We start from the raw sequence: 72,089 nt of genomic DNA on the forward strand, positions 1-72,089 counted from the left end.
GCCCCTTTGAATAGAATATGTGTTTTCCCCTTTATTTTTGCTTTTCATTGATTTGCACTGGTATATCTAGGTGTTTTATTTTCCTTGTTTTCCTCTTGCACTGGGTTAGTAGAAATTCTTTAATCTATGCCTACATTTCCATTATCAAGTTTAGATATTTCTTATCCATGATTTTTTTCAAATATTTTTTCTACCCTATTCTCTCTTCCTCAAAGAGTCTAGATACAAATTTGATAGGCTTTTTAAAAAAGAAATAAAACAAAATAGCTTTAGATATATAAAATTATAAAGATAATAGGGAGAGTGCCCACATGCCCCACACTGAGCTTCATTTTGTGTTAACATCTTACATTAATATGAAACATTTGTCACAACTAATGAATCAACACTAATACATTATCATTGATATGGTTTAACTGTGTCCCCACCTACATTTCATCTTGAGCTGTAGGTCTTATAATGCCCACATGTCATGGGAGGGACCAGTTGGAGATAATTGAATCATGGGGGCAGCTTTCTCCATCCTGTTCTCATGACAGTGAGTTATTTCTCTTGAGATCTGATGATTTTATAAGGGGCTTCACACTGCACTTCTCCTTCCTGCTGCCATGTGAAGAAGAACATGTTTACTTCCCCTTCCACTGTGACTGTAAGTTTCCTGAGGCCTCCGCAGCCATGCTGAATTGTGAGTCAATTTAACCTCTTTCCTTTATAAATTACCCAGTCTCAGGTATGTCTTTATTACCAGCATGAGAATGGACTAATACAATCATTAATTAAAATCCATACTTATTTCAGGTTAATTTTGGTTTCTTAGTTTTTCTTTAATGTCCTTTTTCTATTTCAGGATCTCATCCAGAATACCTTATTCCATTTAGTAGCCATATCTTCTTAGGCTTCTCTATGCTATGACAGTTCCTCAAAATTTCCTTGTTTTTCATGACTCATACAACATGTTGCCATTTCAGATTGACCTTTTTCAGTTATCAATATACATTTAACATTCATTCACATTTTCATGTTTCTAAACAGCTCAGTCATTTACATTGGTGTACAATATACCATTGTATGGATGTACCAGGTTCATTTAATGATTTATAAAACAATATCTCCATTACTTCCAGTGTCTGTTGAATATGAATAAATATATTAAAATATTCATATGTAAATTTGGTGTGAACATACATTTTTTTTGAGACAGGGTGTTGCTCTGTTGCTCAGGCTGGAGTGCAGTGGCATGATCTCAGCTCACTGCAAACTCAGCCTCTAAGGCACAAGAAATTCTCCCACTTCAGCCTCCCAAGTAGCTGGGACTACAGGCATGCACTACCATGCCCAGTTAATTTTTGTACTTTTTTGTAGAGATGGGGTTTTGCCATGTTGCCCAGGTTGGTTTTGAACTCCTGAACTCAGTCGATCCACCTGTCTCAGGCTCCCAAAGTGCTGAGTCATGGGCCACTGAGTCTGGCCAAAAATACGTTTTTAAGTCACTTGGATAAATACTTAGGAACATGGTAGCTAGATTATAATGATAAGACTATGTTACACTTTGTTGAGCATCTGCCAAATTTTCCTCAAAATTGGCAGTACCATTTTGTCTTCTCACCAGCAACACAAGACCATCCTAATAGTTGTATAATTGCCTTGCATCATTATTTTCATTTGCATTTCCTTAATGGTGAATGATATTGAACATCTTTTCATATACTATTTGCCACGAAAACACTGTATCTTCTTTGGTAAAGTGTCTCTTCAGGACTTTTGCCATTGTTTGATTGGACAGTTTGAGGATTATATATCTTTTTCTTCTTGTGGAGTTGCATTGTTTTTAATAATTTTAACTTTCATTTTAGATTTGGCCAGTTATCACACCACTGTTTATTAATCAGGGAGTCCTCCTGTTTGTCCTATGTTGGCCCCTCAATTCATTCCTACCATGGCTACCATAACCTCAATTTTGTTCCCATCACTGTGAGATGACTGAAATCTCTGCTCATCTACTCTACATTTTATACATTTTCTATTCAGCCTCTCTGGCCTGCACCACTTACAAATCTAATATCTGTCTTAGGAAAAAAACAACAACATAACATTCGAGGTTCACCTTAATGAAGTTGCATTCTCTCTTTCTTGATCTTTCCAGCTCTGGAAGTCTTGAGAGTTCCTTGATGTCTTTTAAAATGTCACTCTTTTGTGCTTTTGGTCAGATACTTTTGTTGTTCTCAATAGGAAAGATAGTTTAGTATAAATTGGTGCATTCTAGACAGAAATGGAAGAGCCTGCATGTCACTGTTTTTAAAAGCTTTAAAAAAAAAACAGGTAGTGTTTTTGCTTGTTGGTATAAATTGGTCTGAAGCCATCTCCCTCATTTTGTTTTCCTAGTGTTCGTTTTTTGCTTTAACTTATTTAACCAATTGAATATAAAAATCTAACTTGAAAACAAAATTATGTAGGACAAGAGATGAAATAATGAAGAAAGACTGTCACTCTCAGAATTTTTTTTTCTGGCTTAGGATATAAAGCTATATCACATAAAACACACATCAGCTAATTTAAAACAATTGTGTTTAATTAGCAGACAGTTATACTAAGTGTAGGAAAATGTGTGTAAAATAATAAGTACCACATAGACCTTGTCACATTATGGAACTTGTTTTAACACTGTAATTCAGCATTTTAAAGTGTGGCATTTTACAAATTCTGTAGATTTAGCCTGGTTGGCTCCTGGTATGGTCTCTTTGACCCAGTATTACAATCCAGATTATCGTCTTTCACAATCTTTTAAGCAAATTCTAACATTATTGGAAACAGTTTTCGGGGTCGCAATTGGAAAAAATTCCAAGATAAGGAAAGAAAAAACACTAGTCTTTGTAGGATGAAGATAGTTTTTTACAATGACTGAGCATCCAAATTAACTCTGAAGAACTTTAAAAACAACCCATTCCTATAGAATTCTGATGTAGTGGGTTTAAATCGCAGGTATCTAATAAGATCACTGATGTATGGGAGCCACAGGATGGACGAAAATGACATCATAAGCCAACACTTACCCCGTTGTTGAACATCAGAATGGTTGCTTCATTCACAAACATTTGACCAGGGGCCTTTTCTGTAAAACTACAAGGTCCTTGACTTATAGCCATAGCTGACTGAGCTAGCGGTGAAGGCATTTGGTCCAAGCGAGGTTCATCAAGTTCTCTTCTCCTGACAATTGAAGATTATATTGAAGACATCTAGGGGATTGAGACCAAGACACACAATGGATGTGCTTGGGGAAAAGGCACATGAAATCCAGACATTGGGGTCTCCCAGCTCTTCCCTTCCTGAATCTTGTTCAACATTCACTTCTCTCAATTATCTGAGCCAAAGCCTTCCCGACAAGTGTCATTTTAGTGTTAATTATCCAGAACTGTAACCAGAGAACCTAACTAAAAACTCACTACTGAAAATTACTTTCAGAGATGCAGATACCTGATAGTCAACCCCAGACACTGAGGATTCAACAACCAAGACTGAAATAGGGTTATCAACTCATATATGGGCACCCCTGAGCTGACAACAACCTAGACCCTAATGAGTAGCAGATGGTGCTTCTGAATAAAATGGTCAATTAGCTGTTTTGAAAACAGTTCGCATTCTAATGATAATAACCTCTTTTGAGAACAGAGATTCCTCACATGATGATTTCCAACTAACTCAGCAATCTAAATCTAAATGATACTAATATTTGTAAGAATTAACGTTTATCAAGCACTTACTTAAATGTGTGCCAAGCTTTCATGCTCAAAGCTTTAGACATATAATTACATTTACTCACCACCGCCATCTTACGGAAAATATCCTACCATTTTCTGGTTTTGGAAATGGAAAACAGACAACAAACAAAAACCCTGAGACCTAAAGAATCTACAGTCCATGGTCTCTTGGGTAGCAAGCAGCAGATCTTGGATCTGAATCCATATCTATCTGACCTGGGAATCCACATGGGCAACCTCTACTCTTCACTGCTCCCCTGTGGAAAGAGGGCCCTTCGGGCTATAACAATGTGCAGTATCATCTTCTTAGCATGTGGGCTGTCCTTCCCAAAGGAATAAAGTTGTTTTTATTCATGTCTCAGCATCCCATAAAGTTTCTTTTATAAATCTGTGCTAATTAGTCAGAATCAAACTGTAAATGTGATACTAAAATCAGTATGTATTATAGATTATGAAATGCAAACATTTCTTAGTAAATATTTATGACATAATGCCCTAAATTGTGTATTATATTTATATATATAATATCAATATTATATTTTGATTATCATTTTAAAAATTATAATTCATATAGCAAAAGTCTAAACAGGCAACTAATCAATAGCACTTGAAAAAGGTAGGCTCCTATATTGACCTTAGAGGCTTGGGGATAAATAAGATAGGCATGGGTTGCAGAAGGGATGTACTGAAACTCCTTACAAAAGAGTCACATATGAAACCCGGTTTGCAACACTGGATAAAAATTAAATCAGGAATAATTCTTCAGGGACCACATACTTTTATTCAAAAGTTAGTAAAAAAAAAAAAACAAAAAAAAAACCAGCAACAACACATACACTCATTTAATTGGTATTCCAGAATAAATTGTTATTCATTATAATCAACCTGAATGAATGCAGCCTTTCTCTGGCATGTTTGTGGGATTGGACACACCGTGACTTCCCTCACGAAATACTTCATAAGATGGTAAAATTCAACAGCAACTCTAATCTAGACACATCCCTGCTGAGGCCCACTTGGTTACCCTGGAATGCATCACAGAGCCACACCCAGCCACTCTGCCCTCTACACGCTAGGCTTTGTGCAGTGTTTTAAAGCACGTTTCACTGTGAAAGTCAACACTCAGGCCATGAGATACTGGCTCTGAGAAGCCTGTGTAATATCACAGAGAACATTTTAAAGAATCTCCTGAATTAATGCAGTGATTCTCAAGCACTAATTTTGCCTCCTCCTACCGCAGCAGGGACATTTGAAAATGTGTGGAAACATCTTTAGTTGCTATAACTGGACCGGATGCTACTGGAGTCTAGCGAGTAGAGGTCGAGATGCTGTCAATCATTCTGCAGTGTACAGGATGGCCTTCCAGGATGATGAATCATCTGATGCAAAATGTCAATCATATCAAGGTGGATGATATGATTTGGCTCTGTGTCCCCACCTAAATCTCACCTTGAATTGTAATAATCCCCACTTGTCAATGTTGGGACCAGGTGGAGATAATTGGATAATTGGGGTGCTTTCCCCATGCTGTTCTCATGATAGTGAGTCTCAAGAGATCTGATAGTTTTATAAGTGTCTAGCATTTCCTCTGCTTGCACTCATTCTCTCTCCTGACACCCTATAAATAGGTGCCTTATGCCATAATTGTAAGTTTCCTGAGGCCTCCCTAGCCACGCAGAACTGTGAGTCAATTAAACCTCTTTTCTTTATAAATTACTCAGTCTCAGGGAGTTCTTCATAGCAGTGTGAGAACAGACTCATACAGTGGAGAAAACCTGTTTTAAAGGGTCCACTTCCCTACCTAATATATTTATTATTAATTACTTAAAAAATATGAAACACAGAACTGTAGTCCAGGCTGTTCTCAGAACTAAGGCTTCAGCAACAACAAGGCAGAGTCCCTGCCCTGAGATTACCTCCTAACTAGCAACATGACCTTGGGCAAGATACGTAAACTCCTGAAGGTTGGTCCCTTATCTGTAGAATACTAATAATAATATCTAAAGTGTACATTTTTATTAGGGATTAAATAAGTTTATAGACAAATTCTCTTTTGTACCTCTCCTCAAATCCCATGTCCCCTTCCCACCACCCCTTTGGAATGATTTGCAACATCTTATCTAAGGGACTCCTTTGGTTTTAGATACCTTCAATTGCCAGTACGTTCTTGATCATGTTTGATGAAAACACACATTTTGATGTTAGTCCCATCTGGTAATATTCCTTATTCTTTGCTTTTTCACATTTGCCATGGGAGTTGCTGGTGCAAGCAACAGGTGGAAAAGTTTAAGGACAAAAGGAACACTTGCTAAATAGAAGTTTATCTGCCATCAAAAGCCATCTGTTGGTCAACAATATTGGCAGACTGGCCATAGTACAGCAGGTACTGAAGCAGGCTGTGGGAAGTACATGACCGTTGTATAGACAGACAGCCCCATGGAAATAGAATTCCACAGCAACTTTGAAGCCATGTACAACTCTCAACCTAAGTTCCAAAAAATCTTCTATGATGTTTCAATTTGCAAAAGAGAAGTATAAGCAGATCCATAGAAATTAAAAACGAATAATCTCCAAATCTCTAAACTTTGTTCAATGGTGTAAAAGGATCTCTAAACTTTGTTCAGTGAAGTAAAAGTACTTATTCTGCTATAAGGTCTAGGCAAGTCCAGAAAACTTGCCCCTTAGTATGGCAATGGGACAGCATCAAAGCCTCACAGTTGTTCAGTGCTTACAGGAAGCCTGGTGGCATGTCTCAATCCTTACAAGAGCCAAGAGAGGTGGATGCTGTAGAGATGACAATGGTGTGGCTCAGGAAGGCTGAGGAGTGGGTGCAGCCTCTGTGGTGTAGACCTCCTTAGACCTTCTTCAGCACCAAGCATAGTGCCTTGAATAATTCAATCTTTAATGTTTCCTAAAAACAAAGATATGCATAAAGACCTAATTTTACGGGGTCAAGAGTCAAGAGAGATAGTCTACTACTTTGGGTGTGTCCATTTTTAGATTACTTCATGTTTGCTTACAAAAAGCCAACTGGATTTCTAACGTAAATGTGGTCTAGGCATATGTGTCCCCATTTCCCTGATGGACTTTTCCTAAGCCAATGTACAAGCTCCTCAGACTGAAAGAAATAACAGTTTTGCTGACCCTGTGTTGAGAGTAATTATTCAACTTTTGATAAGAAGGCATAATAGATTTCCCCAATTCAGGTAACAAAAGAGGTCAGGGTATCAGAAAGGATTCAGAGACCTGTTTGTGGGTGCACAATTTTCTGTCCCTCATATCTCTGTATAAGAATATCAAAGTGTAAAAATGTGATTCTGCCTTGAACTTCTACTCACATGGGTGAGATGAAATTTTAAATATCAATGGTTAACGCAGCTGAGAAATGATCAACTAACTACACAGAATATAAAAAGACACTTCCCTTGAAATCTGAGAAGAGAATGTAAAAATGCAATACTTGGTTTGAGGTGTTTTTCTTACTTATAGTTTCTAAAGGTTGAGAACGCTGGGTGTGATGTGACAATTCATTTTGCACCAGCCCTGCTGTCCAGGCCTTCACCCAGATGTCTGTGTTGAGGTCCCAGACTTCAGAAAAATGAGAGAACACGTCGACCAGGATGACAGAGAGAAACCCCAAAGCCATATGTGAAACTTGATTTCTCCACTGGCCAGGCAGCAGGAGTCTGAGAGCCTTGATTTAACAGCTGGAATTTGAATTTAATAAAGCCTCAAACAGCTGCAACAAAAAGTGAAAGATTTCTGACAAGTAACCCTGCTAAGTGTGGATAAATTCATTGTACTAATTAATCTTACTCTAACAGTAAAGTAATTCGATTTGAGTATCTTCCACTGAGTAGGGCAACATAATGGACAGTGAAATATACAGTTTCCATTGGTAAAGATTATAAATTAAAATTTTGAATTGTGTTTGCTTTGCTTTCAAATTTTAGTAACACTCATGGAGATTAAATTGGTCGTTAGAAGGCACACTACATACAGTTTGGTACCTGAATACAATGACAAATAGACATACATTATTTTTTAAAAATTTTCAGTATTCCACTGCCTAATTTCTTTTTCTCAGCAAGAAAATTGCAGTTTTCAAAGCATTTGATATTGCAATGACTTATAACTAAATAGTAAACCAATCTTAGAACCTGTCTTTTAGTGAACATATGTTCTCATTCATGTTGGCAAATATGTAAGGGTGAAATGTTGGTTGTCAGGTGTACATATATTCAGCTTTAGTAGGTAATGCCTAATAATTTTCCAAAGTATTTTAGCAATGTTAATTAATATCTTGTAATGTTAATGTTATAAAGAATAATGTTTTCTCCTTTTCTACTGATTATTTGGGCTAACATATTGCCTTATATGTTACTTTTTCTTGGAAATGCGGCCTCTGTGAAATGAATGTAGATACTTTTATCCCATTGATCATTGAACTCTCTTCCTAAAGGGAGCTGATATCCCTCTGTGGCACCCTCATCTGGAGACAGACGTCCTGAGTTTTATCTATTTTCTTCTGTTATGAGTAAGCTATTTAAACTCCTTGTGTTTCAGTTTTGTCACCTGCAAAATTGGGATAATAATAGCTCCTACCTAAGGGTGTCATAGTGTGAAATAAATAACATTATATATAAAGTGATTAGAAAAGTACTAGACACAATGGAAGGGCCTGAATTATGGGTTAACGCAATAAATTATAACTGCAATAAACTGATCAGTGGAATACCATTTTATTTGCCATTCTTCTCTTGGCTGACTTGCCAAAAAGTAATAAAAGAATAAAAGAAGGTCCGCCAGCTACTTCTGGGAAATAGCTGTCTCTCTTTAAAAAGAGAGAGATGACTGGTCATAGTGGCTCCTGTCTGTAACCCAAGCACTTCGGGAGCCTGAGGCAGAAGGATCGCTTGAGCTCAGGAGTTTGATACCATTCTGGGCAACATAGTGAGACCCCTGTCTCTACAGAAGAAATACCAAAAGAGTGCAGGGGGCATGGTGGTGCATGCCTGTGGTCCCAGCTACTTGGGAAACTAAGGCAGGAAGATTGCTTGAGCCCTGGAGTTTGAGGTTGCCATGAGCTATGATTGCATCATTGCACACTTCATCCTGGGGTAGGAGAGTGAGACCATGTCCAGAAAAAAAGAGAGAGAGAGAGAACTGCACAACGGAAATATTTTTGTGCTGCTCTCACTATAGATTGGAAGTTTCAGTTGTGGACATGATATCTGGAATTTCGGCAGCCACATTTGACCCTGAAGAGACAAGAATGAATAGAAAGCCAGAATCCCAAAATACCCCGATTGAAAAGGAAAGTCTGCTTTCCTGATGACGCCAGAGATCTGTGGACACAACTTGCATTGACCTGCCTTTGCATTTGCTGTTAAGTACCCAGTAACCATAACTATCATTAACCTGTTTGTTCGGTGTGCCATGTCTTGCAATCAAGGTATCCTAAGTGATATAATTCAAAAGCCAGAAGGGGTAAAGGCATCCCAAGGGATGTAGGAAAGGTTTTTCAGATGTGCCATCACTCCCTCTCCTCACTCCTGAAGAGAGGCTTCAGGAGCAAGCCGACCATAGCATTCCATACAAATGTACAAGGTTGCAATCAGCGTCTCCTCATCTCCTCCATTCTTCCTTCCCTCTTTCTTCTTTTGCTGGCCTCTTTTCTGCTCCTCAAGCACACCAAGCATCCTCCTTCCTTAGGACTTTTTCGCTTGCTATTCCCTCTGCAGAAAGTTACTTTCCCCAGATGACCCACGCCTTTCTCACTCATGTTCTTCAGGTGTTCAAACATCACCTGGGAGACAGGCCTTCTCTGTGTAAACTAAATCAAGTGCAAGCACTTCCCTTCACTCTCTATTGTCCCTGCCTTGTTTTATATACATCGGCACAGTCATCACAACCTGATAATTCATTGTTTATAGCCCCTTCCACCATATTATCAACTCTCAGGAACTTTGTTATTTATTTTTTGCCGTATCTCCAACATGTATAAGAGTGCCTAGTACATAGAGGGTGAACAAGAAAAATTTGTTGAATAAATTTCTTCAACAGACATGGATGAAACACCTACTAGATACCATTTTATACATAAAATACATAAAATAATTATACATTTTATGTATAAAATTATACAGAAAATAATTTACTAGATCTGATGAGCTATCAGTTTTATACACTTAATGTGAAAAGTAAAGATATCTTAAGGGAAGCATAAAAATCATATTCTAGCTATAGAATAAAACACATTATACTACTTTAAAATGCATTCACCCTTTGAAATGAAAATATAAGAGCAAAGAATTAGTGTTGATTAATGACAGTTAGTGATTTGTAAGAGCTCCCTATTATTGCAAAATCAATGCTTCACCAGCTTCTGAATTCTCAGACAGATATGGATTAATTTCTATTGACAGAAATAGCAAAGTCTTTATTCTTGGGTCTGAAAAGAAGTTTATTTTAGACTAAGATGTTTATGCATATGATTCATTTCCTAAAGCCCTGAATATTAAGACATTCTATGGTGCGCTCATTAAAACCCTGCTTTGGAATCTCACTTTGGCGTTACTTGATACTGTTTTCAGGGTCTGTACCTTTCTAGGTTTTTGACCCCAAACCTGACTGTAAGATGCTGAAGAGCAGACACTGCACTTTCACATTTCTTGCAGGCCCACAATGCATCCTCAAAGTGAACACAAGCAAAAAGTCGGCACCAGGGATGTGCTGAATCGGGAGGAGGTACTGCTCAGCGGATGAGACCTAGGCATGGAGATCAAACAAATCAAGGTGAGATTTCTTCTCTGCCTCTTACTATCTGTGTGACTTTAAGCAAGACCTTGTCTCTTTAAGCGTCAGTGTCCACACTGACAGAATGCATGTAAAAAAAATCAATATTTATCTCCTTAATTCAATCAAATCAATAGAAAAAACAAATAGATAAATATTGTCTAAAACAAATAATAGCATTCTCTAATTCTGATTTTCTCCAAATGACTATTTCATCTTCAGTTACACTCTCTGACTTCCAGAACATGGATTTTGTTCCAGAAAAATTTCCCTTTAAAGCCTGCCTCATATCACTTCTAATAGTGCTTTCGTCTCCTTTGCATTTTCTGAGTATTCTCTTAATCTGAGGTTCTCTAACAAGTTTTGTCGTCTAATTTCTATACTTTAGAACATTCTGTACTCATCCAGTGGACATTCCTATAAGGACAATTTAGAGAACTGGATATCTATGAACTTTTTTTTTCCGGTAAACCACATATCTATACTTAATAAGTATGATAGTGTCTTAAAAATACACAATTTTGTACACATTCACCTCAAGGCTTGACATTTGGGTCCCTGTTAGAAATACATATGTTTTCTGCTAATACTTTTTAAACTATCCAAGCAGATAACAACACACCCAGAACACAAACAGCAAAATGTTTGCAAGAGAATTAGTGTAAAATGCCAGGAACACTTACGCGTATCTTTCTTGGTTTGCAGGCTCCTCTCTGAAAAAAAGAGTCCAAATGGCTCACGTGCCACGGAGAAGAAATCTCTACAAGTTGCAGCATAAATTAATGTGACATGGACCTTGCAATGGAGAAGTCAATTCTTAAAATTAGAAATCAATTTCTGACCCAGGAAAATGAGTTGGAACCAAGTAGTAACCAAATATCTCTATGGAGTATTCTTTCTAAGACAGGTGGGTGAGGCCTGTAAATCTTTCAGGCTAATTAAACCAGTTAATTTAATGCAAAACACAGCTTTTTGTTTTAAGATTTTTTTTTCCATTGAGAATCTTTTAGCGGTTGGTGATTGTCTCTGAGACTTTAACATCTTTCTACTTTTATCTGCTTTATTTATAATATTTGTATACTCCCCAATATTGCTCTTTTGGGGGCAGATAAAGGGGCAGGTGAATGGCTGGGCTCGTAAGCACAAAAATGACATCCATTCTCTATCTACATTTATGTCTCTTCTATGCATTCACATCTATCTATCTATCTATCTATCTATCTATCTATCTTCTATCATCTATCGATTTACCTGCCTATCTCTCCTGTATCTGTCTTCTATATCTACATTCACACCTTTTCTATATTTATACCTTCATTCATATTTGTGTTTGTGTATTCTACAGATGTATCTACTTTATATATTTTACATCTATATCTAAATCTGTATTTCTCCATCTATGTAAGTTTTTTGGTTCTCCACTTTATAAATCCTGTTATGGGCTCAATGGTGGACAGAGCCAAAAAAGGATTTTGGAGCCAAAAAAAAAAAAAAAAAAAAAACCTTTCAAATGTGGCTTGCTTGTAAATATAGAAATCGTGCAGTTTTGCCACTTCAAAAATTACCTGCTGGGCATTTTTTTCACCTCTGAGAATGGAGTTTGACTGGCAGTGAAATTGATGGCTAAAGAATTTAAAATGTTTCTCATAATTCTTCTTGAGGAGAGATCTCACCTTAAATCCTGCTGAGTTGATCAGTGTGTTTGCATTATTGGGATATTAGAGTTTAAAGTTGCATCTATTGCAGCAGCTCCCTAGTATGAACTTCCTCAGAAGGGAAGTAGAAGTTGAGCTTAAAAAGAAATTCCATCACCTCGAAGTAAGGTCACATTCGAGGTGTCTTTCAATGCTACTGATGCATCAAGCCACTTGTCTATTTTATCTCTAGCTAGAGAGAGACAGATAGGTATCTATATTCATAAATCTATCTATCTATCTATCTGTCTGTCTGTCTGTCTGTCTAGCCATCCATCCCTCCATCCCTCTGTCCATCTGTCCATCCAACTGTGCATCCATCCATCTATCTATCTATCTGCCTACCTATCCATCTATCTATCTATCTATCTATCTATCTATCTATCTATCTACCTACACATCTATCTACCTATATATCTATCTCTCTCTCTATCTACCTGCCTACCTATATACCTGTCTATGTATGTATGCATCTATCTATCTATCTATCTATCTATCTATCTATCTAGCCATCCATCCCTTCATCCCTCTGTCCATCTGTCCATCCAACTGTGCATCCATCCATCTATCTATCTATCTGCCTACCTATACATCTATCTATCTACCTACCTGCCTACCTGCACATCTCTCTCTCTACCTATACATCTGTCTCTATCTACCTGCCTACCTATATACCTGTCTATGTATGTATGCATCTATCTATCTGCCTTCCTACCTATTCATCTCTCTATCTATTTACCTATCTACCTACATATCATCTATCTGTCTGTCTGTCTGTCTATCTACCTGCCTACCTACCAACCTATATATCTGTATGTCTATCTGACTATCTAATTGAGAAACTGGGCAGGCAAAGTGGTTAATTTAAAGCATAAATTAAATCATGTTGTTCTTGTGCTTAGAAGCAACATGACTTTCCATTTTGCTTAGAATGAAATCCAAACTCTCCACCACGATGAGCCAGGCCTGTGTGACAGCTCCTGCTTCTGCTGTCCACTTCGTGCTCTTCTCCTTCATCCATCCCTACAGCCACAATGGGTTTCTCTCTGCACATCCAGTAACAGAGAACTTTTAGTCGGCATCAGACCTCTTTGACAAGGTGACAGTTTAGCCAAAGGAATCCTGCATGAAAAGAATCTGGCCCTGCAGCAACAGGGCAAAGGTTTTTCAGCCTTCTAGAGCAGCTGGTGGAAAGGTCCTGAGGGGTAAGGAGCCCAGCAGGCATTGCAATGCCCGTTGCAACCTCAGATCATTCTGCTTAGTGCTCTCCAAACACTCACCGCTATCTGAAATGACCTGGATGATTTGTTTGTTGTCCGCCCCACTCATACAAGTTCAATGAAGGAGGAGACTGTCTTGTCTGTGTCATTTCCCAGGACCCTCAACCTAAACTCCTGCATATGACACACTAAGTGCTCAGTGAATGTCTGGGGAATAAAGGAGCTGGGTGATTCTTTTTTCTTTCTTTCTTTTCTTCTTTCCTTCCTTCTTTTTTCCTTCTTTCTCCTTCCTTCCCTCCTTTCTTTCTCTCTCTTTTTTTCTTTCTTTTTCTCTTTCTTTCTCTCTCTTTTTTTCTTTCTTTTTCTCTTTCTTTCTTTCCTTCCTTCCTTCCTTTTTTCCTTCTTTCTCCTTCCTTCCTTCCCTCCCTTCCTCCTTCCTTCCTTTCTTTCTCTCTCTTTTTTTCTTTCTTTTTCTCTTTCTTTCTCTCTCTCTCTCTCTCTCTCGACAGGGTCTCACTCTATTGCTCAGGTTAGAGTACGGTGATATGATCGTGGCCCTCTGCAACCTCCACCTCCTAGGTTCAAGCAATTCTTCCACCTCAGCCTCCCAAGTAGCTGGGACCACAGGTGCATGCCACCATGCCCAGCTAATTTTTGTAGCTTTTGTAGATATGGGTTCTCACCATGTTGCCCAGGCTCATGGGCTCTCTCAAACTCCTGGGCTCATGTGATCTGCCTGCCTTGGTGTCCCAAAGTGCTGGGATTACAGGTGTGAGCCACCAAGCCCAGTGGGCCCTGCATCTTTCTATGCACAGATTTTCCAAATTCAACGTAGGTAAACTCGTGGCTGCTCTCCATCCCCGTGTTCCCCCCTGTTGCTGGTTTCTTTGCAGAATCCCTTCTCTTGTTGCCTCTTGTCTCTACCCTGGAGAACCAGGTTCACTTCTTAGCTATTATACAGCCTCACTCCACTTCCAGAAGTAACTATAACCCTTTGAACACCTGGTTGATATCTCTATTAGCTGCATTTCCTTACAGAACTTACTTGTCTGGGTTAGAATTCTTGTTTTTTCACTTCCTGCATAACTTTGGGCAAGGTGCTCACTTTCTGTAGTACTGTTTTCTCACCTATACAAATAGAAAGCATAATAGCACTTGCCCCATAATGTTGTTAGGAGGATTAAATGAGCTAATACATAGTCCACCCACAGAACTGCAGGCCGATGTCATGGTGACCCACGAGCAGACCCAAAAAAGACCCCTGAAGCTTAAAAGCATCGCAGAGCTCAGCATAACCAAGCAGAAGAAGAAAAAGAAAGGCCAAGACAAGGTGAAACTCAAGGAAGTGATGGAATGAGCAAAAAGATGAAGGAGCAGAAGCAGTGTGGCCAGGACAAGCGGACCCCAGCCCAGGTGGCCTTCAAGAATCTGCAGAACAAATGGAGAGGATCCTGAAGAAAGCATCCAAAACCTCCAGGCAGAGCGAGGAAGACTTCAGCTGACACCTGCTACACACACTCCAGCATGACGAGGTTCCGGCAGCCAGCTGGACGACGTGGCCTCCGCCCTGGGGATGGAGCAGCAGCTTTGGGAAGCGGGAGTCCACATTGGAGTAATGTCCGTTTCCTTTGGTATTTTCTAGAAACACTGCTTTGCATGCACCCTCAAATCTCCTCCTGCAACAGTGCTTTTCAGAGCTGGGCACCCTCATTCTGGAACTTGATTAAAGTGAAACAGTCCTTTTACTCGGTGTAGGTTTCTTGGTGGCACACAGAAAGTACACCTTTTCGTGTGAATGGGAAGTTTTAAAAGCTTATCCAGAAGTAAAGGCCACTTTTGTGTCCATGTCTTGTAAAAATGTTTTTACCCTCGAGCTGTGTCTCACCCTCTGAGGCCAGCCAGCTGTCTTCGCCTGGACGAGATGAACTGCAGAGGATCAGGGGCTAATGCCAGCATGACCTGCAGGGTGCAGACTCCTGGGAGACCCAATGTGGGTGCCCTTCCAAGCCTCCTCCAGCTGTTCCCTGGAGGCCCCAGGAAAGCCACTTGCAGCTTTGTGGTCCTCCAACGGCCTCCTCGGCCACCTGGCCGGTGAGACAGTGCAGCCTGATAGAAAAGCAGCCATCTAAGGCAGGGATGGACAATGTGCCTCGTCCCTTTCTGAGTTTGTCCCCCTAGATCCACCTTCCAAAAACTGCTAATGGGCACCCCAAGGAGCCTCTTGAGTTTACTCAGAGTTGACAGATCACATGGGGCTCTTTAGCATCCCTGTGCCCTAAGGACACCTCAGGGGTGACACGACCAGGACAGAGCCCCAGCACAGACAGACATGGGTGCAGTCAAATGGTAGAGCCCAAGTACCAGTGCTGGAGGGCCAGGAGGGCCTGTGTGTGCCAGGTAAGGGTCCACCTGCATGTACTATTGGGAAAAATGGTCTCTTTGGGGGAGAAATAGCCTCTGTTAATGTAGATATTTAAAGAATAACAAAGGCAGAAGAGAAAATCCAAGTGTGGAGTTTGGAGTTGTCTGCAAATTGTAGAATAAAGCAAAAACTAGTTATTAAAAAGTGAGCTCATATAGACAAATAAGTTAGAAAATCGATGTATTATCATAGTTTGATAGATATTTACTTTTAAAATTATAATTGTAAAAATCATAGTTCTTTGAATCATCAGTCTATATAAACTTTACTCTCATCAGACTAAAATACATTTTAGTACAAATGAAGGGATGGCATTCCATTTATTTTAGAATATTTTCACAGAAGATTTCATACATCTGGCAAAATGTAATTATATGTTAAATACATATCTCATTTCCACATTTAGCGTATAAGAGGAAAATTATTTGAGGTCAAAATTCCTCTTGAAATTCCTTTAAATCAACTGTAAATTATAGAGTATGCATGTATTTGTGTATATAATCCTTTTAAGTAATAACTATGCCTCTCAAAGTGTTGAAAGTCACTGAGTTAGACCAAAAATTTAATGAAAGAGAAAACAACACACAAATAGGTAAGAAGCTGTCCAGTCCTTATCATGAATCCGGCATACTGGAGAAGCCACACGTGTTCCTTCTTGCCTGCAGGGTTGACTCCATTGGGTTCCGCTGCTGACCTCAGCAGACAATCCTAGATTATCTTGTTGTGAAGATTAAGGAGATCGTAGACAACACCTTGCTAAGGATTGAGTTTTAATGCTGGTGCTTTAATTATCCTTTCATGCTACAAAACCATGTGAGGCAAGGTATTAACATCTAAGTTTTTTTTAAAGCATCAAGAATTCCAAAATCAGGTACAAAATCAAAAGGCAGATTTTCAAACAAAACCTTTGAAAAGTGGTTCTTTAATGCTTAAAGGATCGCCCCCTTTTCTAGAACAGAGAAGTGTCAAGAGAAGTGAGCAAGAAAAAATTTCTTTGGACAGAGCATGGTGAAGAGTCATCTTTGTGTTTAAAGGCAATCTTGAAACTCATGGGCACTGTGGTCTGGGATCTGAGTCCTGCTTAGGATGTGTGAGGCTCAGAAGGGCTGGTTTCCTGTTGGGTATCAGAGCTGGGAGGTGCTTCTAATCCTAGAAGGGACCTGGGCTCTCAGAAGGCACTGGAGGAAGGAGGCTTCATGTCCTGTGCACCAGAAATGGGTAAGTCCTGAGCTGACTGTGACATTTGGCATTTATTGTCCAAAGAGAGATGTGTTTGAATATGAGCATGTTTGCTATTGATAATTATGCATAAAAAATAGACAAGGCTGGGAGTTACGCCAGGCAATCAGAACTCTGTGGTCCTCTAGCCATGCAGAGAACCAGCCTGGAGCCATTGAAAGGGCACCCTTGGAGGGCAATGCGGCCTGGGCAGAGTCAGAGTGGGGTGGATGAACAAATAAAAGCAGTTGTGGAGGTTCAGGAGGGGTCTGCAGAAGTACACTGCGCATAGCTCAGGGGGATCGCCATCTGAGTGCCCGACAGGGTACCTTCCAGGAGCCCAGAGAACGAATCAGACTGAAACTTCCACCAGACCAGAGACCTCAAGCCAGCTGAAGACAGTATGTCACAATCTCTCCTATCTCTTTTGTGTCCTTTCTTCCCTTTCCTTCCCTTCCCCCTCACCAACCCTGGAAAGATTAGAAATCCTGGAAAGAAGAGAGGGGAGAGAGAAGAGAAACTTTTTCCGCCATTTCCTGCTAAAGTCTTCCAGCTAGAGCTGGGAAAGGAAATAATTTAATGTAGAATTGTATTGGAAATTTTCCGTGATATTTTGAATGGATTATTCTAATTTAGACTGTTTGCAACTTTTAGGGGAACACAGGACTACTACTGACCCTAAGACAGGTGGTGGCAAGTCCTGGGCTAGCTGAAATTTTCATCCATTTACAGGAAAGATTAACTCATTGGAGAAAATTGAAGGGCTCAAGGAGACAGAATAATTGCATTTTAATGATATCCCATAAATTGCATCTTCAGTGTACTTATTACTAGTGATTTTCTTGTGTTTCCGTTCCTCCTATTAACCAATACTTACAAAACACTGTGTGAATCACTTTCTTTAAGAAATACAACTATGATATGACTTCAGCTTACTGAACACAGGTTGTTTAAAGTTCAAAGCATTCGTGTAAATGTTTTCATTAATCTAATTCTTCTTTACAACAAAAACATAATCCCTCTGGCTTATTACAAAGAAAATCCCCCTTAAAACATGTTGAAGATATTAAGAAGTCTGATGTATATTAACGTTTCCCTCAGCTTCCTCCAAGTCAGTTTCAAATACTTTTTACATTTTACTTTCAGGCTTCAGATGGTGACAAGGGGGTCAATTGGGTGAATAGAAATATTCTCAGTACCCTACATTGAAAAGACTGCTGCTGGATCCGCATCCTAGGTTCAGCTTTTATGAGCAGCGGGGCTCAGGGGAGGGGAGATTTACTAAATACATGATCTGGAGGAAGTATAAAGAAAATAGTAATAAAGAACAATGCCTTGAAGATTGTAAACACTGAAAATTGGTGGCTGAGTTTTATCCTATCATTTAGGATTTTTTTTTTTTTCATCTTAAGGACAGAATTGCAGCAGGAACCAAGTGAGAGCAGAAGTTGTCTGGGGCTGTTTCTGGGAGGCTGGGTGTTGGGGGTGGAGGTGGGGAAGGCAGGGACCTGAGTCCCAAGGACTAGAACGAAGCCAGTGCCTTTCTCTTCCTTCCTGTAGATCTCAGCTTGGCTGGTCTTGGTTTGGACTCCTCTGTTCCCACAGCAAAGTCTTCTCCACAAGGTTAAACAGCACCCATCTCTCTCTCCAGCCTTTGTCTCTGGTGGCAAGGCTTTCACTCCAGTTTTAAACTTTAAAAATCTAGAGAGAGTCTCAGGCCTGGATCGGTTTCCATGCCTATCCTGAATCTATCCTGGGGGAATAGGCAGCTAAGACTGTCCAGGTTGGGCCAGGTTCCTCCATGAGGTCAGAGGAAGGATGGGGTGCACGCTGCTGTAAAAACTCAAGTAGAGGTTCCTCTTCAAAGAGACTTTCCTCCCCATCTAACTAGGAATAAATAGTAACTTCCCTTAGAAGCAAACTTTATTCAAAGACCTGTGCTAACATTCTTAAATATCTGCTAGCCGTAATGAAGAAATCAGTGTACTTCACGTTCTTAGCTCCCACAATTTAGCCTAAATATTCTAAATATTTCCCCGGCATACTTATACTGGACCAAGCAAGCATTAGGTCGTAGCCTGTTCCTCTTCCTTATTTGAAGGTGTTTTTACCTTTCTCAGCATTCCAAAAGTTACTTCCGCCCTCCTTTGTTCTCCTCTGCCTTTGCCTCTTTTAAAAAATTCTAAGTTACTAGCCAATCGCGACAGACACAGAATGTGAGGTCCCATTCCAGCAAACAGAAAATGGACACAGCAGCAGGGTGGACGCGTCAGGTTATAAATGACCCTGTCTCCTGTGTTCAGTGTCCTCTCGTGGCAAAATTGCTGGCGAGTGTACTCTTTCTGCAGAAAGTAAAAAGCAGTCTTGCTAAGAAAATTATATTTATGTTCAAATGCTACTTCTTTGCAACATCAAGAAACAAGCATTTCTAACACTGCTAAGAAAAAGGAGGAAAAAGCCTTGGAGTAGGATCAAACAGAAAGTTGGAGAATATTAGTTGTCAGTGTAAGTCCACTCAGTAAGCCTCTGAGTTTCTACCAGAGGCAGGCAGATACTGCTGATCGCTAAGGATCCAAGGACAAGAAAGGCATGTGGTATCCCTTGCAGATGGCACCCATTCACTGTGAGGAACAGAGCTGTCACCCAACAATCACAGCACACTGTGAGGAGCTAGCGTAGACATGTTAGAAAGCAGCATGTGGCAGCTCTCAGAAGGGGTTAGTGGTCTCTGCCCTGGGCAGGTAGGCACCAACGACCTCCTAAGATGCTTGATTGAGGCCTTGTACGGTGAGTAACAGTGTCCCAAATACAACAGTAGGAGTGGCTTCCAGACAAGGCATGGAATGGCATGGCCGCAGGCAGTACCTGAATGGTACCAAATTTGGGGATTCAAAGGAGTAAGCAGGAAAATAGAAGAGTTGCACCTACTCATGGATACACGGGCAGGTGTTAGCACGGGGGTATGGCCGCCACGCTAAAGAGCTGGTAACTTATTTCTTAGCATGGTTAAAAAATAAGCTGGTGATACGACTATCATGAAGAATAGTAACAGGGCCTCATAACTGTGGACTCTGGATAGGCACCATGCTTTTTGTGTTTCACCCTGTGAATAGGTGCTGTTCTAGTTCTTTATTTTATTTATTTATTTTTGAGATGGAGTCTCACTTTGTCACCCAGGCTGGAGTGCAATGGTGCAATCTCAGCTCACGGCAACCTCCACCTCCCTGGTTCAAGCAATTCTCCTGCCTCAGCCTCCCGAGTAGCTGGGACTACAGGCACAAGCCACCACGCCCGGCTAATTTTTGCATTTTTAGTAGAGACGGGGTTTCATCATGTTAGCCAGGATGGTCTCAATCTATCGACCTTGTAATCCGCCCATCTTGGCCTCTCAAAGTGCTGGGATTACAGGCGTGAGCCTCCGAGCCTGGCCGGTGCTGTTCTAGTTCTTACGGTGCAGGTGAGAAAACCAGGCTTAGAAGATCTGTATGCTTTATCCAGGATCCCTCAGACAGTAAATGGCAGATCTGGAAAGTCACCTCACTACACTACACAGCCTCTTGAAAAAGGCAATGCATGTGGCAAACAGAATATAGAGAAATACTGAAAATGAGGCATTATTACTTTCAAGCCAACGTCAGAACTAACAAATAACTAACATACTGGACATTATGGAATCTGTGAGCTCACAATTTGCCCTGTGAAACTCATCAGCATTATCTCAACTCCTCAGATGTCCACTTGAGTGGGCTGAATTGCAGTTGTATTTGTTTTACTATGATTTCTGTGAACCATGTTTTGAATTTCAACATTTCTTCATCAGAGAATAACCAACAATGATTTCAGGGAAAGAACAAGTTCCACTTTCTTACTAAAACTGGCTATTTCTTTTTTATTTATTCATTTATTTTTATGAGATGGAGTCTTACTCTGTTACCCAGTCTGTGATCTCAGCTCACTGCAACCTCCACCTCCCGGGTTCAAGTGATTCTCCTGCTCTAGCCTCCTGAGTAGCTGGGACTATAGGCAGGCACCACCACACCTGGCTATTTTTTTTTTTTTCTTTTTTGTATTTTTAGTAGAGACTGGATTTCCCCATGTTGGCCAGGCTGGTCTCAAACTCCCAACCTCAGGCGATCCACCCACAGCCTGAGGCCTCCCAAAGTGCTAGGATTACAGGCTTGAGCCACCATGCAGGTCAAGAGCCGGCTATTTCTTGAAGCATGCATATGTATGTAATAACAGTTCATATTCATGGAGCACCTGTTCCATGCTGAGCTCGTTACAGGTGGTCTGCATCTGAATTGCTAATTAACTGCCAAGGACTTAAGTGCGGTTGCACAGAAAAGGATTAAAGTACACACACAAAAAACAGTTACCGATTATGACAGAGCATTGTGGCCAGCCTTGAAGAGAGCAAGAAAAGAAAAAAGAATAAAAAAAAAATGGGAGAAAGGGTACACCAGGATGAAATAAGCCAGCTAAATAAGCCCCCTTAATAATCAGAAGTTGACTTCTGGAATCCATTTTTAATGTTAATTATTGATACTTTGAGTGCTGGGATTACAGGCGGGAGCCATCGCACTCCACTGGTGTAGCTATTTTGTAGCTATTTTGAGATTTTTTTTTTTTCACGATGGTAACCAAAGAGGGAAAATGTCTAAGTGCTAGCTTGACAGCATGGAGATGTTTTAAGGGTTGTCTTAGTTGTCTGACTTCTGAACTTTAAATATTTATGGAAGCATTAATAATAAATCCGTCTTTGCTGTTGACATTAATGGCAATGCCTGATCCTAAGGCATGGAGTTCACCTTGGCCTTAGAACCCCAAAGAAAAATTCCATTTGTCTCTGGAATAAGAGGCACAATTATTGGGAGGGGAAAAAAAATGCCTGCCTGACTCCAGAAATTCTTTCCATGGAGAACTTTCCTGATTAATTTTCTAAACAAGCGTCACTGCAGATGTTCTGGGTATCTCTGTATTCATTTCTTACACATGTTTTCTGAGATGTGCTAATTTTTGAGAAAACACTCTCCTCCCTACCTTCTCTTTCCTCTTAACTATATGGTATATATAATCCAGGCCTTTGGAAGAATCAATTTTATGCTTTGTGAAGCCTTCAAGACAGGATATTGGTGAAAAATCAGGCAGGAGAGGGGGTGGAGGGGATGTATTAGTCTCTTCTCATGCTGCTAATAAAGACATACCCAAGACTGGGTAATTTATAAAGAAAAAGAGGATAGTGGACTTATAGTTCCACGTGGCTGGAAAGGCCTCACAATCATGGCAGAAGGCGAAAGGCACGTGTTACACGGCAGCAGGCAAGAGAAAGCATGTGCAGGGGAACCCCCCTTTATAAAAACTCTCTCTATAGATCTCATGAGACTTATTCACTGTCACAAGAACGAGAGTTTCTGGGCCAGAGTGAATGCTTTCATCTACCTCAACCTTTTGCTTTAATAATACACACAGGAGACTGGAGAAATGGAGCACTGTCACTCAACTTACTGTTTTCAGCTTCTTAAATTTTTTCCCAGGTTCTTCTCCTTAATTCCTTCAATTCCAAAATAGACGTGGGCCAAAGACGATATTTGTATTTACAGCTAAGCTGCTCAGGTGCCTCAGTGAAAAGAATGAAAACTCTCTTGCCTCTCCCCACAGGGCCAGCCTATTCGTAGGTATAAAGCCTGGGCTGTCTAAGCAACGCGAAAGGAAAATATCTTGGGCCTTTTCAAGCTGGGAACGGCTTAAGGCAAACCTGCCTCCCATTCTATTCAAAGTCACCCCTCTGCTCACAGAAACAGATGCATATCTGATTGCCTCCTTTGGAAAAACTTCTCAGAAACCCAAAAGAATGCAACCGTTTGTCTCTCACCTACCTGTGACCTGAAAGCTCTCAGTGGGGGAGGGGGAAGCTTGCTTTGAGTTGTCCCTGTCTTTCTGGATGGATCTAATGTACTTCTTACATATATTCATTGACAGCTCATGTCTCCCTAAAATGTGTAAAACCAAGCTGTGCCCGGACCACCTTGGGCACATGTCATCAGGACTCCTGAGGCTGTCACCACCGTGTCTTGGTGTAACAAATAAACTGTGGCAAAATAAACTGTGTAAATTAACTGAGACCTGTCTCAGATTTTCTGGGTTCACAGAAATTTTACACAAAAGGAAAAAAGAAGTTTCCTTTAGTAAAAATCCTGGTTAAAACATCTCCCATTGCATCTTAAGGCTGTATATTTTCCTTCCTGTCATGTTGGTGAAACTTTCCGATGGCCCACATCCATTTGAGAGACAGGACTAGCTGGATTTCCTAGGCCGACTAAGAATCCCTAAGCCTAGCTGGGAAGGTGACCCTTCCAGCTTTAAACACGGGGCTTGCAACTTAGCTCACACCCGACCAATCAGATAGTAAAGAGACTTCACTAAAATGCGAATTAGGCGAAAACAGCAGGTAAAGAAATAACCAATTGTCTACTGCCTGAGAGCACAGCGGGAGGGACAATGATCAGGATATAAACCCAGGCATTCGAGCTGGCAACGGCAACTCCCTTGAGGTCCCTTCCCTTTGTATGGGAGCTCTGTTTTCACTCTATTAAATCTTGCAACTGCACTTTTCTGGTCTGTGTTTGTTACGGCTGGAACTGAGCTTTTGCTCACCGTCCACCACTGCTGCTGGCCTCCATTGCATACCCGTGGCTGACTTCCATCCCTCTGGATCCAGCAGGGCGTCCTCTGTGTTCCTGATCCAGCGAGGTGCCCATTGCCGCTCCCGATGGGGATAAAGGCTCGCCATTGTTCCCACAGGGCTAAGTGCCTGGGTTCGTCCTAATGGAGCTAAACACTAGTTAGTGGGTTTCATCATTCTCTTCCATGACCCACGGCTTCTCATAGCACTATAACACTCAGTGCATGGCCCAAGATTCCATTCCTTGGAATCTGTGAGGCCAAGAACCCCAGATCAGAGAACACAAGGCTTGCCACCATCTTGGAAGTGGCCGCCACCATGTTGGGAGCTCTAGGAGCAAGGACCCCCAGTAACACATTCATCCTTGAATGAGAAAATGTCTGGTCCAGCTTGGTATTGTAACGTAAACATGGTGGGTGCATTTTCTTTTCCTTGAATTCCTTCACTATTTACCCAAATTTTCATTCTAACTTTCTCGAATGGAGCATAGTCAAAGCGAATGTCCAGTAACCAAGTAATCTGAGGGATGGAGAAGGACTGGGGCTGCCAGTGGTCTGGGTAAGGAAGTTGCTCTGTTGCTTAGTCTTCTCTGTGTTGGGGGTTTCCACTGCCCTAGGGAGCAGCCGTCGGAATCTGGATTTTGGTCTGGTCTGGCGTCCATGCTGACAGCTCACACGGCCAAGTTCAGCCCCTTTCGTTATTTCTTTCTGACCCAGTAGAGAGATGGCTGGCCATTCTTGGCTGGCCCCTGCTGTAGGTCCTGGGGGACCTGCCTGGGACTTCCCATCACTGGTGTTTTATAAGCTGATCATCTTTGAATGAAAAGGGCTCCTCAGTGATGTGAGCCACACCTGCCTGGTGGGCTGCCCTCTCCGTGTGCCCACTGTCATTCACAGTCAAACACAGTGGTGGGTTTGGCCGAGTTCTCTGTACCAGCTGATGCTCCTTAGGGTGCAGGTTTCTGGAAGCCCTGCTCAATCTGCTTTCAACAAAACAGAAGAAGTCACTGATGAATAGAACTACAAAGCCCAAGAGTAGAACTGACTGACTAGACTCAGGGGCCGGAATAATGAATCCAGTCTCTCTCTCCTTCTCTGTGTCTTTGGTAAATGTTAGATTTCATTTTCAGATTCCACTCACCATCTCAGGCTTCTATGATCCATATGTTACTGATACCTGAGGAAAAAATGTAGTATCTGTATCTGATAATTTCTTAGGAGTCCCAGAACTCACACTAATAATCAGCTCCACCTCTTGAAAATTCATGATAATCAGCTCAACCTATTCAAAATCCCAACACTTGACTGTGGCCACTATGTTCAGAGGGATGGAGTGAAGAGGACTGGAGAAGCCCCAGTCATGTGCCTCCTGGTTCCTAATGACAGCAGCAGGGAAGAGGGTGGGTTTTTGATGCTCTAATTGGTCAGAAGGAAAAACCTCATTAAAATTCCCAGGTAATAAAAATAACTAAATATAAATAAAATTTGGTACTGTGAGCCTAACAAATGAGTTGGCACATGAACAACATCAACAAGAATTGTCTGCCCTGATAGCCACTAATTACCTCTGGGTGAGGCAGGACCGTTTTGCCAGAAGAGGTTCTGCGTCTTGTGGCTATGGATGGCTCTCTATTCTTGTTACCAGCCCATGAAAATGATACAGCTCCGATTAGTGGAGGAACACCAGGTTCTTCATCTCAAGTCCAATTAGAAAAAAACGATGCAGACACACGTGGAGTAGTTTTAAGGAGCAGAGAGTTTAATAGGCAAGAAGGAAGGGAGAAGACAAAAGGAAGAAGCTCCCCTGTACAGAGACAGACGGGGGTTCTCCAAATCCAAAAGAGGAAACCCCAAGTGAGATGGATACCCGCCAGGTATATGTAGAGGCTGGAGGAGGTGGTGTCTGATTTGCTTAGGGGATTGGTTTGACCAGGCATATCATTTACATGGCCCTGGAAAAAACTGATCCTCCCACCCTAGTCTTTTAATATGCAAATACAGGCCGCCATGGTGTTCCACACACTTGGGGATGGGTGGGGTGGCCATGTTGCCAGGAACACCTGGGGCAAGGGCGAGAAGGCAGAGGGATTCTCCATGTTTGGGTGGACCTAGTTTCTAATGGCTCACATTTGCATATCAAAGGTTGCCTGTTTGGCTCTAAGAGCTGGGGCTTTCCAGCTAGACAAGAAACGTCTTTAAAAATGAAAATTTCCCAAGGACCCCTTTTTCTCTCTATCTGCCTAAAAAAATTTATTAAAAACTTCTACCACAAAAGCATCCTCCTTCTTTAAATATTCCTTTGTTTATTTTACTAGGGGGAAAGAGCTAGTGTTGACACCATTGTTCAATTTAAAGACCTAATTGAAATTACTCGATTTTACATAAATTCTCAGAATAGGTATCAAATTCCCTGGATCCATAATCCACATAAAAAGAGAGATTAGGGTGTTCAGCGCCTTTCTTAATATGCAAAACTAAAATTCTGGATGCTATTAATAAGATAGTCCCTTCTTTTTCAGACTGTCAGAAACATTACAGCCAAACAAAGATCTGGTTTACTTTTCTCAAGGAAAGTGGAACTGATGTTGGAATTGCGAGGAGATTTAGACATCATCAGAAAACAGTTCACGTCATGATGTTGGAACCTTTCTTCTTTAGTTCTGTCGATGTGATATAAAAGAGTATATATTTTATTTAAATTTCCATCTTTATTCAGTTACAACTGATAAATAAAATTGTAGACATAAGGTGTACAATATGATGTTTGGATATACGTATACATTGTGGAGTAATTGCCACAATCGAGCTGTTTAACATATCCCATCTCACATCATTACCATTGTGTGTGTGTGTGTGTATGTGTGTGTTTAGTGAGAGCATTTCATATTTCAATCCTTAGCAAATTTCTAGTCTATAATACAGCACTATTATCTATGGTACTAGGTATAATGCAGTACATAGATCTCCAGAACTTACTTATCCTACGTAAGTGAGATTTTGTACCCTTTGACCAATATCTCCTTATTTTCCTCTCCCTGCAGCCCCTGGCAACCATCCTTATACTCTCTGCTTCTATGAAGGTAATTAGGTTTAATCCACCTCCTAGGGGTAGCAGTTTCAGTAATCAAACACTCACATTCCTGCATTGATTAGCAAATGCCTAATCAGAAAGTCCACACTCCAGAAGTTCTCACTAAAGCCTGTCAGCTGTCATTTTCTATGTCTGCTCAACACTGGAGGGCTCACTAGCTAGTGTAATTTGTCTAGAAGTGCTTTTTCCTTGGAAAGTTTAGTGGTGTGTTCTCTAGCAACATGGATGTAGAAAATGGGCTTTCACTGACGAGAAAGGCAGATGGAATAAACTGAATCAGTCACTCCCCACACCTGCAAAACAAGGTCTCGCCGTCTCATAAGCCCCATACTCTGTACTTGTAGGGAATACACATGAAGTCAAATGCCTAAACCACACTCCATCCAGTCACTGAGATGGCAAATTCTGGTTGCCAGATACCAACTGTGACGGATTTCTTCTTTTAGAACGTTGTCATAGCTGTCTCATGGGACTCTTTTAGGGCATGTGTTATGGACTGAATCGTGTTCCCCAAGACTCACGTGTTGAAGTCTTTGTTTTGTTGTTGTTGTGGTTGTTGTTATTGTTGTTGTTTGAGATGGAGTTTTGCTCTGTTGCCCAGGCTGGAGTGCAGTGAGGCGGTCTCCCCTCGTTGGAACTTCCACCTCCCAGGTTCAAGCGAGTCTCCGGCCTTAGCCTCCCAAGTAGCTGGGATTGCAGGCATGTGTCGCCACACCCAGCTAATTTTTGTACTTTTAGTAGAAACAGGGTTTCACCATGTTGGCCAGGCTGGTCTTGAACTCCTGACCTCAGGTGATCCACCTGCCTTGGCCTCCCAAAATGCTGGGATTAGAGACGTGAGCCACCACGCCAAGCCTCATGTTTTGAAGTCTGAACCTCCAATGTGACTGTACTTGGATATAGGGCCTTTAAAGCACTAATGAAGACTAACTGAGGTCGTAAAAATTGAGCCTAATCCAGTTTGATTTGTGTTCCTAGGAGAAGAGGAAGAGACATGAGAGATGTGCACACTGAAAAAAGACCAAGCGGGGACACAGTGAGAAGGTGGCATCTGCACGCCAAGGAGAGGGACTGGACCTCAGAAGAAACTGAGCCAGCCAGCACCACACTTTTGTCTTTGACCTGCAGCCTCCACAACTGTGAGAAATACCTTTCTGCTGTTCAATCCATCCAGGCTGTGTCATTTTGTTATTGCAACCTCAGAGACCATTACAGAATGTGTGGTTAGATCACTTACAAGGATACAGGATCTGGGTATCGTACAGTCTACAGAATGTATGGACCGCTATGTTCCTGATTGATAATATGTATTATCAAATACTCACGTGTATGGCAGAATTTGTCCTATACTTTGCTAACACTTTGTTTCCTCTTAATCTGATTGTGAAGTTGGAGAAAAGGCTAATCCCTTGCCCAGCTCAAACTCTGACAACTATGTAATATTATTTCAAAAATGGTTGCTCATGACCCAAAGGGCTGAGGCTACTTCATGGCATTTGCTCTTTGACTCACCTGGACAATCTCTAGAAATACACCTGAAGTTGCCTGCTGAAGTGCCCAATATTTCCCATTGCTCTAGGTATTTTTAGAATGGAAATGAGATGATAATGAAGCCTGAGGTCTTCTTGAAGTCATTTGGTTGGCTTTCTTGGCTCTAACCAGTTTCAGCTGGTCTGGTTACCAAGGGAACATTTTATTGCAGGCATCCTTAAAGAGTAACAGAGTTAGGACTGGATAGAAATTCAGCTTTGTCATGTAAGCATTACACTAGGTAACACTAACACCAGGGAAGAGAGTCCCCTTCTCACGTGTGGGTCTCTGTCACCAAGGAGGTGGTGGGGTGGAGCTCTGGCTGCCAACCAAACCCTACATCAAGACTTTATTCTCTTCTTATGCTCTAGAATTTCACAGTAGTTTTGGAGATAGGACATTCCTTAAACAAAGATGGAAAGCTATAACAGGTTGCTATTGATCCACTGCATACAGCTTGCGTGTCTGCAAATTATTCTGGTTGACTTGTATCCAGTCCTGGTCATACAGAGCCTTCAAAGACTCACCGGTTCATTGTGGAAACACAGACATTTAAAAACCTCCCATGTTGGCCGGGCGCAGCGGCTCTGTAATCCCAGCACTTTGGGAGGCCAAGGCAGGTGGATCACTTGAGGTCAGGGGTTTGAGACCAGCCTAGCCAACATGGTGAAGCCCCATTTTTATAAAAAATAAAAATTAGCCGGGCGTGGTGGTGGGCGCCTGTAATCCCAGCTACTCACGAGGCTGAGGCGTGAGAATCGCTGAAACCTAGGAAGTAGAGATTGCAATGAGCCGAGATCATGCCATTGCACTCCAGCCTGAGTGTCAGAGGGAGACCCTGTCTCAGAACAGAAACAAAAACAACAACGAAAAAACCTCCCATGTTCTTAGGCTCTGGCTCTGTCCAGGACATCGGCTGTCCGTAGAACAACCTGAGGGCTATTTCCTAGCCACTAATTCCAGAGGTTTCCGAGGGTTTTATTCCCTCCCTCTCTGAACACTGCAGTCCATCAGGGTTTCAAGTAGTCCTGGTTTCCCAAAGTCTTGGTTGAAACATGAAACACGACATTTGACCAAAAAAAAAAAGGAAAAAAGCCCCTATCCTAATGCAACAGTGACCCCAAAACAATTCAGCAAGTGCATCAGGCCTCATAGAACCATTTGTTAAATCAACTCTTTCAGCCTCTGCCAATGGCCATTCTCTCCGTAAGTCTCAGGCAAAATTCCCAGTGGGAGGCAAATGAAGCCATGTCTACACGTCTGCTGTCCTCCCTCCCACACACCCTCTCCACTTCCGTCCTCGGTAGGTCACGAGGTCACAATCAAAGCACTTATGCAAACTTAGTGATTCTTTTTTTTTTTTTTTTTTTTTTTTTTTTGAGACGGAGTCTCACTCTGTCGCCCAGGCTGGAGTGCAGTGGCCGGATCTCAGCTCACTGCAAGCTCCGCCCCCCGGGTTTACGCCATTCTCCTGCCTCAGCCTCCGGAGTAGCTGGGACTACAGGCGCCCGCCACCTCACCCGGCTAGTTTTTTGTATTTTTTAGTAGAGACGGGGTTTCACCGTGTTAGCCAGGATGGTCTCGATCTCCTGACCTTGTGATCCGCCCGTCTCGGCCTCCCAAAGTGCTGGGATTACAGGCTTGAGCCACCGCGCCCGGCCTTAGTGATTCTTTGTAATTTCTTATCCATTGAATCTCTCATGCTCTGCTTTATCAGTTTTCCATGACCATGAGACACTCGCAGAATAAGCTGGCGCTTGGGACAACTGCAGATGAAAAATAGATCATTGGAGGTTGTGACCTAGCAAGAAAGATTAGGTTTATACATAGAAATGTTAGAAAAGCAGAAGCCTAGGAGAGCCAGGTGTCACCATTTTAAAATTAACTCCATCTTTAAACTTGCAACACACATTCCTTGCCAATCATGACCCATGGTCATAAAATATTTACTGCTGAGGAAACAGCTTGGCAATGCCTGCAAGGACAAACTCCTACTGCAGCAGAAAGTTCAGATGTCCCAATATCACGTAACAACACACACTTTTAAGAAATGTATAATCATGCTTTCATGTACTTGTAAACTAAAATGCCAAGGATAACTTTCTTTAAATGGCCAAAGTACTAAATCTTGTCACACTGTCAGCCCACCCCCACACAGAGATAGCTCAGCTTTTACATAGATATGACCCTTGTGTAAGAATAGTTTAAACCAAAGACAGGGCATTCCTCTTTTTGCTTTCTGAGGACACCCTACTCTGAATCTGAACAATTTTCAGTAAACGATCTCTTCTCACTGCACTCTATGACTCGCCATGAATCCCTTTCTGCGCGAGGCCAAGGAACCCTCTCTTGAGGTCTGGATCATAGGGACCCCTTTTTCCAGCAACACAAACATTGACAATATAAAAACAAAGAACATGTTTATGATATCGATATCTATATCCATAAGTATACCTACCTCAAATCTGTCTCTTTATCTAGTTATCTAACTATATGTCTATCTGTATCTAATTTCTAACACATTGTTGTAGGAGGTCATAACAGAACCTCGTATAAAGTGACAGTCTCTTGCTTCTATTTTCTATTATTTCCCATTCAGTTCAGGTAAAAGTCTTTTTGGAGGACCCTCCCCAACACGCGCTGGAACAGTTACTCTAGCACAGCCAGTCCAGCCTGGATCTCATTTTTGCTTCTTCCGGACTTCTCCCTGTGCAGATGTTACACTCACGCTCTCCGCTGGCCTCCTGCTCCTGCTCTGAAAGCGAGCAGTTGTCTCTCTGGGTGGCATTTGAAGTCAAAGTTGGGTATCTTGACAGTGCCCTGGTATTCCCACTGCAGGAGAGTGGCCTCTTCTGTTAGCAGTGACAGTTATTACAGAACAATGCCTGGAGAGATGACAACTCAGAGCAATTTCATTGACTTTCCCCTTGACAACTCAGCTCCCACATTAGAGCGGGTGAGGCAGTGCTTAGGAATAACAAAGCAAAATCGTGAAGCCAAGACTTCCTGGAGTTTGCTTTCTCACTGGATTTCAATTTTTATTATTATTATTATTATTATTATTTTGAGATGGTGTTTCACTGTAGTCACCCAGGCTGGAGTGCAATGGCAGGATCTCAGCTCACTGCAACCTCTGCCTCCTGGGTCCATACTATTCTCCTGCCTCAGCCTCCCGAGTAGCTGGGATTACAGGCACTCGCCACCACGCCCAGCTCATTTTTGTATTTTTAGTAGAGACAGGGTTTCACCATGTTGGCCAGGCTGGTCTCGAACTCCTGACCTCAGGTGCCTTGGCCTCCCAAAGTGCTGGGATTACAGCTGTGACCCACGGTGTCCAGCCTTTTACTAGATTTTTGGAAAATGCCATAGAATGATTCAGGGTTCCAGATTCAATTTACTACAAGGTGAAATAAGTGCGCTGGTTAGCAAGTGGCTGGCTTTTCTTTGGTGTGAGGATAAAAAGAGGGTGGCTTCTTTCTATGGCTTTCCAAACAGTCTCCATTTCACTTAGTTCAAAAACACATAATGTTCATATAACGAAGAAATGATACATATTTGAGGTGATGATATGCTAAGTTGCCTAATTGGATCATTCTGCCATGTATACAGGTATCAAAACATCACATTGTATGCCATAAATATATACAATGACTATTTGTGAATTTTAAATCAAACTATAAAAATTCCATTACACTAATGTTCTAAGATGACTTCTGAGACATTTAGCATGTGTTGAGTACTTATACTAAGTCTCTCACTGCTTCTAGTCATTGAAGAGGTTTATACTATAAGTAAACATAATTATTATCATATTCATTTTACAGATCAGGAAACTAAAGTGCAGAAATAAATATTTGTCGAAATCTGCACAAGAAAGAGTTTCAACACAGGGCTAGCACCCAGGGATATCTAGTTTTCAAGGCCCACCCTCTCACGTAGAACACTGCCCTGCCTTCCACTCACTGCAGTTAGGATTCAGGAGCAATAACTGGACACATTCAAGCCAGATTACATCTTTACAGAAAATTCTGCCCATTTTGATTAGTGAAGATTCACACCTTTAGCTATGATGTGGCTCCCAGAATTCCTCCAAGTCAGAGTATAAACAGAGCTAGACATAGTTCAGATAGTTGTGTCATACCAAAAACAAGTTTTAAAGAACGCAGAATCGATCCATCAAGTAGAAAATGACACAGTTTTCATTAGGCTAAAAGTAATTAGGTCAATGCAACTCTTAAGCCCCATGGGTGGAAACTTTTGGTTCATAAAAAGTGTTTAGTTCAGATCTGAGCTGAAACAACTTTCAATCTCATCTTCAAGTAGAAAGATGGCAAGGGCTCCTTTACACACCAGTAAAATTAGAACAAATACGTATAAGCAATTAGGACAATCCTGGAATATTTTGGGCACCAAATAAATATCATGGATGCATCTTATGCAGCCAGACAGGATGGCCCAATAATCAAACATCCGAAGGCTCCTAGATGTGGATCCTCTGAATTCACTCTGCAATATGAAATCCTGTTATTCTTGGCAACAGATCGTGCTTTCTGAAAAAGTGTGTCCTAACTGAGATAACATTGAAATTTTCTGTTTAAAGACACCTCAAATGACTGTGTTCAGGAGTCAGTGTTCCCATCAATGGATCTGAAGATATTCCGAAGCTCCTAGAAATAATAAATGGCGTCTGAAATTATTTCAAGATGAATCATCCTGGGAAGACTTTGAAGGTTAGTCTGAAATTGTGCATAACAACCCAGAAAAGCTGTGCTTTGCCCAGCTAAAGTGTAGTCCCTGAAAGTCATGACCTGGGCCAGGTAAGCTGCTAGGCCACCCAGAGAAGAAAAATACAGAGCAGGCTACGGGCAGATTTTCTTACCCAAGGCCAGTTTAGACGGAGGAGTCACTTGAATAATTGTCCGCTTCGTTCTTTCTTCAAGCCCAGAGGATACTTACTTTTGGAATATTCACTTTACTCCTCACATAGCCATATTTTTCTCACTTAACTCCATCTCTTCTTCTCTTTAAGGCCTGGTCGAAAATGGGCAAATTTTGTAAAATGAGGCAGAAGTGCCTCTAACATTGCCCATATGTGGGAAGATGAAATCTACGGGAGAGAGCTTAGAAGAAGAGAGTCATGGTACCCATTGGGGTTCCTCAATGAGAATGTTGCAGAAGGTGTAAATTGGTGGGCTCAAGGCTGAACACAGTATGTTTTCGGTATGTTTTCTTGGCCTGCACATCATTGTTTTTAAAATTGGTTTTCAACAGTCAAAGTTCAGGGGGTTTTATAGCAGGGTCCTGGGTTTCAGGCTACTCTTAAAAGTTTAGAAGATGGGCAATGCTGGGCCTGTGTTTCTGCATAGCAGCAAAGGCCAGGAGCAGAGTAGCAGCTGCTTCCATTAGAGGTAGCATTAGATCTTCAGGACACCACAGTCCCCACCACTCCCAATTGCCTTAGCCTGGTTTCTGACACTCATTTACGTCACTTCTCAGGCTGCTATGGGCATTGGAGTTTGTGCCCCCTATTTTAATACCTTTGGAGAACATTAATAAAAAACACATTTCCACAAATAGACTGGGCACTATAGCAGAAATGCAAAAATTAATCAGACCTACATCCCGTCCCCATATAAAAGTAAAGTGTGGAAGAACATGTATAGTATGTTTCTATTTGGGGAAAAAAATAATAAAACCCACATCTTCTCTCTCTATAAGCAATGCAGATGCACAGTGCATAAATCCCAAAGATCTCTTAGCATTGGATGCAGTAGATATATCTACACGATTTGAATTTTTTAATCAAATGCTTATATTAATTTTTAAATAAGAGATCTAATTGTTATGATAGTTTCCAGAGATGGTTATCATAAATATTGTTCTTCTTTCTATGCACATTACACTCAAATCATCAAGAAAGGGAGTCAATTTCTCTTCCCTGGGCTAGCGCTATAACTTCCCTTGAACAAGAGAAGGTGGTAACGGGTCACTATGATGATTCCAGTCACAGTCTATAAGAGGTCCAACAGCTTTTGTTTTCTCTGTGGGGAAAACCAGGCACCGTGTAGAAACTCGAGCCATTCTGTGACTGCCATGCCATGAGGAAGCTCACACAAGTCATGTGGATAGAGATGACCCAAGTAACCCAGCTCTCAGTGACCCCAGAGGCCTGAGGTGTGTGATCCCAGTCGAGCCACCACGATTTGTGACATCCCAGCCAAGGATCCAAACATCGTGGAGCAGAGAAAGCCCCTCTCATCCTAGCTTGTCTGCATTCCTGCTACAAAAGTGGTGAGCAAATAAATGATTGCTTTAAGCTCCTCATTTGGAGTGGTTTATTATGTTGTGACAGATCCTTGAAACAATAATGAAGCAAACATTTTGCATTCTAGAACTCAAACAGTAGAAAAGGGGTGTGCACAAGACAAGCTGGACACAGAGAATCATATCATCTTTCTGACTGAGAAATATTGCAGATGCAATATAATGCATCTATCATCAAAGGGCATCTCAGGTAGGTCCAAGTTGAGCTTAGCAGCCTGTATTCAGCTGTGAGCCATTGAAGGTTATAGCAGGAGTGTCTCCCATGCTTCATTGTGAACTCTCTAAGACAAAACAACCTCCTCTGAGCTTTAGTTTCCACACAAATGGGTAATATTGCTATCTCACCCTTCCCAAAGGCTTGTTGAGAAAATGAAATAATGTAACTGTGACTGAAAGTGTTTTGTAACTTGGGAAGGGCATACAGATCTGGTGAGTTACTAGAACAGAGTTAAAGAGAAACTACATTCAGGTACTGACTTCAACGGAAGCCACTTCATGAAAGGCAATGTAAAGTAGGAGGTAAGACTGTGGACACAGTGGCCTGGTTAAGACCTTGGTTCTGTGACTTACGCACTGTTTGCCTTGCAGCAGGGTGCTTGGAAACTCTGTCTTATTTCGCTCATGGTGAATGAGAATTGTAACACACACATTACGGAGGCATTTTGTAGTATTAATGAGTTAACATGCAAATATGCTTAAAACAGTGCTTAGTGCACACTGAGAGCTCAGTAAATATGAGCCATTTATTTTATTATCACTGCTACTATAATTAGGACTTAGAACGTCTTCATAGTTCTATATAGTTCTGTTTCTACAACATACAGTTAATTCATAACATTTCAGATGTGATGCTGCATTTCATCCTACCATTATCTTTATGAGAAAGTGTCACCGAAATTCTCACTAGTCAGCCACCTATTTCTGCTTGAACTTTTTCTGAGATAGAAATTTCTATCTCAGAGAAGCCTCTAATTTTTTAGTTTATTTGCTTGAGATAAATACACAGGAGAGAAAGTATTGAGGTAACTGGTATGTTCACTTCTAAGGCAATTGTCAAATCACCCTCCATAAAACCTACAATAATTTTTTGACCTCCTAGTAAACCTGTTAGGTGCATACTTCAACATTTTCTGTCAACAACGAAATCACAACCTTTTAAAATATTTTTCAGTTTGATCAGTGAAAAAAAGTAATTTGTAATTTTATTTTGGTTCTTTTTGTTACTAATGCTGTTGATTTATTTCTCAAATGTTTAATTTTCACATTTTCTTTTATTACTGCTGACTTGCTCTTTCAGGCTTTTCATGTATGATCTGTCTATTGAGTTGTTTTATTATAACCAGATGTTTTTGCTGTTATTCTGTTTTGCGATTGTGTGTGTATATGTGTGTTTGTGTGTGACTGTTGTGTAAGGCAGTTTCAACTTTGTTTTGCATTATTGACCTCTCTTACCTTGAGGAGACTTTTAAGGCTATTTCCTAATCATTTCCCTCCCTCCATGAACTGTTTATGCTGCAAACATATTGCATAACTGTTTGTATACTGCACCTAGGCTTGTATTATTTTGTGCTCCCTACCAACCCCACCAGCAAATTTTGCCCCTGTAAGGATGCTGCCTCTGCTATTGAGACTGCATGGTGTTGAAGATGGAAAGGGCCTTTTGAGCAGGGAACTTCATTTCTGCCTGATTCCTGCATGTCTGGGGGAGACAGTGCATCAGAGCCCCACTGTCCACGGGTTGTTTATTGTCTGTCTGTCTTTCTTTGCATTTTTTTTCTGTTTGTTTGTCAGTGAATCCTCTCCTGATCACATTGAATCCTGTTGGTGCAGGGGCCATTGAAAATAATATGCTAAGAATAGATAAGGCTCAAGGACAGTATCTCTAGCTAGTTGCACTTTCAATGAACTCCAGTAGTCAAGGACAGTATCTCTAGTTGAACTTTTAATGAACTCTAGTAGGCGCCAAGAAGGCAGACAAAATAAGAAAGAACTTAGAGACAAGGAACTAAGCAGAAGGTTATATCTGGGTGCAGAAAGTTTGTTGTGCATTGTGTTATTTTTGCTGACGTGGGATTTATGGGGTATAAATAAAGTGAGGCGGAGGCTCTAGGCGCGGCCGCCATGTTCTCTGTTTGTCTTTGTCTCTTGTATCTGTTCATTCTCCACCACCCCCGGCACGGTCCCCGATAGTTGGTTCCTCAATAAGCTAAACATAGAGTTATCATATGGCCCAGCAATTCCACTCCTAGGTATGTACCCCCAAAAATGAAAAACAGGGTTTCAAACAAAACTCTTACGGCCCATCAGTCTTGCAGCTTTCTTCCTCTCTTTTGAGTAAGGGATTGTTCCTGGGACCCTGGGCTCTGTAGACTCCTTGAGAAAATACGGGTAGTCCCAACTGCATTTGCATAGTTTTTTCCCCTAGTTTTCTATATTAATGATGCTCTCACAAATATCACAAATATTATTGTGCCTGTATGTTTTATTACTTTTTATTTTGTTTGTTTTTGGTGTTTTTTGTTTGTTGTTTTTTGGTTTGTTTTTGCCAGGCTCTCAGTGATGGGGCTGGGGAAGCCCAGGAGAAGGGGGCTGAGTTGTGTGCGTGACAGAACGAGATATCCTGCAATGAGAAGCTGCAGGATCTGGATGCACAGGTGAGCAGGGCTAGAGTGTGACCATCTATCACGATCCAGGGACTGGCAGAGAAAACGCATTCAGTGCTTTAGAGGATGGGCAGTTGCTGTCGCCTTTTCTGCTGGGTGGGCAGGAAAATATAAACTGAAGAAACAATGGGCAGAGAAAAGCACCAGAGGGTGAATGAATGTGCTCTTCTTCTTCACTGAGTACAGTAAATCCGGATTTAAGATGCAAACCAGGCCATTGTGGGAACGCAAGATCCAATGCATTGTTTCAGTAGACAAGATATGAGTATCAAAAGACTTTCCTGTACGTTTGAGAGATTTCATTCAACACCCATTAAATAAAGACAAAGTTGGCTGAGAGGGTAGATGACAATAATGACCATCTCTATCAATGGAAATTAAATGGTCTTTGATTTACTAATCTTTTTCTCATGTATCTAAAATCTAATTTCACTGGGAAAACTAAGTTAAAACTACTTTAATTCTACCTAAATAAACTAAACTAAAATACAAATCAATTTATAGATAAAATATAAGTAAGTCCTGGGGGGACAAAGAATAACACAGTTATTTGTTTTAGAAAGTTCCCTGCTTATTTCTGAGTGTTGAGTGGGAAAACATACCAAAGCTTAGGCACACAAAACCTGCTTTAGGATCAAAAGTTTCCTTGAAAATGTTCAGAATTTTATTCTTAACCATTAATTATATAACAAAAGTAAAATCAATTTAACCTCTTTAACAAGCACAGAATAAGATCATTGCCAATGCCATGAGGAACCTTCCAGAGCAGTTCTGCCCCTTTGGAGGAAGCCAAGAAGGACTCCATTCATCATCACAGAGGCACTTGGACTGAGGGAGCATAAAGGAGATTGGGCAAGGTTAGAACTTGCAAGGCCTTGTGGTCTATGGTGGGGGACTCGAAGTTGACTCTGTATTGTGTGAGATGTCATTAGAGAGTTCCCAGCATGGAAGCAATATGACCGGTTACTCCTGGCCTCAGCTTCCCCATCTGTAAAATAAAAGACTATGGTGAACTCTATTCATTACTTTCCATCTCTAACATCTGTAATTTCAGGGAGGAGGATGAACTGAATAAGAGCAACATAAAGAGAAAGTAACAGGCTTTATGAATCCAGAACTAAGTTTACAGAATTGCAAAGAAGGGTGTGTGTGTGTGTGCATGTGTGTGTGAGTACACATATACATATGCATATATACATATATACACATATGCACATACATGCATACATACATATTTGTCTCAATAAGAACCTGCTTATTAAAATGTTTGTGTCTTTCAGAGGGTGAAGGGTTGGGAGAGGGAGGGGATCAGGAAAAATAACTAACGGGTACTAGGCTTAATACCTGGGCAATAAAATAATCTGTGCAACAAACCCCCATGACACAAGTTTATCTATGTAACAAACTTGCACTTGTACCGCTGAGCTTAAAATAAAAATAAAAAATAAAATGCTTGTGTAATAAATAAGAATTTCTTAGCACATGTGCAAATTGCAAATAGCTTGGAATGTTCAGATAATCTTAAGTTCAGAGAAAGGCACTGAAAGAAAGTAGTTACCATTCTCATATGACCGTAAGTCAGTAATTGTCAATTATGTGAGCCCCAGGACCCCTTTATACTGTTAAATATTATTAATACCTCTAAAGGACTTTTATTTATTGATGGTCCTATCCATCAATATTTATTATATTAGAAATTAAAACAGAAATGCCTCTGATGCCTGTTTTTAAAAATACTAAATCCATTACATGGTAATATAAAGAGTATATTTTTACAGAAATAACTACATTATTCCAAAAACTGAGGGAGGAGAATGGAAGTATTTTGCATGTTTGCTACTCTTGTCTTTGTCCAGCTTAATAGGAAGCAGCTGTGTGTGTTCATTCTGTTGCAGTGTCTTGTAGCCTCTGAGAAACTCCTCTGCACACTCATGGGAGAAAGAGTAAAAGAGCAAATAGCACCGTGGTATGATTACTAAGAAGGTAGTTTCTGGCAATCATCAGGAATAGAGTATCGGCTTGGTGTCCAGAGTTATTGTGCTCTGCAAATTTCTTAACTTTCTATTCTAATTAAATTAACAAAACATGTTCAAAAATTTATCAAAAATGTAGACATTCTTATGTCTACAGAGGCCAGGGAGGAGGATTGCTTGAGTCCAGGAGCTCAAGATCAGCCTGAGTAACACAGGGAGACCCTGTCTCTACTAAAATCATTAAAATATTATCCAGGAGGGGTGGCATGCACCTGTGGTCCCAGCTACTCAGGAGGCTGAGGGGGATCAGCTTGAGCCTGGGAGGTCGAGGCTGCAGTGAGCTGTGATCGCACCACTGCGCTCCAGCTTGAGTGATAGTGGGATATCCTTTCTAAAAAAAAACAAAAAAATCAACACGACAAATGTCTACAATTGCTCGGTAGATAACATGAGTGCAAGTACACGGTGCAGCAACATGGACCTCTAAACGGGGGATGCTGGTGAACTTGAACATTCATGCTGCTGAAAGGATGTCTGTTACTCAGCTCCCGTAGATGTGCCCACGGGAAATGTGAACTTAGTATTGCCATATTCCAGTATTTCAAAAGAAGCCATGTATTTGTGAGTGTCTGTCTGTGTGTGTGGGCTTAGTATCTCTTATTTTCCATAAGTGAGAACAATGGGATAAAAATCATCCAACGACAATTTTTTGCCTCCTAGGCTAAAGAGCTTCCATGTATTAATCTTTTGACTCTTTTGTCTTTTTCTAATTGCAAAAGTAACCCATCTTCATTGAGCCCGGGAATGGAGTCCCAAGGGCCGGGCGCGACATGTGCTCTCCACAGAGCTCTTCTCTCGGCTGATGGTTCAAAAGCCCACGGTAAGACGCTACTGTCTTCTCTTTGTGAAGTCCTGGAGTTATTTCTCAAATGTCTTTGTTGACAGCTGATGAAGTACAAAACAAACCCAGGCCTATTTGGAAGTAAGCAGGAATTAGCGTCTCAGCAGCTGTGGCGTCTCTTCAGACACATAGCAACAGGGATGTCTGCTGAAAAAGGCAAGGTAGAGAAAAGACCTTTGCAGAACTGTGAGTTCACTTCCAGCAGGCTAGAGTGCAAAAGAGGCCATTGATTCTTGTAGAAGTACTTTTGAGGGAGGAGAAATGGTGGTGGTTTTAATTAAAATAGAATATTTGCTTATGGTTAAAAAACATGACACTGAGGTATTTTTAAAAAGTTTTCCCTGCAAAGGAGGAAAATGTCTTCATTTTAATCTTTTCTTTTTTTCCCTCGCTGCTCTAAGATAACTGTGCATTTTCACAGTCATAGGTAAAGTGGGATTAGTAAAAGCATCCTCTATTTTATAAGGTCATTAGAATATAAGCCCAAACAAGAAGGGGAAATGTGAGAATTAATTTTTTTTTCAGGGCTTTCATCCTACCATTGGGAGCCCACTGAGGTGGTGTTTTGGAAAACCAGGGAGGACTAACCTCAGTGCCCATAATTGGAAATGAAATGCCAAGTTGCTGACTCTCTAGAGAAGCAAAGGATGCAATTATTTACACACCTAGGACACATGTGCTTTATCCTCTCAGCAGGCCAGGGGGAAATTCCCTGCAGAAAGATTTTTATCTATCAAAATTGTATGCCAGTTGTGGATACAATGAAGATGGTAAGAGCAATATATTTTTCTCTCTCTCTGAGTCTCGCTTTCTCTCTCTTCCATGTCCTATTACAGTTACTTTCCAACAGATAATCTTGTTACACATTTCAGATCTCTGAGTCTTGCAGCCTATTATTAAGGTTTCACAATACTCAAGCTAAAATTAAGTAATGGAGACTCAGAGAGTTGAGCTCCAAGGTGGAGGAGCAGAACTGGACACTGCCAACAAGCCTTTGCTCTTAACTATCGGCTTCCATGGGGTCAGACGTAGGATGTCACTGGAGCCAAGACAGGTCAAGACAGAGACCTGTAGCAGAGCACTCCAGAGAGCAGCCAAGGCCTTGGGGTGAGTGCATAGAGGCAGGAGATGAGGAGCAAAAGGAGATGAAGGCAAAGGTACACATTGTGGAACATTTGGAAATCACAGATAAGGAGAAGGAAGAAAAGACAAACTGTCAGCTGTTCTAACAGTCGGAGACAGCCTCTGTTATGATTTGGATGCAAATCTTCCAGTCTTTTGGAGTCAAGAAAATAATTCTGTTGTAAACAATAGTTGATAACACATTTGTTCTTTAATATCATGCATATCTTTTTCTATTAGTATTTTTCAGCAGTACCTTCTTTTTAGTGGCTGGCTAATATTATATCATATAAATGAGCTATGTTTTATATACATCAGGAACCATGAACTTAAATACTTCAATATTCAGACATGTGACAGAAATGATTGAAGTAATGATTAAGTATAGATCAATAGAGTGATGGGTACTGGGATAAACAGGGAAATGCTTACACAGTCTAAGGAAAGCAATTCATATTTTACCGTGGCCAATTTCTGTCGTGTTAAGGTGCAGTGTTTATGGATGTTCTGGTGTTTCGAGGGAACCCAACATTCCAGGTTTTATTTTAAAAGCGTATTTATAAATATTGGCAAGTGAATGAACTTAAAAAAAAATCACTGAGTTGGCCACAGAAAAAATGCCTCTAGGCTGTGTTGTCCTCCTAACTTCCAGTTTGCAACCCTCGTACGAATTTAACTCAAATTTAATTATTTCATGAATTTTAGACACTTCGTTTGTTCCCAATTTTTATTATTTTAAGCAATGTAAAAATGAGAATATTTGAGCTGAAATATGTGAATAAAATCTTAAGGTTAACATCAAAAATATAAGACAGCTAGATTAAAGGTTATATATTGTTCAAGTTTTTAAAATATATTGCAAAACTGCCTTAGGAAAAGTTTGACTACTATACAATCTCCCCAATGTTATGATCTGACTGTGTCCCCACCCAAATCTCATCTTGAATTGTAGCTCCTGTAATCCCCACATGTCATGGGAGGGACCTAGTGTGAGGTAATTGATTCATGAGGGCGGATTTTTCCCATGCCGTTCCTGTGACAGTGAATAAGTGTCACACGATCTGATGGTTTCATAAACGGCAGTTCCCCTGCACAGACTGTCTCGCCTGCTGCCATGTAAGACATGCCTTTGCTCCTCCTTTGCCTTCCACCATGATTGTGAGGCCTCCCCAGCTATGTGGAACTGTGGGTCCATTAAACCTCTTTCCTTTATAAATTACCCAGTCTTGTGTATGTCTTTATTAGTGACATGAGAAAAGACTAATGCACCCCAGCAGTTTGTACTACTAATCAATGTATTTTTCAAGCTTGCATTATTATTCTGTACATAAAATTATATATCGAATTTTAAAATATTATGAGTATAAGTGTATCTTTAATGTGTTTTGTTATTGGAAAGGTTGAGGTTTATTTTTCAGTTCTATTTCTTCTTTGATAAAGAAGAAATACCTACTCACATTTTAAACTTTGTTTTGTTTGTTTCTTTTTCATTTCTAAGAGTTCTTTACATATTTAGGATATTATTAAAAGATTGCTATTCTATACCATATTTGAAAATACCTAAAATCCCATCTTAACACAGATTTAATATTTAACCATATGCACACACTATTTCTCTTGGTCTGCAGTCCAGTGCTCTAACCCTGAGCTATACCCCCTCCCTTGCACACACTATTTCTCAAAATGATTTTCTTTTTATTGAAATGTTCCAAGATTTGAAATGCATGACATTTTATTCAAAAATTAAAGCCTGCAATTCGAGAATCAGGCCATCTGTAGATGATCAGAGATGCTCTTACATGCAACATTGCTACTTGTACAAAGTGAATATATCTCATTTCAGTGATAAGAAAAAACAAGGTCAGAGGGATACAATGGAAGCATGAGGAAAATACAAAATCAGATTAAAATCTTACTTTCCCCAGGGCACAACTGAGCCTTCCTCACCTTGAAATTACTTTGTGGAGCCCAATGGTGTCACACACATATCCAGTCTGGGATGCCTGTCACTGAAGAGCTGTTGCTAAGTCATCTAAGAGTTTAGGGTAAATTTTTCCATCAGGACTCTGTGAGAGTTCACGGTTCAGCCTCGTAGACTTCCCTGTCCTTGGTTGACACCTCTGGATCCCCCTGTGATTTCCAAAGGCCAGGTCCAAACGCTCCTAGGCTCACAGGCTTGGTGCATCTCATGCCTTGACTACCCAGGCTCTTTTGCATAGGAATTCACTCTCTATCTTTTGCAAAAACCCTTCCCAAACTTTAGCTGAGACCCTCTTCCAAAGTGGAACCTGCAACACCAGGTATCATGGCACCACTCACTTTTATTTATTTCCTGTGCATTGGGGTTGATGTATAATATCATTATCACGACGAGGGGATCTTTTAAGTGAAGCTGATGTAGACGTAACTACTCATCCTGAGGTATCTTCACCCACCAGGTTAGACTCAACTAACATACTTGTATCCGGTAAATTTTGTCCTTAGAAGGGTGTAGTCTCCCTAATATTGCTTCTTTATTTTCTTGCCTGTATTTTCATATCATTTCTTACTAAGATGTCTTCCCCTAAACCTACTAATACACTCTATTTAAAATTATACTAGGTTTCTTATATTACCACATACTAATGCCTCTAAAGCCCTTTAAACAAATAAAACATTCACTAATAGCCTACCTTCACTAAGTAGATTTCCCTTCTGGTCTATATTATCCAACTTTGTACACCACTATTTCTCCATTTTACACTTGAGCAATATCCAAATAAACATGATGTAGAAAGAATTGAGATCAACCCGGGAAACACAGAAAGGACCATGCATGCATTTGATGTTTCTATGTCATGCTGTTTCATAGTTTTATTCCTTCACTCACAGATTTCCTTTTTTGGGAAATCTCTATATTTTCTGCCTGACATTCTTCATAATCTAACTTGGTTCTCATTCTTTCTGGAAGTTTTATCTGAACTCCAAGCTGAGCTAGGTACCCCTCTTCCAAATCTGCATAGTACCCTTTATATAAACCTAAGGTATGCGTCTGTCAATGTTTCTGAATTTGCTTTATGTAAACTATAAGCCTGCGGAAAGGTGTTGAGTGTCATGTATCCTTTATCTCCGTGTCCATCAAAGCACATGGAACATAATAAATCTTTGGACTAAACCAAGGGGATTCATTAGGATCATTTTTGAAAGCTCCTTCAGCTCTGATGTTTTATTCTACCTATCGGATAAATGACCAGAGAAGGAACTATTATTCTTGGTTTAAGTTGTATAGAATGTCAGGCTTCTCGCTCAAGCTCTATTCACAGTATAGTCAATAGAATCTTCTTGTGATTTATTGAATCTGCTTAGCTCGTGTGAACATAATTCATCACTACAAGCCCAGAGAGCTCCGACCTTCCATCAGATTTGGGAATTGTGCCACCATGGATGTATCGTTACTATTTTAGAATCTGGTAACAAACATGTCTGCCACCTATACAGTAGCCTCGGGCCGAAACAGAGAAACTATATTTCTGGATTGTGTCCTGGAAAAACAGCCATTTCTATATTACTGGTTTGGGCTTTTGAGAAGGATCTGGAAAGACATATTTTGGATTAGTCAGGGTGTTTATCCCTAACTACCAATACACACTAAATTCATAGTAGTACCTGTAGCTTGGTGCTGGCAACTGTGTTCTGCCTTGTAACTGCAGACATAGAGCAAGTGGCTTCTGGGTCTTTGTAGCAAGGGAAAAGAGAGAGAGACAAAAAAGTACACCAGCTTTTAAATACCTCATTCCAGAAGTGGTAGGTGTCACTTGCTCTCCCAGAGTGAGTCACGTGACCCCCAGTTTAGCTGTGGGTGAATCTGAGAAATACAGATCTCATTGATATGTGTATGTTTCTATCTCTGCCACACCTTTCCAGATATTGAGACGTTATAAAACACATTCTAATGTTTTTTTGTTTGTTTGTTTGTTTTGAGACAGGATCTTGCCCTATTGCCCAGGCTGAGTGCAATGTTGTGATTACAGCTCACTGCAACCATTACCTCTTGGGCTCAAATGATCCTCCCGTCTCAACCACCTGAGTAGATGGAACCACAGGCATGCACCGCTCTGCCAGGCTACTTTTTAATATGTTTTTTTAGAGACAGGGTCTTGCTATGTTGCTCAGGCTGGTCTTGAACTCCTGGACTCAAGCAATCCTCCTGCCTCGGCCTCCCAAAGTGCTGGGATTACAGGTGTGAGCCTCCACACTCGGCAATCATACGAATTCTAACATCTCACCTGGAATAAATCTTGTGCCTGGAGAAGAAATCCCTTTCAGTCTTCTAGGTTCTAGAATCTAGAGTTTGAGAACTTGATTTTCTCTCATTTATACAGTAGCCTCTGGCTTCAGACACAGGAATTTTTGGACTTCAAGTTATTAATTATTTCAAGCACAGTAAAACAAAAAAGATGTTTGTATGAGGAAGTAGATTGAGACAGAGCTTATGGTGGAACAATTTTATCCTCTCTCTTTGCTTATTTTGGGTCTTTTTGACTGCATCTCTTCCTCTAATAGGCTTTTAATGACTGCTCCACCTGATATCTGGGTGCGAGTCCCTGTGCTCACTGCCTTAATTTCCTGGAAGACAAATCAATTAAGCCCCAGGCCTCGCTGACCTTGCCTTGTTGCCTGTCTTATCCTGACAACTAGTATTTCATTAACGCACTTGGAGAGGGCTCACCCCAGCTTGTTTCTCCAGATGTTTTGGTCATCCTACGTCAGAATAAGATAAATTCTGCCTTCAAGCAGCCCCGTAGTTTAATGCCAGATGATGTGAAGCCTTGTTACAGACATCGAGGACTCCTCCCGGTGCGGGGGACCTCTGTTACTGAGCTTCCCAGGTTTATTTAGAATTGTGATCCTTAATGACTACAGGAAGCCTTGTTTGTTGTTTAATACTCCGGGTTCATGATGAAGGTGCATAAATTAACAGGACCGAGGGTCATTGTGACCCAGGTGGAGGCTTTGCAATGTCCTGCAGTGTCCTGCAATATCAGGGCATGGAATTGGCCCATGCTGAACGAGTGCTGAGGTGAACTGTGCTCCTGCTGGAAAATACGAGCCTCTTCTCAGTTCACGTGGTCTGAGGGGATAAACCATGCCTGCTTTATTAACATGTTTACTGAGCGCCTGGCAAAGTGCATGGCACATAAGTGGGATTCAATAATGAATGTGTCCATGCATAAATGAAAGCCCCTGTGATGAGAAGAAAAAATATATGTTGTTGGTTTTGCTTTTTTCTACCTTCTTAGATATTAACAATTCAAAATACTCAATACATTTTAATGGGGATGTCAATGCGTTGCTCCCAAACCAATAGGGAAACACTTTTAGTCTAAGCTGCACCATTTTCTAAGCACCCCCCGACCCCCACCATTTCACAGACCTTGGTCAAAGTGAAACATTCCACAGGTGTTCGGGCTATAACAGCTTGCCCAACTGCCTGACTTTGTCACATTCTGGGGGGAAAAAGTCCAAGGAACATCACCTTCTGTCAGAACAGGGGCCAAACCGCCTCATCACAGGCACTCGTTATCAACATTTTTCCAGGCAGCAGACCATGCCCCTTCCTCTCCGAGAGCCCTCTCATCCAGGCCTGTAACTGCCCCAGCCTGTCAGCAGCAGTGGGCATGAAGCTGGTCCCCCACCCCTGCCAGTCTGATGCTGGACATAGCACCTGCACTTTCCGTAGAGCCTCCAACTCTCTCTCTGTGCCTTTCTTTAACCCCTACCTTCCCTTCAAAACCTAACAGACATCTTCCTGTGGCTGCCATGGGTCATTTAAAGGGGTCTTGTGTGTGTGTCTCCACTCACCATTTCTTGTTTTCCCAGAGACTGCACAATTCTATCAACGGAGTTATTAAGAGGGTTTTTTTCAGAGCCTGATTGCCTGCATTTCTGTGTTTATTCTGTAACTTCCTGGCTCAGTGTGAGACCTTAGATAATTTATTCCATCTCTCTGTGTCTTGATTACTCACACGTAGAATGGGATTCATAATAACATTTATATTTCCTTGGGGGATTAGTCACCCAAGCTGACTATATCTCCTGACTGAATCCTGGCCAGCTCCCACCAGGTGCCCTGTCTACACAGCACTGTCTTTATGGTCCTCTTCTCCTGGTTCCAGAAACTTCCCTGAGCCCTTGTCCCTTTGAACTAGGGATGACAACAATGTTCCTTACTGCTCTTGTCCTCAGGATACTGCATTTTGGCTTTCCCTATAATTGGCCTACCCACTGATCCTCATTATTTATGGATTCTGCATTTGCAAATTTGCCTACATGCTAAAATTTATTTGTAACCCCAAGATCACTATCTTTGAATAAGGCGAAACTCAGCCTTCTTGTTTAAGCTTTCACGGTGTACATAAATGTCTTTTTGTGATCTATCTAACGTCACTTTTTTTTTTCATTTTTATGCTTTCTGTTGATGGTTTTACTGTTATAAATGACCCCCAAGCACACTGCTCAAGTGCTATTTAGTGTGAGGGTGTTGCCAAAGGAGATTAACATTTGAGTCAGAGGACTAGGAGAGGCAGACCCACCCTCGTGGGCACCATTCAATCAGCTGCCAGTGCAGCTAGAATACAGCAGGCGGAAGAAGCTGGAAGGACTTGACTTGCTGAGTCTTCTGGCCTTCATCTTTCTCCTGTGCTCAACACTCCCTGCCCTCGAACATCAGACTCCAAGTTCTTTGGCTTTTGGGCTTTTGGACTTATTATTAGTGGTTTGCCAGGGCTCTGGGGCCTTCAGCCACAGACTGAAGGCTATACTGTCAGCTTCCTTACTTTTGAGGTTTTGGGACTTGGGCAGATCCACTACTGGCTTCCTGGCTCCTCAACTTACAGATGGCCTGTGGTGGGATTTCACCTTGTGATTGCGTGAGTCAATTTTCCTTAATAAACGTTTTTTCATATGTACATCTATCTTCTTAGTTCTTTCCCTCTAGAGAACTCTGACTGATACAACTTTGGTTATGGGATTTCTTTAATCTTTCTGGGTGATTTTAGCTTGCAGGAAGTACTGGAATCGGCTGTGAATAGATTTGTCAGTTGCAGTTGTGACTCATCAGGCCACCTTACTCTAAGCTCCCTATTCTACCCACTTCCATTCCCCTCTCCTGCCTCCCACTCTGTAGTCTATCCTGGAGGGCCCTACATTCAATTGGCTGCTAACCTACCATCACTTCAATTTTAACTGTGGCAAGCCCAGGCCCCTGATCAAGCAGGATGAAAGCGTATTTCTAGTGAAGGAGACAAGATGAGAAATGGGCACAGTCCTGGCCCTGCTCAGAAGCACCTGATTTTGTGGACCTGTGTCTAAAGCCGTTTACTTCATCCTTCTTTTAAATGCATCAGTACTCCCCTCAAAAAAATTCTAGTTGCCATTTTGACAGAGGTAATAAGATGATATCTCATTTTTTGTTTTCATTTGCATTTCCCTGATGATTATTATTAAAAAGACAAAAAACAACAGATATTGATGAAGATGCAGACAAAAGGAAATCCTTATACACTGTTGGTCAGAATGTAAATTAGTACAAACTCCACAAAAAACAGTATGAAGATTTTTCAGAGAACTAAAAATAGAACTACCATTCCATCCAGCAATCCTACTACTAAATATCTATCCAAAGGAAAATAAATTATTATATCAAATTATACATCATTACATCAAAAAGATACCTGCACACATATGTTTGCTGAAAACTATTCACAATAACAAAGATACGGAATCAACAATCAACGTAAGTGTCCATCCAGGGGAAAATGGATAAAGAAAATGCAGTATATGCACACAATGGAATGTTATTAAATTATGTCTTTTACAGCAAGATGGATGGAACTGGAGGTCGTTATCTTACCTGAAACAAGCCAGAAACAGAATGTCAAATATTGCAGGTTCTCACTCATAAATGGGTGCTAAAAAATGTGCACAGCTGGACGTAAAGAATGATGGACTAGATGAAACTAGAAAGGATGAGGGGGTGGGAGGAGGGAAGATAATGAGAAATTGCTCAGTGGGTACAATGTGTGTTATTTGAGTGATGGGTGCCTTAATACCCTTACTTGACCACTATGAAATCTATGCATGTAACAACATTGCATGTGTACCCCATGAATTTACAAAAATGAAAAATTGTATAGACCCTAATTGTGCCTTGAAATTGTTATAGTACCTAATCTTTATACCCATATAATTGGGAGTAGATATCTCATGTTTATTGCCCTTACAGAAGTATACAACTAGGATGTATTTAAAAATTAAATGCAAAACCAAACTGCACAGCAATTTCAGTTCAATTTAAACGTGATAATGGTATTGCTTTTTCTGAAACTTGTCTACTGCTTGCAATATGATTGTGGTCGTGGCCATTATGCTGCTTGTTTGCTATTTTTAGTTCTGCTAGTCTAGAGCCCTGTGCATGTTTTAGTGACTCAACTCTCTTACACCCTTTCTCTAATTGAACACAATGAAATATTAGCCATATTATGTGCCAAGAGGCCACTGGAATATTAACCAGCACAAATATGTCATTTAATGTCTCATATCAAATTTTATCATCTTTTAATTAGTGTGAAGCATATAAAAATACTTCTTGATAACAGTTATAAAAACACACTCAATGCCCCATGCTAAAATGGGCTGAACTCAGTCAGGTGGTGTTGAACCAGATGGTAGGGGATACGCTAAGATTTTTGCTGTGTCATCAAAATGGAAACTCCCAAATAAAGCAATTTTTGCTTGCAGTCTTTAAAATGCAATTTGAGTTGGGGGCGGTGGCTCACGCCTGTAATCCCAGCACTTTGGGAGGCCGAGGCAGGCAGATCACCTGAGGTCGGGAGTTTGAGACCAGCCTGACCAACATGGAGAAACCCCATGTCTACTAAAAATACAAAATTATCTGGATGTGGTGGCTCATGCTTGTCATCCCAGCTACCTGGGAGGCTGAGGCAAAAGAATCGCTTGAACCCGGGAGGTGGAGACTTTGGTGAGCCGAGATCGCGCCACTGCACTCTAGCCTGGGCAACAAAAGCAAAACTCCATCTCAAAAAACAAAAAAAAAAAATGCAATTTGAAATACACTGCCTTATAAATTTTTTCCAAAAATAACAGCATCTTCCTATTTGTGCCCCAAGAAAAGCCCAAGACCCCTGTGAATTCTTGCCTCACTTTGCCTGTATGCCTCACATAATGCTTGTCATATTTGGCCTCCTGGACTTCAAATTCCAGTAAAGACAAAGATGGGTCCATATTGCCCAGAGATTGAGAATGTGTGCCCCGGACCAGGCACTCTTGAATCCACATTCCTGCTCAGCTTCCTGCTAGTTACATGACGTTCCTCATGTGACCCAACCTATCTGTGCCTCACTTACCTCAAATGGTATTAGTAAGAGAACCCACCCTATGCCATTGTGGAGAGATTAAATAAAACAATTCAAGCAAAACATTTATCACAGGGTCTGGTAGATGTACATGTTCAATATGTGTTCACAGTGATAAACTGTCATTTCAATTCCTCCTAAAGTAGCGTGTAGCATCATTACTATATGATTTTTCTAAATGATACCTAGAAAATTCCCACAAATTCAGTAGTTGTTTTAAACAACACTTATTTATGATGACACAGTGCTGTAGGTTACAAGTCTGAAGGGGGCGCCACTGGATCCGTCCCAGGGAATCATAAGGCCAAAATCGAAATGCTGGTCAGTTACTTGGGCTCTGTTCTGGAGGCACTGGGGTTGAATATGCTTGCAGTGATATTCAGGTTCTTGGTTAAAATCTTGTCCTTGAAAATGTAGGACCGAGGTCCCTGTCTCTTTCTTAGCCATCAGCCAGGGACCACTCTCGATTTCTAAAGGCTGCTCACATTCCTTGGCCCCTCTCGGCCTTCAGAACAACAATGGCATATCAAATCCCCCACGGGCTTGGAGTCACTGACTTCCTCTTCTGCTCTCAGCTAGAGAGAACTCTCTGCTTTTAAAGGGCTCCTGCAATTAGATGAGACCACCCGGATAATCTCCCTTTTGTTAAATATGGTAACAAATTTCATCCACATAGAAAAGGGAGGGGAGTATAGAATCATCACCCTCATCATCATGACAATAATAGTTAATAATTGTGTTAATGTTCTATTGCTGCATGACAACCCACCATGCATGAAGTTCCAGTGCCAGGAACCGATATAAGCAGTTAACTTGTATTAAGGTGGGTATTACTATTATCATTTCCTATGTAAGAAAAATGAGGTACAGAGAGATTAAGAGCTTATCCAAAAACACCAAGTTTACAGCCTTGTATTTAGTAACCATTCCACAAAGGCTTGTTGAATTAATATGGGAATTCACTCGTACTTTAATTTGCATGCCGACAGTGACAATTCTCACAGCACCACAGGGCAATTAGAAAATCCTACCTTGAAATGTCTGCATATGGAAAGTTGTTGCCCTTGACAACTTTCTTCTCCTAGGAAATACTTCCATTAAGGAGCTGACTGAGAGCCTGATATATGAATGTGGCTTGTGATGTGCCATTTGGAAAAGGATTTGTTCATGGAATGATAAAGAACTGGTTTCTGATCTAATTCTGAAATTCATTCCAGGCCACATTTCCTCCTCAAATTGGGCTCCAGGGAAAACAAACTTCCCTTGGTTACATCAGTGCAGCTCCCCTGACCCAGAAAAGCACCAATAGCAGTGGAAATTCCTCATTAATAAAAGCAAAACAACTTCCCCATGATTCTCTGTGTTAATGAAACAACAGAGAAAAATGTTGATGCAGTTTTCTTAATAGTAGACATTTGAATTAAGTGAAAAATAACTAAAATAAGAAAATTACAAGAAAGCTACATCAACCATCTGATTTAACCGGTTGGAATTTTTTGGATAAAGATTCAGTCTGCAGTAAATGATAATATTTATATGACAATATTCTTACCAAAAGCTAATACTCCAGTAGTCAATGATTTAAACATTCATCACTAAACTCTGTGTAAAACCTCTCCCTGCCACATGTCCTGAAATTAGCCAAAATGTGTTCCTTTCTTTCTAGTAGAGAGTTAGAGATTTCGAAAAGTGGGTGTTCAAAGGTATTTCCTTTATTAGTAATAAAAGTTTTGCACTATTTACTATACATATCAATTCCTATCAATAAATCTCCTTTATAGAGTGTTCACACTTACTGTTCAATTATTTATAGGTTTTGGACTTGGGTAATATACTTCTATTTGCTTTTAATTTCCTCATTTTATCTTGCAAATGGTGCCACACTTTGTTATGCATGATTTGGTGTTAAATTATGTAGAGGTGCCATATTGCCATGGAATGCCTGCATTTGATGAGGTTATTAAAATAGTAACAATATAAATCACCATAGCAACAAAAACATAAATTCATACCCCATTTCATATTCTGTGTTAAAAATCGTATAGCTCTTGCAAATTCAGGTAAAATGTAACTCAAACCCAGCCACTGAATTATTCGAGACCCAGAGATACACCAACTTTAAAGAGCATTGAATCTTTGGAAGAGCTCATACCAAATAGCATAAATCACTTTTTAAAGAAGTTCAGACTCCCAGAAAAGCTTAAAAATTAGTACAGAGAGTTCCAAAATATTCTTCATCCAATTTCTCCTGATGTTACTTACATAATCATATTTGATGCTTAGAATCAGGAAATTTACATTGATGCAATACTATTTTTTTTTTTTTTTTTTTTTTTTTTTTGAGACGGAGTCTCGCTCTGTCACCCGGGCTGGAGTGCAGTGGCCGGATCTCAGCTCACTGCAAACTCCGCCTCCGGGGTTTACGCCATTCTCCTGCCTCAGCCTCCCGAATAGCTGGGACTACAGGCGCCCGCTACCTCGCCCGGCTAGTTTTTTGTATTTTTAGTAGAGACGGGGTTTCACCGTATTAGCCAGGATGGTCTCGATCTCCTGACCTCGTGATCCGCCCGTCTCGGCCTCCCAAAGTGCTGGGATTACAGGCTTGAGCCACCGCGCCCGGCCTGATGCAATACTATTAACTAATCAGTAAACTTTATCAAAATTTCACAAGTTTACTTTCCCTCCCACACCAGCTTTTTTTTTCTGGTTCAGGATCCATTTTGGACTAAGTTTATGATATTTCCCTAGTCTCATCCAATCTGTGGTAGTTCCACACACTGCTTTATCTTTCATGGCCTGTCACTATTGAAGAGTACTGGTCAATTGCTTTGAAGAATGGCCCTCAATTTGCTTTTTTCCCATGTCTTGTTTATCTTGATATAAATCCACGTAACAGAGGTTGTGCCATTCTCAGTGCATCATATCTGGTGGTGCAGGGCATTGATTTTTTTTTTTTTTCCAGACAGAGTCTCTCTCTGTCGCCCAGGCTGAAGAGCAGTGATGCGATCCCAGCTCACTGCAACTTCCACCTCCTGGGTTCAGGTAATGCTGCTGCCTCAGCCTCCCAAGTAGCTTGGATTACAGGCACCATGCCCAGCTCATTTTTGTATTTTTAGTAGAGACAAGGTTTCGCCATATTGGCCAGGCTGGTCTCGAACTTCTGACCTCAAGTGATCCGCTCCCCCTTGGCCTTCCGAAGTGCTGGGATTACAGGCATGAGCCATCGTGCCCAGCCAATATTTTGCTTTATTAGTGATGCTAAGTTGAATTGCTTAAAGTGGTATCTGCCAAGTGTCTTCATTTGAAATTACTGGCCTCTCTTTGTAATGAATAAGTGTCTTGTAGACAGATACTTTGAGCCTTGGCAAATACTACGTTTCTCTTCAAACTTTCAACTTTAAAAGTCAAAAGTATACTGACAGTAGCCAATAATTTTGTTACTGTACAATTGGTCTCAATATGATTTCTCATTTCACATATTTTTTCTGCATTTTCATGGTGAATTCTACTCCTTAAAAAGCTCTATTTTCTCCACTATTGATTTATTGATTAACATTAATGTCATATTTTCTTCTTGAGTTATTCAATACTACCACATTTTGTTCAAATTGTGATTATTGTGCCCAATAATCACCTTTTTTTTTTTTTTCCAGGAAACTCTGATTTCTGTTATTGGAATATGGTATTAGAGACCAAGATCTGGGAAATAGGAGGTCTCATTGTTACTGGGGTGCCGTTTCTTAGGTCCTCTTAAAAGACAGGGCTAGGGAATATATGCGTGTATATTAAGTCATGTGTACATGCATCTTTATTTATGTATCTATTCATCTGCACGTGGGTGTGTGTTTGTGTGTATGTGTGTGAGTTAATACAGTTGCCTTTAGATATAGGTAAGGAATTGGATCCAGGACTCCTGCATATACTACATTTCCATATACTCAAGTCCTGCAATTGGCTCCATGAAACCTACATATAGGAAAAGTCAGCCCTCCACATACCTGAATTTCACATCTCATGAATATTGTTTTTATCTTTGGTTGAAAATATTCTGCATATGAGTGAACCCACACAGGTTCAAGGGCAATTGCTCTAATACCTCACATTCTGTTCTAACATGCCTGGGTTCACTCTAGCCTTCTCCATTTCCATATGTGTAGTTTTCCTCCATTGTTGAGAAACCTGGCTCTACCATATATTTACATGTGTGTGCAATCCTAGTATACATATAAAGTTGCTTCAGAATTCATAGATAGTTTTCAGAATTGCTAACTTACACCTTTGTGAGAAACAAATGTACTGCTATATGAAAACACCTGTGTACAGTTCTTTTAGTCTTCAGCCTTTTAGTGCACTGCGAAAATGCTGTTTTCCAGGTTGCTTAGGTTAGCTCTTTGCATTTTCACTCTCAGTAGGTTCATGTTTTTCATTTGTAATATGGATGTCTCTATGTACTGTTTGCATTCCTTTCTTTCTGCCCTTCCCCACCAACCACACACATTTTGGTTGATTTTATTTTATTTTTTGTTTATTTAGGAAGTACGTAAAACATTACCTTTGTTCCACAGGGCAACAATTAAAAAACAGTGTACTCAGAGGAACGCCACTTCTCCTGATACCTGCAATCTCATCCTCATCCTCCATTCATCACGTTCTGCTTCTACCCTCACCCTGCAGACAACCTCATTTATTTCGAGTTGTTCCTTCCTGTAGTTCTTTTGTACAAATGACATATTCATGCATATTTTCTTATACCCACTTCTTACATGATGGTAGTATACTACAGATGACCTTTTATGCTTTGCTCTTTTATTTAATCTGTAGCTCTGAATCATGCTTATTTCCAAAAATAGGCGACATTTATTTCACTGTATGAGTTTTTGTTGCAAGCTACAAATAGAACAAAAATATTTCAGGTGGATCAAGTCATTTTTTCTAGCTCCCATGGCTTTCTTAAATCGCATCAAACAGCTTTAGAGAAACAACATATAGATTGTTTAAATGATAGTTCTCTCTGTTCTCATCCCTATGTATTTCCACATTAGAGAAAAACATACTTTTTCTCTTACATTTTGAAAATATTATTTCATGGCAAGCCAAAAATTTCACACCTTTTCTAGAGCAAGCCTAATAGCCATCTTGTAGGTAAATATCTAAGAAGGCTGTGTCCTTCAGTTTCTATAAAGTAAAATAAGCTCCTTAAGTCCTTCAGCACATTTTAAAGAAACAGAAAAATAGACTGACACTTTCATTTTGGAAACCTCATATTATAGGTAGGCAAAGCACATCCCTACATATCAGTGTGCATGGAACATACTGGATATTTACCGTAAGATCTTTATAGATAGAATGGGATTCACCAAGATTTACATTTGCACTCTTGTGCAAATATGTAGTTAAGTTAGGAAATTCTAGTTTGCATCTGAACATGATGTATGTGTGTATGTATGTATGTAATACATATATTTAATATCTTCCACAGTTTTAAAAAAATCTTTGTGGAATCAAAAAGACATCTGAGCTTCCATTTTTCAAAGCAATGTACCTAAGAGCTAAGGGGAACATTTTTTCGTCTTTGCGATTGGCCACATCTCTTCACGTAGCTTAGAAAGCAGGACCTTTGATGAGAGCTGACAGAATCGGCTCTATAGGTGAGGGCCCATACGTTGGTCATCAGACTCCCCTGTTCGTTTGCCTGTAAGCCATTGTAGTCTCAACCATTGGATTGAGATGTGGAACATTAGTCAGTTTCTTAGACAGGACAAGGGAACCATAAAACCAGGTATGTTCATTTGTGGCATCTGCCAGGCTCACTCAGTAGCCACTATTTTCAATTGACATTAGTGTCTTTTGAGGAGATGAGAAAATGTGATTGATTTACAAGTGCTTACCTGTCCCATCCAAGACTTGTGAGATTCAGTCTCCATACATTGGATCACATCCTCTTTTCTACAATGCCCATGTCCAATCCTTTTCTGCATAATGTACAGGGTGCTTTGTTTTGGTGACTTATCTCCCTATCTATTTTTATGTGTCTGCCATTGAAATAGCACCTTTTTAAAACATTGTGCCTGGGCCATGATGGTGTTAGTATCATACTCATTCTCATTTTTATGATCTGTACTTTTACAAAACATGGTCACAATAGTCACAATGTTAAAAAAATAAATGAGCACTATTTCTATAAAAAGCACAGTAGTTAATCCACAGGCAAAGTTAAAGAGAACCATTAGTGCTGACGACTTCGATGCACTGAAGTTGCATCACGGGGAGAGAGGGAAATGGAATAATGAATGATCCCTTAGTGTGAACCTCAGACGATGGTTGCCAGCACCCAGGGTGGTCTGGCGAAGGAAAAGAGACAGCCACGGCAGAGGTGGGTAAGCCATGCTGAGACCCTTTGATACTCAAATCAGTACTGTTCATTCACCGGTTTGGGGGCTGCCGTATGAGTCTTATACTGTCCTCCAAAGTCTTTTACACCCGTTAGTAAAATTCAGGATTGGTCACAGCCTGAGGAGGATTTCCAAGGATGTGGAACTTTCAATGCCACACCTGGATGGCTGGCCATCCTAGAACGGGATTTTTAAAGCACCTATTTTAACATTAATGCTGGTCAGTTTTGTCTAAACTCCAAAGGGGATATAGAGAGGTGTGTCCGACCTTCCATCATACATACAGAACTATGTTTTTCAGATTTCTCTGGGGTCCTCTTGGCCAAGACTGCTTGGTCAGTTTGAGGGCTTAGGATTTTACTTTTAGTTTACAGAAACAATATGAAATATGAAGGTGGAGGACTGAGCCTGTCTGTTTAGCACCCACTAACTTTCTAAAGGTTCTATTTCTAAGAGCTAAAAACAAACCAAACACAAACAGCATTGCTTTGCCTCTCCTTTTCAAACTTGGCCAATCAAGGAAGACATTTTAAATCATGAGACAATGATGAAAATGAGCTAAATTGCCTACACATTACATGTATTTAGGGTGAACAAATGTCAACACTGAGAAACACTGAAAGAGGAAAGACAAAAATAGACTTTCTTTTGCCAAAAGTAAACTCTCTGTAATTGGCAGGCTCCTGTCTTCTAAGTCCATGCAGAGTGACCAAGGCATGGCTGTCTTGGAAGCACCTAAATAGCATTACTTGTAAGAAGCATGAGTGACTCTCCAACCAGGCGTTGTCTAATAACGTAGATGTTGGACACACCAGAAGCAATGCTTTGGAAATGATACCAGTGCAACCGAGAAACTGAATGAGTGACCCATGGCCCATGGCCGAGAATGTGTTCCTTGAGTACCAAGTGCCATAACGCATCTGGGTCCACAGAGCAAGGCAGGCATGGGCTGCTCAGGAGAGAAGCACGGGGTTTCTCTAAAGTTAGCTCAGGACTTAACTGTTCACAAGGAGGATGTGGTTAAGGCTCCAATGTCCAGGGAGAAGAGGATGATAGAGCAAGCCTTGCACATAGACTACCCTACAAGGGTAGTCTTGTAGGAAGTCATCCCTCAGTGAGGCTGGACATCTGGATTCCATGAGAAACCTGTGCTCACCTGCACCACACAGCATTTGCCTTTGCCAACAGAATACCCCTATTCATAGGTCTCACAACTGTCACTGCTCTGCAGCCACTCCACTTTGATGGTGACAAGGAACTGAGGGATTTTACAAGCCAAATAAGTATTATGGGGTAGGACCCCAAATCAGAGAGAGCCAGCTTGAACCCTGGGCTGCAGAAATTTTCAAAATAACTGGAGTTCTGTAAAGAGGAATTGCCTTATGGAAAAACCTCCATCAACAATGCTAGTCCAATGCTGTGTGTGGCCATCACACTAGAAACTCCAAGGAGTCTCTCTACTGGAATTCCAAGGTATTACTTGTGATCCTCCTAGACACAAAACTACTTTTGTGAGTTCCTGCTCTTCCAGGAAGATGTTGGTACATCTGCCTCAATAAGGTAGACACTGAACATCTATATTTATAAGGTAGATTGAATACCGGAAATGGTGCACTGGAAATGATGCTAGTGCAATTGAGACACTTAATTTGTAACTTTAATTAAATACAATTTAAATTTGAAAACTGACAGTATAAGTTTTATGGGAGGGGCACGAGACTCCCTCTCTCAATCAGAGGAGCGGGGTGAGCATACATGGCAGGAGGAGAGGTTGGAGCCGCCTTTGAGGATGACCCACCACAGTGGGATTCCCCTAAACACATGTTGATTGACTTTTCTCAAAACGTCCAGAGATTGCATAATGCTCTTCCAGAAACTCACAAAAGCATATAACAAGAGAAAAGGTGAGTTCACTTTAGCTAAGAGGTGCTGACACCAGGTCATTACTGTGCAGGTGAAGTAAGACATGTTCTGCTCACTTACCTCCTTTTCTCTCCTCTTATCCAATTTTATAGGAAGGAGACATGGAGAAGGAATGAGAAAGAGAAAAACTCACCAAGCTTTCGATTTTGGCAGCAGTGTTCTAATTCAACAAGGGCCTGAAATGGAAAAAAAAAGAAACGTTAAATTGAATGAAAAGGCAGAATTTTGGTATTATACTGCACAAGACTCCAATTACTACAATGATATTTTTTATGTAATAAAAAGAAACAGCAAGACTCTGAACTGTGCCTGTGATTTTATCCAAGAACAGAACAGAACAAGTCAATTGATCTGATTTTTGAATTAATTTTCAATTACAATATAATTTACATACGGTGAAATATATCGTTTTAATGTTTGGTTCTACAAAATTTGACAAATTTGATGTATTTTGCAGAACCATACATTAAAACAGTGAATTTCACCATATGTAAATTAACCACCTCTACAAAGACATGGGGTTAGTTTCATCCCTCCAAAACCTCCCTCATCCCCCTTAGTAATCTACCGCATGCCCTACTCTACCTCCTGACAACCACGAATCTATTTCCTGTTCCCATAGTTTTGCCTTTTGCAGTGAAGTCACACAGCATTTGACCTTTTGAATTTGGTTTATTTCACTTAGGAGTGTGTATTTAATTGTCTATGTAGAAAATCCCAAGAAATGTACAAAAAAAGATGAAAACTACTAAGTGAGTTCAGCAAGGTGGCAGAATACAAGATCACCATACATACAAGATCACCAAACACAAATCAGTGTGGAATAAATTATCTCGGTCAGAGTTGGGCAAATGATGGCCTAGGGGAGCTGCTTATTTTTACAAATATAGTTTTTATTAGAACACAGCCACATTCATTCATTTACATATTTTTTAGGCTGCCTTGTTGCTACAAGAGCAGAGTTGAGTAGTCATAATAGAGACCATAAAATATTTACTCTCTGGCTCTTTACGGAAAAAGTTTCCTGAACTTTTCTAGATACTAAGCATTTAAGCATTAGAATTCACTGGGAAATATAATACTTAACACAGGTTTTTGTAAAGATTCAATGACATATGGGAAATGTAATTACAATGTAAACAACATATATATGCCTATTAATATAATTCACCATATAGACTACAGAAACTGTATTTGTCTATTGCTTTAAAAGTATGGAATAGGCCGGGCGCGGTGGCTCAAGCCTGTAATCCCAGCACTTTGGGAGGCCGAGACGGGCGGATCACAAGGTCAGGAGATCGAGACCATCCTGGCGAACACGGTGAAACCCCGTCTCTACTAAAAAAATACAAAAAACTAGCCGGGCGAGGTGGCGGGCGCCTGTAGTCCCAGCTACTCGGGAGGCTGAGGCAGGAGAATGGCGTAAACCCGGGAGGCGGAGCTTGCAGTGAGCTGAGATCCGGCCACTGCACTCCAGCCTGGGCGACAGAGCGAGACTCCGTCTCAAAAAAAAAAAAAAAAAAAAAAAGTATGGAATAAAGAAATACCATGCTCTACCATAAAACCATACTTACAGAGTTACCAGATCTGCAAATTTAGAATTCTGTTCTGATTTTTTTAAATGGCACCAAGACAGTATCAATTTGATTTTAAAACTATGTATAGTATTTTCCCGTGCAAATTAGTTTTTCAAAACCTACTATTAAGTGACCGCTCTGTGATTTTAGTATACTTGCTCTCTCTTTTATATAAACAAACGATTTTCATGTTTCTTCCATGGATCCTTCAATTCCACAGAGGTTCAATTATATAGAGGGACTGACCTAGCAGTCCTGGGAATTAGAACACGGGCACCTTTGATAGACCATTGTTTAGCCTACCATGGTGGGCACTCCCAGGGTTGACTTGGAAATTACTGGAGGTCTTTTTCCATCCTGTCCTGCCTTCTTTAGCTTATTTAAGGCTTAGTCATTCATGGTCCCTAGGTGGCTGCCTCGGATTCAGGCACCATCATGTGGTCCCCACAAAGCAGGACAGAATGTGAGCACAGTTGAAGGTCTTTACTAGGTGTGACTACTTTCTATGTGTCAAGGAAAAAAATATTTCCAGTGCTTTAAGACTTCCTGTCCTGTCTCATTGTCTATAAATGGCTCATGTGCTTATGCCTAGACCAATTACACAGGAGACAAATGTGTCATGAGTGGCTTAGGTTTGACTTCATTTATGCCCTGGCACTGGGAACACGGGCGGCCTTGTCAAATCAGGGTCCTTGTCATAGAAAGAAGGGGGAGAGTGCCTGCTGAAGAGACAATAAACAGTGACAAACACAGGAGGCCAATGGATTTGAAGACTTTTGAGCTCTAGTTTGCTGGCACTTAAGGTGAGAAAGAAAAAAGTAGAAAAATATCCTTTTTAAATAAACATAAAGTAAGCCCAAAACTGACTTTGCACTCAAAAAGAAAGTACATTGCAGTTAAGAATAATTGCGAGGCCACTGTGGCTCACGTCTGTAGTCCCAGCACTTTGAGAGGCTAAAGTGGGTGAATCACTTGAGCCCAGGATTTCGAGACCAGCCTGGGCAACATAGCAAGACCCCATCTCTACAAAAATACAAAAATTAGCTGGGCATGGTGGTACACACCTATAGTTCCAGCTACTGAGGGGGCTGCGGTGGGAGGATCACTTGAGCACAGGCGGGCAAGACTGCAGGGAGCAGAGATCACACCACTGCACTCCAACCTGGGCAACACAGTAACACCCTATCTCAAAAAAACAAAAACAACAACAACAAAAAACTTGTTTTTTATGCATTTTAAAACTGTGCTCCTGTTTTTCCTAGAGGTTAATTATCCTCATTTTATCTTGCCAGAAGAATAGAGTGCCTCATCTCTGTTAGAAACAACCATCAAAAAGATACATCAATTCATTAGAATCAAAAGGTAGGTTTTTTTAAGTGTTAAATGATAGGAACATCGTTGTTAAGGTTTGCTTCTAAAGCACAGATCCTTTTAAGGTGACCTAGGAAATCTGAGCAAGGTGGGTGAGGAGGAAATTATTTTATGTTAAAACTAGTTACTTCATTGTTACCTCTTTTGAGTTTTCTAGGTCTTTTAAAATCTGACCATTTAATGACAAGTCATATTTCGCAGTCATTAAAAAAAGTTTCAGGTGGTTGTTTCAAATTGGAAAAACAGGAGGGGGCGGAGCAAGATGGCCGAATAGGAACAGCTCCAGTCTCCAACTCCCAGCGCGAGCGACACAGAAGACCGGTGATTTCTGCATTTTCAACTGAGGTACTGGGATCATCTCTCTAGGGAGTGCCGGACAATCGGTGCTGGTCAGCTGCTGCAGCCTGACCAGCGTGAGCTGAAGCAGGGCAAGGCATCGCCTCACCTGGAAGCGCAAGGGGGAAGGGAATCCCTTTTCCTAGCCAGGGGAACCGAGACACACAACACCTGGAAAATCGGGTAACTCCCACCCCAATACTGCGCTTTAAGGAAACAGGCACACCAGGAGAATATATCCCACACCTGGCCGGGAGGGTCCCACGCCCACGGAGCCTCCCTCACTGCTAACACAGCCGTCTGCGGCGATCTATCCGCAAGGCAGCAGCGAGGCTGGGGGAGGGGCGCCCGCCATTGCTGAGGCTTAAGTAGGTAAACAAAGCCGCTGGGAAGCTCGAACTGGGTGGAGCTCACAGCAGCTCAAGGAAGCCTGCCTGTCTCTGTAGACTCTACCTCTGCGGACAGCGCACAGCTGCAGTCCAACAGGGGAAGAGCGGGGCCGGTGCAGACGCGAACGACTCTGTCTGACAGCTTTGGGGAGAGCCGTGGATCTCTAACGCGGAGATTGAGATCTGAGAACGGACAGACTGCCTGCTCAGGTGGGTCCCTGACCCCTGAGTAGCCTAGATGGGAGACATCCCCCACTAGGGGCAGTCTGACACCCCACACCTCACAGGGTGGAGTCACCCCTGAGAGGAAACTTCCAAAGAAAGAATCAGACAGGTACACTCGCTGTTCAGCAATATTCTATCTTCGGCAACCTCTGCTGCTGATACCCAGGCAAACAGGGTCTGGAGTGGACCTCAAGCAATCTCCAACAGACCAACAGACAGTCCTTCTGACTGTCAGACGGAAAACTATCAAACAGGAAGGACACCTATACCAAAACCCCATCAGTACGTCACCATCATCAAAGACCAGAGACAGACAAAACCACAAAGATGGGGAAGAAGCAGGGCAGAAAAGCTGGAAATTCAAAAAATAAGAGCGCATCTCCCCCTGCAAAGGAGCGCAGCCCATCGCCAGCAACGGATCAAAGCTGGTCAGAGAATGACTTTGACGAGATGAGAGAAGAAGGCTTCAGTCCATCAAACCTCTCAGAGCTAAAGAAGGAATTACGTACCCAGCGCAAAGAAACTAAAAATCTTGAAAAAAAAGTGGAAGAATTGACAGCTAGACTAATTAATGCAGAGAAGATCATAAACGAAATGACAGAGATGAAAACCATGACACGAGAAATACGTGACAAATGCACAAGCTTCAGTAACCGACTCGATCAACTGGAAGAAAGAGTATCAGTGATTGAGGATCAAATGAATGAAATGAAGCGAGAAGAGAAACCAAAAGAAAAAAGAAGAAAAAGAAATGAACAAAGACTGCAAGAAGTATGGGATTATGTAAAAAGACCAAATCTACGTCTGATTGGGGTGTCTGAAAGTGAGGGGGAAAATGGAACCAAGTTGGAAAACACTCTTCAGGATATCATCCAGGAGAACTTCCCCAACCTAGTAGGGCAGGCCAACATTCAAATTCAGGAAATACAGAGAACGCCACAAAGATACTCCTCCAGAAGAGCAACTCCAAGCACATAATTGCCAGATTCACCAAAGTTGAAATGAAGGAAAAAATCTTAAGGGCAGCCAGAGAGAAAGGTCGGGTTACCCACAAAGGGAAGCCCATCAGATAACAGCAGATCTCTCGGCAGAAACTACAAGCCAGAAGAGAGTGGGGGCCAATATTCAACGTTCTTAAAGAAAAGAATTTTCAACCGAGAATTCATATCCAGCCAAACTAAGCTTCATCAGTGAAGGAGAAATAAAATCCTTTACAGATAAGCAAATGCTTAGAGATTTTGTCACCACCAGGCCTGCCTTACAAGAGACCCTGAAGGAAGCCCTAAACATGGAAAGGAACAACCGGTACCAGCCATTGCAAAAACATGCCAAAATGTAAAGACCATCGAGGCTAGGAAGAAACTGCATCAACTAACGAGCAAAATAACCAGTTAATATCATAATGACAGGATCAAGTTCACACATAACAATATTAACCTTAAATGTCAATGGACTAAATGCTCCAATTAAAAGACACAGACTGGCAAACTGGATAAAGAGTCAAGACCCATCAGTCTGCTGTATTCAGGAGACCCATCTCATGCAGAGACATACATAGGCTCAAAATAAAGGGATGGAGGAAGATCTACCAAGCAAATGGAGAACAAAAAAAAGCAGGGGTTGCAATCCTAGTCTCTGATAAAACAGACTTTAAACCATCAAAGATCAAAAGAGACAAAGAAGGCCATTACATAATGGTAAAGGGATCAATTCAACAGGAAGAGCTAACTCTCCTAAATATCTATGCACCCAATACAGGAGCACCCAGATTCATAAAGCAAGTCCTTAGAGACCTACAAAGAGACTTAGACTCCCATACAATAATAATGGGAGACTTCAACACTCCACTGTCAACATTAGACAGATCAACGAGACAGAAAGTTAACAAGGATATCCAGGAATTGAACTCATCTCTGCACCAAGCGGACCTAATAGACATCTATAGAACTCTCCACCCCAATCAACAGAATATACATTCTTCTCAGCACCACATCGCACTATTCCAAAATTGACCACATAATTGGAAGTAAAGCACTCCTCAGCAAATGTACAAGAACAGAAATTATAACAAACTGTCTCTCAGACCACAGTGCAATCAAACTAGAACTCAGGACGAAGAAACTCAATCAAAACCGCTCAACTACATGGAAACTGAACAACCTGCTCCTGAATGACTACTGGGTACATAACGAAATGAAAGCAGAAATAAAGATGTTCTTTGAAACCAATGAGAACAAAGATACAACATACCAGAATCTCTGGGACACATTTAAAGCAGTGTGTAGAGGGAAATTTATAGCACTAAATGCCCACAAGAGAAAGCAGGAGAGATCTAAAATTGACACTCTAACATCACAATTAAAAGAACTAGAGAGGCAAGAGCAAACACATTCAAAAGCTAGCAGAAGGCAAGAAATAACTAAGATCAGAGCAGAACTGAAGGAGATAGAGACACAAAAAACCTCCAAAAAATCAATGAATCCAGGAGTTGGTTTTTGAAAAGATCAACAAAATTGACAGACCGCTAGCAAGACTAATAAAGAAGAAAAGAGAGAGGAATCAAATAGACGCAATAAAAAATGATAAAGGGGATATCACCACTGACCCCACAGAAATACAAACTACCATCAGAGAATACTAAATGCCTCTACGCAAATCAACTAGAAAATCTAGAAGAAATGGATAATTTCTGGACACTTACACTCTCCCAAGACTAAACCAGGAAGAAGTTGAATCCCTGAATAGACCAATAGCAGGCTCTGAAATTGAGGCAACAATTAATAGCCTACCCACAAAAAAAAGTCCAGGACCAGATGGATTCACAGCTGAATTCTACCAGAGGTACAAGGAGGAGCTGGTACCATTCCTTCTGAAACTATTCAATCAATAGAAAAAGAGGGAATCCTCCCTAACTCTTTTTATGAGGCCAACATCATCCTGATACCAAAGCCTGGCAGAGACACAACAAAAAAGAGAATTTTAGACCAATATCCCTGATGAACATCGATGCAAAAATCCTCAATAAAATACTGGCAAACCGGATTCAGCAGCACATCAAAAAGCTTATCCACCATGATCAAGTGGGCTTCATCCCTGGGATGCAAGGCTGGTTCAACATTTGCAAATCAATAAACGTAATCCAGCATATAAACAGAACCAAAGACAAGAACCACATGATTATCTCAATAGATGCAGAAAAGGCTTTTGACAAAATTCAACAGCCCTTTATGCTAAAAACGCTCAATAAATTCGGTATTGATGGAATGTACCTCAAAATAATAAGAGCTATTTATGACAAACCCACAGCTAATATCATACTGAATGGGCAAAAACTGGAAAAATTCCCTTTGAAAACTGGCACAAGACAGGGATGCCCTCTCTCACCACTCCTATTCAACATAGTGTTGGAAGTTCTGGCTAGGGCAATCAGGCAAGAGAAAGAAATCAAGGGTATCCAGTTAGGAAAAGAAGAAGTCAAATTGTCCTGTTTGCAGATGACATGATTGTATATTTAGAAAACCCCATTGTCTCAGCCCAAAATCTCCTTAAGCTGATAAGCAACTTCAGCAAAGTCTCAGGATACAAAATTAATGTGCAAAAATCACAAGCATTCTTATATACCAGTAACAGACAAGCAGAGAGCCAAATCAGGAATCAACTTCCATTCACAATTGCTTCAAAGAGAATAAAATACCTAGGAATCCAGCTTACAAGGGATGTAAAGGACCTCTTCAAGGAGAACTACAAACCACTGCTCAGTGAAATCAAAGAGGACACAAACAAATGGAAGAACATACCATGCTCATGGATAGGAAGAATCAATATTGTGAAAATGGCCATACTGCCAAGGTGATTTATAGATTCAATGCCATCCCCATCAAGCTACCATGACTTCTTCACAGAATTGAAAAAAACGGCTTTAAAGTTCATATGGAACCAAAAAAGAGCCCGCATTGCCAAGACAATCCTAAGTCAAAAGGACAAAGCTGGAGGCGTCACGCTACCTGACTTCAAACTACTACAAGGCTACAGTAACCAAAACAGCATGGTACTGGTACCACAACAGAGATATAGACCAATGGAACAGAACAGAGTCCTCAGAAATAATACCACACATCTACAGCCATCTGATCTTTGACAAACTGAGAAAAACAAGAAATGGGGAAAGGATTCCCTATTTAATAAATGGTGCTGGGAAAATTGGCTAGCCATAAGTAGAAAGCTGAAACTGGATCCTTCCTTACCCCTTATACGAAAATTAATTCAAGATGGATTAGAGACTTAAATGTTAGACCTAATACCATAAAAACCCTAGAAGAAAATCTAGGTAGTACCATTCAGGACATAGGCATGGGCAAGGACTTCATGTCTAAAACACCAAAAGCAACGGCAGCAAAAGCAAAAATTGACACATGGGATCTAATTAAACTAAAGAGCTTTTGCACAGCTAAAGAAACTACCATCAGAGTGAACAGGCAACCTACAGAATGGGAGAAAATTTTTGCAACCTACTCATCTGACAAAGGGCTAATATCCAGTATCTACAAAGAACTCAAACATATACAAGAAAAAAACAAACAACCCCATCAAAAGTGGGGAAAGGATATGAACAGACATTTCTCAAAAGAAGACATCCATACCACCAACAGACCCATGAAAAAATGCTCATCATCACTGGCCATCAGAGAAATGCAAATCAAAACCACAATGAGATACCATCTCACACCAGTTAGAATGGCAATCATTAAGAAGTCAGGAAACAACAGGTGTTGGAGAGGATGTGGAGAAATAGGAACACTTTTACACTGTTGGTGGGATTGTAAACTAGTTCAACCATTATGGAAAACAGTATGGCGATTCCTCAAGGATCTAGAACTAGATGTACCATATGACCCAGCCATCCCACTACTGGGTATATACCCAAAGGATTATAAATTACTCTACTACAAAGACACATGCACACGTATGTTTATGCGGCACTATTCACAATAGCAAAGACTTGGAATCAACCCAAATGTCCATCTGTGACAGACTGGATTAAGAAAATGTGGCACATATACACCATGGAATACTATGCAGCCATAAAAAAGGATGAGTTTGCATCCTTTGTAGGGACATGGATGCAGCTGGAAACCATCATTCTTAGCAAACTATCACAAGAAGAGAAAACCAAACACCGCATATTCTCACTCATAGGTGGGAACTGAACAATGAGATCACTTGGACTCGGGAAGGGGAACATCACACACTGGGGCCTATCATGGGGAGGGGGGAGGAGGGAGGGATTGCATTGGGGAGTTATACATGATATAAACGTCACGCACATGTACCCTAGAACTTAAAGTATAATAAAAAAAAAAAAAAACAAATTGGAAAAACAGCTGGGCACCATGGCTCACGCCTGTCATCCCAACATTTTGGGAGGCCGAGGTGGTTGGATCACTTGAGGTCAGGAGTTCGAGACCAGCCTGGTCAACATGGTGAAACTCTGTCTCTACTAAAAATACAAAAATTAGCTGGGCATAGTGGGGTGTACCTGTAATCCCAGCTATGCGGGAGGCTGAGGCAGAAGAATTACTTGAACTCAGGAGGCAGAGGTTGCAGTGAGTCGAGATCATACCACTGCACTCCAGCCTGGGTGATAGAGGGAAATTCTGTCTCAAAACCAAAACCAAAACCACAACAAATTGGAAAAATATCTAAAAGTATAAATTTGGCAATTTAACAACTATATCCTTTAAAATAGAACCATGCAAAATGCATGTATCATGGCAGTCATAATCATGTGAAAACAACATCTGCATATTATGCAGGTGCATCACAAATGGACATGCCCTGTAATTTATTCCTTCTGAACCAAGTCCATCTGAATTCATCCTGGGAAGACTGATGCCTGAATCTCTGATTAGGTTCATAAGTAAATAATCATCATATTCATTCATGCATTTCTGCCACAAATATGCCCTAAATCAGGAAGGTACGTAGCTATGATTCACGCCTTCAGTGATTTTAAGGGGAAAAAAAGGCATGTCTCTGCGAGTTATGTGTCTGAGCCAGGGTGAGGATAAAACGACAATGAGCTAATCACCATAGTGAAATGTGTCATTTTCCCATCAGACCGAATCATGATAACAAGCGCTGTAACAAGGTATGTGTGAGAACATTCCCCTGCCAGAGGACAACCCTGCAGCCCCATTTTCAAGCTAATGGCATTTTTCGTTTTAAAAGCATTCCATTTTTGTTATAGATGTATTTGATTATGTGAACTACAATCATACAATCACTTTAGAATAATCAGAACTGGTACAATCACTTTAGAATAATCAGAACATACAGATTATTTTTAAAAACATACATTAAAATTAAAGTCACTGTTATGGTCTGGATGTTTGTCCTCTTCAGATCTCACGTTGAACCTGCAACCCTGGGAATGGCATTTCAGCGTGAGATCTGGAGGTGACTGAATCACGGAGGCCCAAATCCCGGACTCAAAGGTGATGGAATCATGGAGCCCCGATGCCTCATGAATAGTTTAGCGCCATCCCCTTGGTGATAAGTGAGTTCGCACTCCATTAATTCACGCGAGATCCGGTTGTTTAAAAGTCTGGGATATGGCCGGGCGCGGTGGCTCACGCCTGTAATCCCAGCACTGTGGGAGGCCGACGCGGGCGGATCACGAGGTCAGGAGATGGAGACCATTCTGGCGAACACAGTGAAACCCCGTCTCTACTAAAAATACAAAAAAACATTAGCCGGGCGACGAGGCGGGCGCCTGTAGTCCCAGCTACTCGGGAGGCTGAGGCAGGAGAATGGCGGGAACCCGGGAGGCGGAGCTTGCAGTGAGCTGAGATCCGGCCACTGCACTCCAGCCCTGGTGACAGAGCGAGACTCCGTCTCAAAAAAAAAAAAAAAAAAAAAAAAAAAAGTCTGGGATATCCCCACCCCTCACTCTCTTGTTTCTGCTCTTACCATACAATGTGCCTGCTCCTGCTTTACCTTCCACCATGATCATAAGCTTCCTGATGCCTCCCCAGAAGCTGAACAAATATTGGTGCCATGCTTGTACAGCCTGAAGAAACATGCGCCAATTAAACCTCTTTGCCTCATAAATTACCCAGCCTTAGGTATTCTCTTATAGCAACAAGAGCGGCCAAATACAGTCACCCATATCCCCTACCATCAAGACACAAAACCCGTTTACATTTAAGCAACATTTCTCAAACAAATACAAACCTAGCAATGCAGAGTTCTATAGTATTTCTCCAACAACAATGCCTTTAGTTTCTAAGAAATGTGAAATTTCAAAGAATATTTGCCAGATACAAATATGTAAAATTTCAAAAATGTAAACTTAATTTCAAAGAGTATTTGCCAGATACAGAAATGTAAAATTTCAGCCTAACTGTAGCATGCAAAAGCAATGAGTCAGACAAGATTTCTCTGATTCACTACTGATAGAGTCTAAGGCATTGTCCTGTATTTTACAAAAATGTAAAATTAATTTCAAAGAACATTTGCCAGGTACAGAAATGTAGAATTTCAGCCCAACTATAACATGCAAAAGTAATGAGTCAGACAAGGTTTCTCTGATCCACTCCTGATGGAGTTGAAGGCATTGTTCTGTATTATAGACTTGCCTCTGCGGCCACCTGTTAATACCTTTTGTGCCTGCACTCTGCCATGTCCCAGTGAAAGCAATATTCAGCATATGGCTCTTTCTGGTGCTCTTTCTCTCTAATATAGCCTTAGAAGCCACTTTAAAATTTTCCACGAGCCAAACCTTTATCTTCTAAATCTGACTCTTCCGTTGAGACCAGTAATCCATTAGCCCATGGAGTCTGCAGTTGCTTTCAATCTGGACATTACATTGTTATTTAGGACTCAATGCCTCCTGACTCCTACAGATGGCTACTTTTTTTTTCTTTTCTTTTTTTTTTTAGATGGAGTCTTGCTCTGCTTCCCAGGCTGGAGTGCAATGGCGCGATCTCAGCTCACTGCAACCTCCGCCTCCTGGGTTCAAGCGATTCTCCTGCCTCAGTCTCCCGAGTAGTTGTGATTACATGTGCCTGCCACCACACCCAGCTAATTTTTTTGTATTTTTAGTAGAGATGGGGTTTCATCATGTAAGCCAGGATGGTCTCAATCTCCTGACCTTGTGATTCACCCAACTCAGTCTCCCAAAGTGCTGGGATTGCAGGCATGAGCCACTGCACCTGACCCAGATGGGTCATTTAAGATGACCTTCTGCTGAATAAACAAAAGGCGGGCCAGGCAGGCGGGAGTGAGAGTAAAATGTTTAATAACTAAGGATATAAAGCAACTTTTCCTCCCCACAAAGGAAGTGTCTTGTGGAAATTTTTTAAATCAACAAAATAATGGCATTTGCAGCAACCTGGATGGAGTTGCAGAACATTATTCTAAGTGAAGTAACTCAGGAATGGAAAACCAAATATCGCGTGTTTTCACTCTTAAGTGGGATCTAAGCTATGAGGATGCAAAGGCATAAGAATGATACAATGGACTTTGGGAACTTGGGGGAAAGAGTGTGGGGAGGTGAGAGATAAAGGACTACACATTCTAGCCAGTGTACACTGCTTGGGTGATGGGTGCACCAAAATCTCAGAAATCACTACTAAAGAACTTATCCATGTAACCAAATACCACCTGGTCCCAAGAAACTATTGAAATAAAAATTAAGATAATGTTTTTGAAAAGAAAAGTTTAAATCTCTCACTCACCCTTTCTCTCCCACTCCCTCCTCTCTATTTCTGGAAGGAAGGGATTGAATAAGCAGCTGGCTGCAATTTATATTAATTAAATTTTTAGTTTGTTGTAAAGGTTTTTTATCTTTATTTTTAAATCGTGACAACTTATAAACAAACATGTTGATGTTTGAGTAGTTATAGTTTGACTTTTCCATGTCCATATTGTTATGCCTTTTATATAAAAAATTAAAATTAGAAACACAAAAGTCTATCAAGAGGGTAAAGAGTAGAAAAAATCTTTTTATTAACAGAATATATATCTAAGTAGAGAACTTGTGGAAATTATGTGCATGGACAAATTCCAAT

The 72,089-nt window shown here is 40.9% G+C and overlaps 1 long non-coding RNA gene and 1 pseudogene across 1 annotated transcript; both read right to left on the reverse strand.

The window, feature by feature from the left end:
- Positions 1-7,455: 7,455 nt before the first annotated feature.
- LOC117090775 lies at positions 7,456-29,322 on the reverse strand (annotated as a pseudogene).
- Positions 29,323-38,032: 8,710 nt separating this feature from the next.
- LOC117090946 lies at positions 38,033-46,157 on the reverse strand. The gene is made up of 3 exons (XR_004440164.1): positions 46,101-46,157; positions 45,038-45,105; positions 38,033-38,384 (listed from the first exon to the last, which is right to left on the reverse strand). It is a non-coding gene; the product is annotated as an uncharacterized LOC117090946 (long non-coding RNA).
- Positions 46,158-72,089: the final 25,932 nt, after the last annotated feature.

This window comes from Trachypithecus francoisi, unplaced genomic scaffold, assembly GCF_009764315.1.
Source record: "Trachypithecus francoisi isolate TF-2019V2 unplaced genomic scaffold, Tfra_2.0 Lachesis_group11, whole genome shotgun sequence".
Classification (NCBI taxonomy): Eukaryota; Metazoa; Chordata; class Mammalia; order Primates; family Cercopithecidae; genus Trachypithecus; species Trachypithecus francoisi.